This window comes from Medicago sativa, chromosome 2 (assembly GCF_051527215.1).
Source record: "Medicago sativa cultivar Bolivia chromosome 2, Bolivia_mono, whole genome shotgun sequence".
Classification (NCBI taxonomy): Eukaryota; Viridiplantae; Streptophyta; class Magnoliopsida; order Fabales; family Fabaceae; genus Medicago; species Medicago sativa.
Window position 1 is genome coordinate 35,213,110 of NC_140750.1, and position 71,583 is coordinate 35,284,692.

The 71,583-nt window shown below is 33.7% G+C and overlaps 6 protein-coding genes and 1 pseudogene across 9 annotated transcripts; 3 read left to right on the forward strand and 4 right to left on the reverse strand.

The window, feature by feature from the left end:
* Positions 1 to 1,385: 1,385 nt before the first annotated feature.
* Positions 1,386 to 5,794, reverse strand: LOC146946538 (uncharacterized; annotated as a pseudogene). Its single transcript, XR_015028056.1, has 3 exons — positions 2,408 to 5,794; positions 1,517 to 2,316; positions 1,386 to 1,424 (listed from the first exon to the last, which is right to left on the reverse strand). The product of XR_015028056.1 is annotated as an uncharacterized LOC146946538 (transcript).
* Positions 5,795 to 8,677: 2,883 nt separating this feature from the next.
* On the forward strand, positions 8,678 to 17,862 carry LOC146946539 (Transducin/WD40 repeat-like superfamily protein). 2 transcript variants are annotated; one of them, XM_085744565.1, is made up of 4 exons: positions 8,678 to 9,362; positions 11,857 to 12,148; positions 16,312 to 16,841; positions 16,926 to 17,862. In XM_085744565.1, the coding sequence occupies exons 1-3, from the start codon at positions 8,709 to 8,711 to the stop codon at positions 16,380 to 16,382; spliced, it is 1,017 nt and encodes a 338-aa protein (XP_085600691.1). In that variant the 5' UTR covers positions 8,678 to 8,708; the 3' UTR covers positions 16,383 to 16,841; positions 16,926 to 17,862. The 2 variants fall into 2 exon arrangements, with proteins under 2 accessions (XP_085600691.1, XP_085600690.1); XM_085744564.1 differs by lacking the exons at positions 16,312 to 16,841; positions 16,926 to 17,862 and adding an exon at positions 12,659 to 12,982.
* Positions 17,863 to 23,155: 5,293 nt separating this feature from the next.
* On the reverse strand, positions 23,156 to 25,737 carry LOC146946540 (pentatricopeptide repeat-containing protein At1g11290, chloroplastic-like). The gene has a single exon (XM_085744566.1). It carries the CDS (start codon positions 25,577 to 25,579, stop codon positions 23,423 to 23,425), a length of 2,157 nt encoding a protein of 718 aa, XP_085600692.1. The 5' UTR covers positions 25,580 to 25,737; the 3' UTR covers positions 23,156 to 23,422.
* Positions 25,738 to 32,374: 6,637 nt separating this feature from the next.
* On the forward strand, positions 32,375 to 35,379 carry LOC146946541 (uncharacterized). Its single transcript, XM_085744568.1, has 4 exons — positions 32,375 to 32,738; positions 33,025 to 33,752; positions 33,928 to 34,020; positions 35,155 to 35,379. Exons 1-3 carry the CDS (start codon positions 32,636 to 32,638, stop codon positions 34,012 to 34,014), a joined length of 918 nt encoding a protein of 305 aa, XP_085600694.1. The 5' UTR covers positions 32,375 to 32,635; the 3' UTR covers positions 34,015 to 34,020; positions 35,155 to 35,379.
* Positions 35,380 to 37,934: 2,555 nt separating this feature from the next.
* Positions 37,935 to 39,182, reverse strand: LOC146946542 (membrane protein PM19L-like). Its single transcript, XM_085744569.1, has 4 exons — positions 38,936 to 39,182; positions 38,528 to 38,747; positions 38,313 to 38,358; positions 37,935 to 38,220 (listed from the first exon to the last, which is right to left on the reverse strand). Exons 1-4 carry the CDS (start codon positions 39,060 to 39,062, stop codon positions 38,131 to 38,133), a joined length of 483 nt encoding a protein of 160 aa, XP_085600695.1. The 5' UTR covers positions 39,063 to 39,182; the 3' UTR covers positions 37,935 to 38,130.
* A 12,802-nt stretch (positions 39,183 to 51,984) lies between these two features.
* On the forward strand, positions 51,985 to 56,719 carry LOC146946543 (polygalacturonase-like). The gene is made up of 4 exons (XM_085744570.1): positions 51,985 to 52,545; positions 54,063 to 54,352; positions 55,278 to 55,503; positions 56,261 to 56,719. Exons 1-4 carry the CDS (start codon positions 52,108 to 52,110, stop codon positions 56,477 to 56,479), a joined length of 1,173 nt encoding a protein of 390 aa, XP_085600696.1. The 5' UTR covers positions 51,985 to 52,107; the 3' UTR covers positions 56,480 to 56,719.
* Positions 56,720 to 61,080: 4,361 nt separating this feature from the next.
* LOC146946544 (uncharacterized) lies at positions 61,081 to 68,723 on the reverse strand. Of its 2 annotated transcripts, none has more exons than XM_085744572.1 (7): positions 68,625 to 68,723; positions 66,684 to 66,944; positions 65,625 to 65,725; positions 64,577 to 64,670; positions 63,475 to 63,996; positions 62,007 to 62,344; positions 61,081 to 61,579 (listed from the first exon to the last, which is right to left on the reverse strand). In XM_085744572.1, the coding sequence occupies exons 2-7, from the start codon at positions 66,850 to 66,852 to the stop codon at positions 61,421 to 61,423; spliced, it is 1,383 nt and encodes a 460-aa protein (XP_085600698.1). In that variant the 5' UTR covers positions 66,853 to 66,944; positions 68,625 to 68,723; the 3' UTR covers positions 61,081 to 61,420. The 2 variants fall into 2 exon arrangements, with proteins under 2 accessions (XP_085600698.1, XP_085600697.1); XM_085744571.1 differs by having other exon boundaries at positions 65,598 to 65,725.
* Positions 68,724 to 71,583: the final 2,860 nt, after the last annotated feature.

Sequence of the window (71,583 nt, forward strand, 5' to 3'; positions counted from 1 at the left end):
CATCTTTGCTTTGATTGATTTGAATTCCAAGGAAGAATTTCAGCTCTCCCATCATGCTCATTTCAAATTCATCCTGCATTAACTTAGAAAATTCCTTGCAAAGACATGCATTAGTAGAACCAAATATTATATCATCAACATATATCTGCACAACAAGAATGTCTTTCTCAAGAGTCCTTCTGAAGAGTGTTGTGTCAACTTGGCCTCTTTTAAAATCATTTTTGATCAAGAAATTACTTAGTTTATAATACCAAGCTCTGGGAGCTTGTTTCAAGCCATATAGTGATTTCTTAAGTTTGTAAACATGGTTAGGATACTTAAGATCCTCAAAACCAGGAGGTTGCTTGACAAACACTTCTTCAATGACTCCATTTAGAAATGCACTCTTGACATCCATTTGATATAATATTATGCCATGATTAACTGCATAGAATAGAAGTAACCTGATTGCTTCCAATCTTGCAACTAGAGAAAAAGTTTTAGTATAATCAATGCCTTCTTGTTGACTGTAACCTTGTGCAACAAGTCTTGCTTTGTTTCTGGTTACTTCACCTTGTTCATTCAACTTATTTCTGAATACCCATTTTGTTCCAATAATGTTCTTATGCTGAGGTTTGGGTACCAGATCCCACACATCATTTCTTTGAAACTGATTAAGCTTTTCCTGCATAGCAAGTATCCATCCTTCATCTGAAAGTGCTTCATCAACTGTAGCAGGTTCAATCACGGATAACAGTCATATCATTGACTCTTCTTATCTGAAGTATGATCTTGTTCTTCTAGGAATTTCTTTGTTTCCAATGATTTGATCCTCAGGACTAGAAGACTTGTACTTGAATGTATTCTTGGATTGATCAGCTTGTTGAGAGCCATCTTGAGCTTCATCAGAAGCAACTTCATCTTGTGCTTCTGAGGTGGGTTCAGCTTCTGTACTGTCTTCAGATTTAGCTATCTGATCAGGTTCTGGAGTATCTTCAAGAACCTGTATCTCTGAAACACTTTCATCTTGCTCTGGAGTTTTACTTCCAGGCTCTTTGTCATCAAATTTAACGTGCATTGATTCTTCAACACAAAGTGTTTCTGAATTATACACCATGTATGCCTTTGACCTTTTAGAGTAACCTAGAAAGATTCCTCTTTGGGCCTTGACATCAAATTTCTTTAGGTAGAGCTTGTTATTTAGAATGTAACAAGTACATCCAAATTGATGAAAGTAAGAGATATTGGGTCTTCTTCCCTTAAAGAGTTCATATGTTGTTTTCTCCAAGATAGGTCTGATATAGATTCTATTTTGGGCATAACATGTTGTATTCACTGCTTCTGCCCAGAAATGTTTAGCCAAATTATTTTCATGAATCATGGTTCTAGCCATTTCTTGTAAAGTTCTATTCTTTCTCTCCACAACCCCATTTTACTGTGGAGTTCTAGGAGAAGAGAATTCATGGACAATTCCAAGCTTTTCACAAAAGTTTTCAAATGGCTCATTTTCAAATTCTCCACCATGATCACTTCTAACTTTCAAAATTTTCATTTCTTTTTCAGACTGTATTTGAGTGCAGAAGTTACTGAATACATGATAAACATTATCCTTGCTTTTCAAGAATTTTACCCAAGTCCATCTGCTGTAATCATCAACAATAACTAATCCATATTTACTTCCATATAAGGATGCAGTGCTAACTGGTCCAAATAAGTCAATGTGAAGTAATTCTAAGGGTCTGGAGGTTGAAACAATGTCTTTTGTTTTAAAATATGATTTCACAATTTTTCCCTTTTGGCATGCACCTCAAAGTGCATCTAAATGATAGTCAATGTCTGGTAGGCCTTTGACAAGTTGTAACTTACTAAGCTTAGAGATTAATCTCCAGTTAGCATGCCCCAACCTTCTATGCCACATCCATTTCTTATCATTCACTGATAGAAGACAAATTACCTTCTGATCAACCAGTTCAGAAAAATTGATTTTATAAACATTCTCCATTCTCTTTCCCTTGAATACTATGGATTTGTTTTCTCTGTTGATTACTGTGCAGTTGGTCTTTTCAAACATCACATCATAACCATTGTCACAAAACTGACTGATACTCAATAGGTTATGCTTAAGACCTTCTACCAACCACACATTATTAATTGAGATAGAGGAGTTACCAATAGTTCCCATACCAATGATCTTGCCAGACTGGTTGCATCCAAACTTCACACTTTCTCCTTCTTTCATTGTGAGGGTGAGGAACATAGACTTCTCTCCTGTCATATGCCTTGAGCAACCGCTGTCTAGGTACCATGATTTTTCTTTTCCTTTGCTCTTAGACATATCTGCAGTATTGACATTTTCAGATTTAGGTACCCATTGTTTTATGGGTCCTTTCAAGTTAGTACTAGAAGTTTTACTCTTCATTTCTTGTACCTTGTGATGTAAGTTTGGTAGCTTCTGGTTAACCATTACCTTAGGTTTAACACCCTTTGGTTTTGATTCCCCAGGAGCAGTAACTGTCTTCTTCTGAAACTTAGACTTCAGGACCTCAGATTCAGGTTTCAACAGACTCTGAGGAACAGGTTCTGATCTCTTTAGAATCCTGATCTTTGAAGTCTTAGAATCAGAGTTTATCATTGCCTTTGGCTTAGAGTTCTTTGCCTTTGAAGTAATCTTAGCCTTAGAGCTAGAAGCTTCAGATTCTAATTGAACAGCAGTTTCCAACATAGCACCTTCAGGTACAAAGAAGATTTTCAATCCTTCCTTGATGCATTCACAACAAGCTTTGAGACTGATTTCATTAGGTTTCCCTCCTGAAAATCCAATCCCTTTGCCATTGTTTATGTGAATACTGTAAATCATTAAAGCAACTTTGCTTCTGTCAATACCAAATATAATAAAATCTTCAAGAGCAATTTCATATTTGCTTAAAGACTTTCCATTACACTTTTCTTGTAGCTTCTGACAAAGATACTTTAGCTTCTCTTCATAAGTTTTACAAATGAAGTCAAAGCCTCTAAGTCCTTCTTCAGAAGCTTTCAGATCCAATAGAGTTGATTCTTGTTGTTTCATTAACTCAACATATCTTTCTTTTAAATCTTTCAACTCATTGGTTCTCAGTTCAAAATGTGTAAGGAGTTCTTTAAGAGACTCAATAAATTCTTCTCTGGGAATTTTAGAATATACCTCATTTTCATCTTCAGAGTCTGAGTCAGGATCTGCTTCTGAAGTCTCAGTAGCCACTAACCCCATAGCTACCTTAGCATCTTCTTCAACTTCTTTCTTTTCAGACCTAGATTCACTATCCAAATCTTCCCAGGTTGCCATTAAACTCTTCTTAATCTGCTTTCTGAATTTCCTTATGTTGAAACTTGATTTCTTTGACTTCTCCTTTGATTTCTCCTTCTGAAGATCAGGGCAATCAGCAATGAAATGTCCAGGCTTCTTACAGTTGAAGCATCCCTTCTGATCTTCTTTCTTGGAGCTCTTGTAGCCACCTCTCTTACTCAGAAACTTCCTGTTCTTCCTTGCCAGATACTCAAGCTTGTTGGAAAGCATAGCCATCTTATCAGTAAGATCTTCATCAGAGTCTCCATCAGGTGACTCATCATCAGATTCAATAACTTTAAGAGCTTTTGATGACTTCCCTTTAGATGGTAGAGCAATAGATTTACTCTTCTTAGCAGGCTCATGTTCATTAAGACTTATCTCATGAACTTTGAGAGAGCTGACAAGATCTTCAACACTTAAAGTGTTTAAATCTTTAGCTTCCTCAATAGCTGTAACCTTAGGTCTCCATCTAGCAGGCAAGCTTCTTAGTATCTTGCTGACATGATCAGAAGCAACATAACTCTTCTTCAGTATTTGTAGTTCAGAGACTAAGGTTTGAAACCTTGAGTACATCTCCTCAATAGTTTCATCATCCTTCATCTTGAACAACTCATACTGATGTACAACCATAAGAGCTTTTGCTTCTTTAACTTTCTTGCTGCCTTCGTAATTAGAACAGAGAGAAGCAAACATTGCTTTAGCAGTGGATTTGTCACTCATCTTCATATACTCTGCTTTAGGTATAGCAGTGACAAGTGCTCCTCTAATAATATGATGCTTCTTGTAGAGTTTCTTCAGAGTAGGAGTGTGTTTCTTTCTGTCAACAGCAGCTCCTTCTTCATCAAGGACCAAGTCACCAACACCATCTTCAAGTATGTCCCATAGTTCTTCATCTAAACCCATGACATAGCTGTAGAAGTTGGTTTTCCACCAAGAAAATTCTTCAGGATCTCCATTGAACTTAGGAATCTTTCCAAAGTTAGACTTTTTGTTGTCACCATAGTCAAATGGAATAGCATTGTTGTGCGCAGGTCCATCATTGGGGGATTCACCAGACATGTTTTTCTCAGATCTTTTTCTGTTACACTGTTAAGTGTTAAGACAACAGACCAATGCTCTAGATACCAATTGAAGGTGAGAAAAACACAAGAAGGGGGGCTTGAATTGTGTTAGCTTTTTCTTCATTTTCTCCTAAGCTGAAACTCATTGGCCAGAAGCAAATAGAGACTGCTTCTGAAGTGATGTTCAGGACTAACTTGCAGCGGATAAAAACAGAGAGAGAGAGAGAGAGAGAGAGAGAGAGAGAGAGAGAGAAGAAAGACACAGAGCAATTATACAGGTTCCTTCCACAAACCGGAAGTAGTCCTGTCCCCCTTGCACTTCCAATGAGAGTTCACTAAAATGTGATATCTGATTACAACTGCTCACTGCTACAACTAGCAAGAGACTTCAAATTGCTCAAGCACAACTGCAAGAGACTTCCTATGCTCCTGAACACAATCAAGAGACTTCTAATGCTCAAGCACAACTACAAGAGACTTCTAATCGAACAGAATTACAAAGAAAAATGTTTGAGGATGAACACTTGATATACAATCAGTGGTGTTCACAATACAAATCAGATACAGACTCTTAAGACTCTAGAATTTCTAAGATATGAACTTTGAAACAGAAATTCTAAGTGAACTTTGAATGCAGAACAATTTCAGCAGAGTTTTGGCACTTGTAAAATTGTTGATGAGTCTCTGCCAATCTCTAAGTCTTCACTCCTTTATATAGAGGTGTGAAAGAGACGTTGTGAAATTGCCAGCACATCAAAAAGAGTCGTTTAAAGCTTAATCAATCACCAATGATCTTTTGCATGATATGGTAGTTGTCCTATGAAGGATCAATTTGAAATGCATTCCCATTGTGAAGGAACATCGTTGCAGGCAGAGCTGTTTTTCTTGTCTTGTAGCAGAGACAAACACAGAGTAGTGGAGGCAGTGGTTGTACACTTCGTACAATTGCACTTTGTCAACGCTTTTTGAAGATAAGCATCCAATGCCTTCAAATCCATTCAAAATGACCGTTGCTTTACATTTCCAGTCTTCTGCAATGCTTAGACGAGTTTAAATCCATTGAACAACCCTTGAAGGTTTAAGTCTTGCATCGTCTGATGAACTTCAGCTTCTGGTGATCTTTAGCTTCTGATGAGATGCTTCTGATGAACTTGCTTCTGATACCCTTCAGCTTCTGATGACGTCATCACCTCAGGAGCACTTTGTCTTCAGGAGCACTTTTGACTTCAGGAGCACTTCTCTTCAGACGCTTTAAGCTTCCTTTTTGTTGATACTTTAGCTCTCTTTTGTTCATCCAGAACCTTTTTAAGATGTAAAATTTTGTCTATGGTCCTGTACACTTGAACAAATATTATCTAGTCCAATTGACAATTTTTAATACCTTGTTATCATCAAAACTCTCAAGGTTCATTGTTAAACACATTTTGTTCCAACACCATTAAAAATCTTGATTTATCCGTTAACACTAGGGGCTAGGTTAGGCAGACAAGTCTAATGACGGGCATCCAACCTTTCCTAAGACCACCGAAAATCCCTTACCTAAAGGGAGATGAAAAAGACCAGCTAGAATCACTATGGAAGAAGGCATGTCTTATTTGGAAATGATAGGTAAGTATAACGAGAAGCTAATAGCACAGCAAAAGGATCATTCTCAAAAGTTAGGAGGTAATAAGGCCATGGGTCTTACTAAGATACAAAAGCATATATAATGTAATTTGTAGCTTTTCTTAGGTTTTGAGTGATGTCTCATATTCCTCGGATAGTTTTAGAAGATTGTATGTTGCTTCTCTATTGTAGGACTAATTCTCACCTTGCTTAAAACATATTTTTCTTGCATAAAATCTTTGCTAAGTTTCCTTTTTAAAGCTCTTGTGGTAGAAAGGAGAAAAAACATTTTTGGTTTAGTTTTAGGTCTTATGTGCTTTTATAGCTCTTTAAAGGCATTTTTTTAAAGTTGAATCGATTCAAAAGTCATAACTTACTCGATGAATCAATTCATACAGATCATAGAGTTTTTATTTGTTTTTGAATTAATTTGAATCTCTTTAGAAGTCATAACTAACTCTCTGAATCAATTTACTCAAATCTCGAAGTTTCTACCCATTTTTTAATTAATTCAAAAATGGATAGAAGGATCATCAAATCGATTCAATCTTCATGCAGTTCATCCAAATTGATTTGATCTTTATCTCAATATACTCAATCTTCATACGTAGTCCATATTCAATTTTATTCATAGAAATCGATCCAACATAAGTGTGAATCGATTCATAAAAGTGTTTTTTTCACTAAAAACCAGCTTTCTTTGCACTAACACTCTCCAACTATAATTACAACATTCCCCCATTCTTCTCATCATTGAAATTCATTAATTTTCTTTATACTCTCCTCTCAATAACCTTGAGAATCCACTTTCTTCATAGTTCTTTGTGAGATTTGGCTCTAAGATTAGAGGGACAACTGTAAGTTGTGTAATGATTTGATTCTTTCAAAAAATTAGACGTGCTCAGGATTCCAAAGGACATAAGAAGACTTTCTTTTCTCCTCTACCAAGCTAGAGGATTTTTCAAGTTCATCAACAGTAAAGGAGATTGATGGAATTTATGTTGAAGATGGGGTCTTGATGAAGATTACCAAAGGATCACATAAGATTGAAGATTTTTTTTTTGTCAAGTAGCTTAGTGGCTAGAAATTCACCTTATTAAGATGAATAAGTAGGGTGTACAAGGTTCGAACTTCGACCTCTGCATATCTAGGACGATTGGGGGGAACTACTATAAAATCTGGTGTTCTCTATTCCTTTATTTTTTTTCTTGCATATTTTGATTGATCTATGTTTGAGTATTTGCATGTTTAATTGCTATGTTGTTGAAAGTGATTAATGTGTTAAAAACTATTTTTCATTGATTAATATTTTGTAGTGTGTTATTCAATCACTCATCATAATTGCAATTAGCTTATTCATAAGTTTAACCCTAGATCAATCAATTGTATATTCTTGTTAGTGATTTTATTGTTAATAAGAGTACATTTGATATATGATTGTCTTGGTTTTGTAGTTTTGTGAATTAATTTTGAATGTATAACATTTGATTCAATAGTAAAAGTTTGAATTATATTGTGTTTGCATTGTTTACCTTAGTAATCATTTGTTCCAAGTGTCACGAATTCAATAGTCATTGTTAATCTCTAAAATACTTTCTGAAAATTACATAAAAATAGCTAGCTTCATGGGCATTGAAGCTAACACATTGGGGATTCTGATAGTTGATGTAGCGATGGGTCCAAAGGAAGTAAAATATGCTTTCTTTGTCACTGACGACAAGCCTTTATATTTTGTAATCCTTGGCAGAGATTGGATGCACACAAACAAATGTGTTCCCTCTACACTTCATCTAAGGCTCATGTTTTGGTTAGAATACGTTGTTTGGCTAGTAGGCAGTAGTTACACTATAAATATTTTGTTCATACCTTATAAATAACAAGTAATCAATCAAACAAGCCTATTTCACACTTTTTATCCATTTATCTTTCTATTTTTTTATTTATGCATTTTATAGTGTATTTTAAACAGAAAAACAACCATACTCTAATACTTTATTAGAGAAGTTAAGAAACTCACAACTGAGAAACAAAATTCCTCGCTCAACGTCGTCACATAAAGTAATTTCATTAAGTGGTTAAGGAAAATAAACTGTTCAAAATAACTTGTTTGATTTTTGGATGCTATACTTTACTTACGAACTTCAGATTACCAACTCACTTTCTCGAATCTGGATCCTCTCCTGCACTTTCTCTGCTGTTGTCTGTCCTGCCATCATCTCAGCCGCTCATCTATGATTTTCTCTCTTTCCAAAACTGTTGTTTTTTATTTATTTATTTATTTATTATGAATTCTCAACCGTTAGATGAAACACATGAGAGATGACTGAACAATAAAGACCGAAGAGGGTCCATTTACCACTTCTTATTTGGGAAGGGTTAAGACAAACTTTTTCCACTCTCCTTTCTTTCATTTCTCTTCGAGGTATTCTTCCTTGGTCACAAGACCAAATCAATAGTGTTTGGACACACACACATAAACAGTTGGTCCTTAAAATATTCAATCATTTTTTTATCAATTTCCTCTTTACTATTAAAAAAAAATATTTCTTTATGTGTGTGTGACCAAACACTTTATATTTGATGATGTGACCATATTAGAATTTCTCCTTCTCTTCTCTTCCAAATCATTTATCAAACCAAACATAACGTAAGACTTTACAAAGGGGTTTAGGGTTTATAACGCAACAGAAACACACAAGTGAAGTTCAAAGAGAAGAGAGGCGTAACATAACACAAAAATGAGTTCTAAGAGAAGAATAAGTCTAGTAGCAGGTTCATACGAACGTTTCATCTGGGGTTTCAATCTCAACCCTAATTCCCAAACCCTAACCCCTCTTTTCTCCTACCCATCCCATCTCTCCTTAATCAAAACCGTCGCCGTTTCCAACTCCGTCGTCGCATCTGGCGGCTCCGACGACACAATCCATCTCTACAACCTCTCCGCCTCCTCCTCCCTCGGTTCCCTCAACCACCACTCCTCCACCGTCACCGCTCTCTCCTTTTACTCCCCACCTAACCTCCCTTTTCCTCGTAACCTCGTCTCCGCTGACGCTGACGGCTCCCTTGCGATCTTCGATGCCGACGGTTTCGTTCATCTTAAGACGCTTTCTGTTCATAAGAAAGGTGTTAATGATCTTGCTATTCATCCTTCGGGGAAGATTGCGTTGACTGTTTCGAGAGATTGTTGTTTTGCTATGGTGAATCTTGTTCGTGGGAGGAGAAGCTTTTGTTGTAGATTGGATAAGGAAGCGTCCATTGTGAGGTTTGATGAGTCTGGTGATTCGTTTTTTATGGCTGTTGATGAGATTGTTAATGTTCATCAGGCTGAGGATGCTAGGTTGTTGATGGAATTGCAATGTCCGAAACGTGTTCTTTGTGCTGCACCTGCTAAGGTTTGTGTTTTTATGTTGTTTTTTTGAAGTTATATGTCATTGTTTTAATTCATTTCAGAGGTTTTTGCGTGATTTATAATTCGAATAAATGGTTAATTTAGTCCATAAACTATTATCCTCACTTCAATTTGGTCCTCAAATTATGCAAATATAATAAGGGTCTGTTTGGTAAGGCTCTTTTCTGAGCTTATAGCTTATGTCTTATAAGCTCGTATGACTAAAAAAAGACCTGTTTGGTGACGCCACTTTCTCATGTGCTTATAGCTTATTTTTATGAGCTTAGAGCAGTTTTTGAGCTAATTCAAGTAGCTTATGGCTTATAATTTTTTATCTCCATTTTACCCTTGCAAACTTAATTGAAAAAAATAAATATTAATTAAATGCTCATTTTTTTATGTCATTTCATATTTATAAGCTACTTCAACTGCTAATTTTACAAAGGGAAATGTTAACTAGTGCCCCCGGGGCACTGGTTAAGGGCTTTAAAAAGTAACTTTTTATGAAAGTTTGTGTAATCAGTGCATTGAAAATTGAAAACTTTAACATTTTTGTAGAATAATTTCTTAATTTAGCATGCTTAAAGAGTGCCCCGGGGGCACTCGTTAACAAGACCCTTTTACAAAACACTGCAAATTCAATCCGCTATCAGCTTTAAGTTGACTTATAATTCATCCGCTATAAACTAGCTTATTAGTTATCCACTATTTTACTTCTATTAAACCTTTCAATTCTATCCTTGATATTAAAATATTAAAGAATAAATTGACGGATTTTTATATACTTTAAGAACTAGATTGAGAAATTTCGTAATTAGGGATTGCTTATTATACTTATATAGTTTAAGGACTAAATTAGAGAGAATCAATAATTAGGTAGTTTCTTATTATATTTTATAGTTTAAGGACTAAATTAGAGAGATGATGATAGTTTAGGGACGAAATTGGTGGTTTATTGTTCTTAATAATTTAGATCATAGCGCAGTAAAAAAGGTACTAATAGCGAGAACAAGCAAGTTTTAGGTTTGAAAAATAAAAATAATATGATTTTGCTGCACAATGTTACTTGATGTGTTGGTCGGCTTGCTAATCGCTTGAGATGTCAATTTGATGAGTTTGTTGAGGTTTTAAACTGCAGCTGCATCATGATCATTGATACTTTAAGAGGCATGGTCAAATGTAACTGATGAAACTCAATTGCGGATTCGTAAACATCAAAAGCCTAGCTGTCATGGTCCACATTGTAGTGTGAACCTTATTATAAAACCCCGATTATAATAGGAAAAAGAAAGAAAAGTTATATTTTTTCTTGTGGCAAAGGTTGTACTACTTCATAAATGTGATGTAGTTATTAAGCAATATATCAACCAGAAGTGTTTGGCTTTTAATAGGATCAGTATCACAAGATTCAGAACATAATTTAAAAATGTATCTTCCATTAATGTGAAAAAAAAATTATGCTCTGTTTATAATTCCTTTATAGTAATATTTTATTTAATTGCCGCCACAATGAGAGGAACAATGTTGTGTTGTTTTATTTACCATTGCATGACTTTTCATAGGTTATCTAGATCTAGATTTAAATAGTAAAGTCATACGATTTTGTGATCCTACTCCGTCCCTCCCTCCCATCTGAATCACCCGCAAGATCCCAAATTTGTGCAAGGTTGATGCCAGATCATAGCAAAATCGTTTAGGAACTGTTTACCTGGGTCATGAATGACCTGGTTGGGTAAAATAAAGAAACCTTATTTTTTAATATTTCATCATTTGAACTCATTGTTTCCCTCCCTCTCATGACCATCTCCGACTCTCACTCTAGTCTCCCTCTCACCCTGTCTCTGCCTTGGCTCTGTTTTTTGTTTTTGGCATCAATTTTGCTCTATGTTTCTGCCTCTGTTTTTTTTTTTTTTTGGCAAGTTGTTTGTCTCTGTTGAATCGGTGTTTGCTCTGTTTTTTGCATCAACATTGCATTGTGATTTGGTCTAGACTATAAGAATTTTCTTTTGTGAACTTAGTTATTTTCTGTTTAAGCTTTGAGTAGTTTTTTGTGTGGACTTGGTTATGTTCTGCGATTTTGCTATCCCCCTCCAATTATAACTTAATTACTTTGGTACGATCTTTCAATTCTATTTGCAATTTTGCTTGTTGCGATCTTGCTACCCCTTCCAGATCTTGATCAAAAGTTCAATCTTGACAACTATGCATGTGAAGGTTATTTATTGAAATTTCAATATTGTGTTTCTAAATTATTTGTGGTGAAATATCTGATGTGGTTAATGGGGATGATAGGCATAACATGGTTTTATTAGTCCTTTGCCAGTTTCATTGGTGAAGTGAACTATATGCTGTGCAGCTGCAGATGGTTATCATGTGCAATCTTGTATAGTTATAATGTTTAGTTGTTTACTGCAATATGTTTATGTAATGAATGTGTTTAAAGGTGTGAATTTATCTGAACTATATTTTTTGACATCCTAATTTATTCTATGTTGCAGAATGGACTTCTCTATACAGGCGGTGAGGATCGAAATATCACAGCATGGGACTTAAAAAGTGGAAAAGCTGCATATTGCATAGAAGAGGCTCATGCTGCCCGTGTAAAAGGTATTGTTGTGCTCAGTGATGAGGCTACAGGAGATGATGAACCATACCTAGTAGCATCTGCATCATCTGATGGGAGTATACGTGTATGGGATGTTCGAATGGCCGCCACAGAGAAGTCAAAACCACTAGCTGAGTGTAAGACACAGTCAAGGTTGACATGCCTTGCTGGATCGTGTCTGAAATGTAAGTTGTAAATATTTGAATTTGAATAACCTTAGCTCACATTGCTTGAACTGCCTTTTTTGCCTGCATGGTTAGTTTTTAAAATTCATAACTTAAGTAGTCTATGTTCATGAGTTTGCTGTTGTATATAACCTTAATGAGTGCCTTTGAATATCATAGTGAGACTTAAGGGCGGTGCGACTTAAGTTTTATGAGAGAGAGATCATATTAAAAGAAATCTAAGCAAAAGGAAACACTCTTTAGAATGGTTCAAACCCTTGAAATATTTCAATTTTAGAAACCTTCAATCTGAAATAGAAGTTAAATATAGCTTGGTAAACAAGCCAAAATGTTTTATCATGTACGAAACACGTGCTTTGGTTTCTGTAGGAGTTTAGGAACACTCTCCCTACTGATTAGTTTTTAGGAATAGTTTCTATAGCAATCTTCATAAGTGGTGCTGTGCTTGTAGTATGCATGTTGGTTCTTTACTGTTATGTTAATTTTAATTTTAAATGTTCCGTTGTGCAGCCAAACAACCCCCTGCTGGAAAGAATAATGCAGAAGTTGAAGATAAAAATCAAATGGTGACAGATCAATAGTTTTTTTTTTTTTTTGATGGGATGCTTGAGAAAATCGTTTTGCTGTTCGATTAAGTGGCTTTGACACCTTCACAAATCTGTGCACCTCATGCTAGCAATTCTATGTGATGGTTTACTATCTATTTCTGCACAAGTCTTCTAGAAAGTTGAAACAAGAGAGGGTTCACATACTATTAATTTTTCAGAATATTTTTGTTTTCATTTAATATATTATTATATATGAAATTTTTCCATTAGATGGGGAAGTCATTGATATTTTGTGTTCTTTAAGTATTTTTTTTTATCACCGTTTGATTTAGGAATCGCATACCAAATCATGTGAATCTAAATCTTTTCTACATGTGATTAATCATGACCTTTTCTCTGCCCTGAAATCCTGAATTACAACTTGATTACCTAAAAAAAGTAATTACAACCGTTCAAATAAATGACTAAAAGAAAAGACGCTTTTTTTGTTTTTGTTTTTGTTTTGGAAGACAAAAGAAATGACTCGTTGATGACTTGATATAAAGAGTTAAATGATGTTACCTTTTGTCATTTGAACGTGTTTTGGTTTAACTTTTGTGAAAGAACTTTGGATTTCAACTTGTAATTCGAAGATTATTTGGTTTTGAATATTTGTGAATTTTGACAATACAAAATAGATGATATAGTATAGAGTAAATCAAAATTCACTCAAATTACAATGGATAAAATTACCTTAAATTTTGAAATTTAATATTAGAGGTCAAAAACTAACAAATCTTCAAATTACATGGTTGAAATCTAAATTTTTATTTGAGAAATGCTAACGAGTGTTGTTGTCTGCTTGGGCGAAAGTAGTACTAGGATGAGTGACCTACTGGGAAGTTCTTGCGTTGCACATCTCCCACCCTTTTTAACTCCAAAGGTTTGGTCTAGTGGTAAAAAGACAAGTCTTGAATCCGAGAGAACCCGGGTTCAAGCCCCGCTGGTGCCTTTGGAGGGAGGTAAATGTAAATACTTTTGTAAGTGCTCTTTGAACCCAAAGGTCTTCCCTGCCTTGGACTGGGGCACCATCCCCTCACCCTAAAATTTATTTGTAACCAAAAAAATATATTAAATAGTAAGTTTTTATAAAAAATAATAAATTCAATCCATTAAAAATTAAACTATTTAACTTTTTCAATAAACATTTTATTAATTAGGAATCTTTTAAAAAATGCCGTTAAAACACTCGTTAACAAATTTGTCCGAATAAAGACATTTTTTTTGGCTTAATAGCAGTTTTAGCCCCCTAACTTTCCTAAAGTTGCGATTTTGACCCTTAAGAAAAAAAACTACAAAACCGCCCCCTAAGTTTTGCACCTGTGGCAGTTTTGGCCCCCAAGGCCAATTTTGACTCGGTCTACGCTGACGTTGCACCCTAAGTGAGGTGCCACATGTTATTTTTTTATTTTTTTGCCTTGGGGGCCAAGACTGCTACAGTTGCAAAACTTAGGGGCAGTTTTATAGTTTTTTTCTTAGGGTGCTAAAATCGCAACTTTGTGAAAGTTAGGAGTGAAAACTGGTATTAAGCCTTTTTTTTTTTTTAATCTATATAACAAAATGATGAAACGTTTGACATAAAAAATTATATAAAGTGAAAATGAGGTAAATCCTATTTCATTTCTCCCATCCATCTATCATCCCACAGAGATCCAACACCAATTTGATCTATATGGTCACCTCTCTCTCTCTCTCTCTCTCTCTCATCTTCCACATCCCATGTTCTTTTATTTTCTTAGAAAAACTGGGTAGAGTTTAAGAAAAGAGAGAAATGTGCGAGAAACAAAGAGATTTTGAATCTCTGCTTACTAAAGCTTTTCTGTTTCTCACATGTTTCTTGTCTTTTCATCAACTCTACCTTTAAATGAAAATGAATGAACCCTTGTTAGTTTCTCAAACTTCTCAACAAACATACACATTGCGCAATACTTGAACCAGATCTGTTATAGTTTTTGATTCAAGTATATTTTGTGGATTCATATTGCATGTTTCCTTTGATGGAACAGAACAATATATGTTCTTAAATTAATTTCAGTTGCTTGGTGTTGATTTCTACAACATTGATATTTTTCACTGTAGAGATAATAATTACCTATTTTTTTAAAATAGATTCCAAAATTTACTTTACTGATTATCTATACCTTGATGTGTTGTGACTTGTGATGCTTGTTAATAGGTTAGGATGTCAATTTGATGAATTTGTTGTAACTAAGGTTTTAAATCTCAGGTTCTCCTCAATGTCTCAGTATTGATTCTCTCATGTGCCCATTTGGGTGGGCTAGTTTAGTTTCTAAAAAAAAAAAAAAGGTTTTAAATCGCAGTTGCATCACAATCATTGATATTTTGTAGAAATACGGTGAAATTTAACCTATGAAACTCAATTGCGGCTCCGTAAAACCCTGATTATAATAGGAAAAAAAGCTTACGCTTTGCTTACGATGCGATGCCTGTATGATATTTTATTTGATTGCCACCAAAATGAGAGGATCAATGTTGGCTTGTTTTGTTTACCACTTCATGACTACATGTGAAGGTTAATGGGATTGATATGAGCATGGTTTTTCTACCGATATAACTTGGGTTTACCTGTCTTTTGCTAGTTTCATTGGTCAAGTGAACTATATGTTGCATAGATGGTTATTATGTGTAATCTTGTATAGTTAAAATGTTTGGTTATTTACTGCAATATGTTTTATTGAATGGTAACGATGGGGTTTGTGGATGTGAACTTATCTGTACTATGTTTTTTGACACCTGAAATATATTCTATGTTGCAAAATGGACTTCTCTATACTGGCCGTGAGGACCGAAAAGAAATATCACATTAAAGAGTGGAAAAGTTGCATATTGCATAGAAGAGGCCCATGCTGCCTGTACAAAAGGTATTGTTGTGCTCGCTCAGTGATGACGCTACAGGTGATGATGAACCATACCTATACACGTACAGGTTGTTCAAATGGCTGAATGTAAGACACAATCAAGGTTGACATGCCTTGCCGGATCGTGTCTGAAATGTAAGTTGAAAATTTGAGTCCTTGAATATGTAACCTTAGCTAATATTGCTCAAACTGCTTTTCTGCTTGCAGTTAGTTTTTAAAATTCCCAATCTGAGAAGTCTATGTTCATGAGTTTGTTGCTGTATATAACCTCAGTTTGGTACCTTGAATGCTATGTAGCACCGGCACTTCCGATTGATGGCATGTTCGGTGTTTAACACAACACCGACATATGTGATTGCTTTCAATTATTCCAGTTTCTCAAATAGTCAAATTATGACCACTTACCAGTGTCAGTGTCGTGTGCAAAATTCTAAGGGGAAATCATATTAAAGGAAATCTAAGCAGGGAGACACTCTTGAGAATGGTTCTAAACCTTGTAATAATATTTCAGAAACCTTCTGGCTGAAATAGAAGTTAAACATAACTTGGCAAAAAAGACAAAATGCTTTATTTTACAAGAAACAAATCTTTGGTTTGTGTTGGAGTTTATAGTTTCTATAACATTCTTCATAAGTGCTTCTATGCATGCTGGTTGTTCACTGTGATGTTAATTTTATTTTAATGTTCCTTCCTGCAGCCAAACAACCCCAAGCTGGAAAAAATAATGCAAAAGTTGAAGATGAAAATCAAATGGTGACTGATCAATAGTTTTCTTGATGGCATGCTTGACAAAATCGTTTTGTTGTTCGACTAATGCGGCTTTAACCTTTAGAGGGGTCAATTAGCATCACATTGTTGTTTTCAGAAGACTATGGCCACATTGATTCTATTTATCGGTTGCAGCGCATACACACAGATCTATACACAACTTCTATATGTTGTCTTGAGTTATGTAATAATGTTACCCTCGTATCTGTGCACTTCATGCTAGCAATTCTATGTGATGGTCTGTTATCTATTTCTGTACAAGTCCTCTAGAAAGTTGAAACAGAAAAAGGTTCATATACTATCATCAATTCAATGCTTTGATGTCAAATGCATAATTCATTGCTTCCGTGTAGAGAAAATACCACTTTTAAGGGACCAAAGTGCAATTGAGCGAATATTGTATTTCATTGCCACCGAAGTGTTGTTTTTATTTAGCATTGCATGACTGCAAATGTTCAGGTTATCAATCTTGTGTTTTGAATTGTTCACGGTGAAATATATTATGTTGGCTAAGGGTCTGATATGATCACGGGTTTTCTACAGGTATACATCATATCCGCCACCACAGAAATATATTATGTTGGCTAAGGGTCTGATACGAACCCGTTGCCAACGGATCCTGCCACCACAGAAACAACACCACCAGCAGAGCCTCTTAAGCTTCTTCACCTCTACATATCATCACTGTCGTGCTACATCATATCCGCCTTCGTATGGTCTCTACTTTCGTGTTTTCTCACTTCCTACATTTTCCTTTGCTTCTGCCTTGGTGTTGTCATGCTTACATCGTGTTGCATAACCATTATATAGAAAAGGTGCCCATACAACATAAAGAAGTGAGATTGCTTTTGCTAATAAATCTTATTATGTATCTAGAATTTTAGTACTACTATCTCATATTTATAAGGGTTAACTATGTTTTTGGTTCCTATAAATCTTCAGAATGCTGACAACACTCAATCTGGATTGTCTAACACGCTTCCCTTCCGTACAACTCTTGGCAACTCCCCACACCAAAACTTGGACCCAACAAATCGGTCTGTCCAGTGAGTGGATTGTCTAACACGCTTCCCTTCCGTACAACTCTTGGCAACTCCCCACACCAAAACTTGGACCCAACAAATCGGTCTGTCCAGTGAGCAAAAAAATAAAATAAAAAGGCTTGCACCGACAAATTTTTGGGTTGAGAGTAAGATGATTGCTCAATATGTCCCTCAATTTGCTCAATTGATCTGGTCCCGATATGTGAAACACTTAGAAATGATTTAAAGTTGTGATTAAGATTGTCAATACCTTGGCTCTAAAGGAAGGATGAAGTAAAATGTTGCTTGTCTTGATAGTTTGGTGAACATAACTAGATTTTGTATGTTCATGTATATACACTAGTGTGTGACCCGTGCCAACGCACGAATTTGGATATCATTTATTGAACAATGTAGTCTGATTTAATCAGCCGAACGAATAATACAACCAATTTTCATTATATTATGCCATAGTGACAACAAAATCAGGATATATATTAGATGACATAACATAAATATTACAATTCAGTAAGGAAATTATAATGGATTAAGATGTTAAGCAACCTATAATTCTAGACCATCTTGTCAATCCAACTTCAAAGGTTAATTATAATCTCTATCAGACGTAACTTCAAGACAACTATCATGAAAACCAATGAAATTTCATCCGCTATCTTGCAAGGTCTTTCATCACAACACGAACTGGAAAAATCAAATCAGCACCCTGCTTCGACACAGAAAACTTTGTCACGAACACCAAATATAAAAATACCATCTTATTCAATAGCAACAATTACAAAAATCACGACAATGATTTAATCTCTGTCTTTTTCAGAACATACTGTAATAATCCAAGCTAACTTATTCCTAATTCTTCAATATTGATAATTTTAATAAGGAACAAAACAATCACAAGTAGAGCAATGCATAAAAGAAAACATTTAGGCATTTCAAAAGTATTGATAAATATTCTGAGAATGATGTGAAAAATATGAATGAAGGTTAAGTATTTATAAAATGAATTTTGTAAAGTATCGGTTACTGTTACCGTTACTGTTATTATTACCGTAGATTTTTACTGTTCATGACCGTTGATAAAAGAGTAAAATACTTTAAGTCTTTTCCACCATCTAAGCTTTTGATATATTTACTGTTCATTACTATTGGATAATAAGGAAAAAATAATAAAAATAAAAAATCTGCCTTTTATTTCATTGGTGGCTTAATAGTGCTCGAAAATTTAAAAAACCACAAATCAATATGAAATCAATTTCTGCCATACAAAAAAAGCTTCTAAAACACATGAGATACAAATTACAATTACAAATTACAAAACACAATACAAACAAAATCAGCCTCCGACTTATTACAAATAACAGTACACAACTAACACAACCATAACTCGCAGGCAAGAGATAACCAGTTGTCCAAATTCAACATGAACATAACATAAAGATAATAAACGCGATACATCAAGGACAACTGCTATAATTCAAAGCAAGGAATACACACAACACAACCGTAAGTAGGCATCTCTGTCGACAACCTGCATGAAAAGAGCACAAAATCATATTCAATCATTAACAAACGAAGAATGAACACTTGGCTCTAAACGAAGAATGAAGTAAAATCATAATAACTTCGCAACCACTTACTTGGACTACAATCTGAACCCTTGTGGTCCAAGTAAGTGTTGAATGATCTCCAAGCAAGACGAGAAAATGATCTTAGCCATAGATTATTTTTAATTTTACTGTAAAAAAACACTTGAGCATAGTAGCAAACCCTTCTTTTGAGGATCATACACATGGCTGCTGGGGGACCCTTTTGTGCCATAAATAAGGAAAGACTCATCATGATTAGCCACGTAGCCGACTAATTCTACCTTGACAATGCTGTAAGGAATTTGCTGTAAAACTAAAGCATGACATTTATTTTGAACAACAAAAGAAATTACCAGATTTGTATGATGAACCTTGCACAGAAATTTCATCTCTGACATAAACTCTTTAGTTGCAGCAGCTGTCATTCTTTTAATCATAACTTCCCAGAAGAATTTAAATATTAGGTGGAAACAGTATGAGAATAATACTTAGCTTATACTTCTTGCTCATAACAGATTTTTGTATACAACCACAAACCTGCTCAAGAAAGAAAGTTCACAATAATTAGAAACATGTGTTCCATGTCCAAGAAGATTTGAATCACAGAAACCGTTGGTTGAGTGAAAAACCTGTTCATATGTAAAAACCACAGGCTTACCCCAGTAAAATACATCAGGCCTTAGAGCTGCAATAACAAATAGTATATATTAGGACTTTATTCATAGATTTTAATTTCAGTTCTTAACAAATAGTACCCCTAATGTATCAGCTTTAGGCCAATAACTAAACATTCAAAGAAACAAGCATATACAATAACGCTTAAAAGAATTGAACCAAAAAGAGCCCAAATACCTGATTTGAAACTTTACACTTTGTTTTGGAGGGACATGATTTTTCTTGTCCTGATTAATCTTGCAAATCCTGGCTCGACAATAAGTTTTTTCCTCTACATATTTATCAGCGACAAAAGTAAAATAAAATTGAGGATGAATGTACGAAATTGGTGATGCAAAGTTCTGCGAAAAGTTCATCAATAAGTTTATATTAATATCAGCATTACAAGCAAGAAATTGTTGCTGCTGAATATAACAACGGATGAACAACCTTTGAGTCAATAATTTCCTTCAAATGGTTATTATGTTGTCAAATGTTTAACTTATATTTTTAAGACAAACTTTCCTTCTATTGACTCCTTAATCAATGTCTTGGGAACTCGTTAGCAAGACCTAGATTGAAAAAATAGGTTAGAAGTGTAATGAGTAATCATAACTAAACTCACCATGTTAGCTTCAGCAGAAGCATTTTTTGCATCCAATAGTTCTTGAATTTTCTGCTTCTTACTTCTCTGCATTTCTCTTAATCTAGCCTTCTCACATTTCCTTATTTCAGGACAATCATTATCACCTCCCTGAAGCCAACAAAAGAAAGTCGTAACCACTTTGTTTACACACACATACACACTGTCTCACTTCAGCTTGCACATTTTCAGAGTTTTCAAGCCAAGTCAAAAAAAATTCAACTTCAAATTCATCTCAAAGTCTTGATAGCAAAACATGCATGATTAAATCTGCACCAAAAAAGCATAAATCCTAGAGGATAAAAGAGCAACGCAAATAATAAGTTGAAAAAACATAGTAAAAGAAGAGTTATACCTATTCATCATCGTCACCCTCTTCAGAAGAAGCATCTTCTTCAGACTCCGGTGTATTATCTCCGGCAACTTCATCGTCATCGGAACTAGCGGGAATCTTGGTTTAAGGAAACCGCCGTCGGTGCAATTCGAAACACCTCAGGTTCCAAAAGGTAGGGGTGGTTGAGAAAACCATCATAGCAACCGCCGCAGTGAACAGGAAATAAACAGAACTTCTTATGACTTTAGGAAAAAATACGTGTGAATTGCAAGACTCAATCTTTCTGCAAGTTTGCAGAACTGTATTAATAGGCTTATTTAAGTACTCTAGACATAAGCAAGGTTCTCCGGTAGCAAAGCCATCACAATAATTGAAAAAAGGGTGGAAACAGTGTAAAAAAAAGGAGGTTAATATGAAGGCCATTAAGCCCAAATCCTTATCAAACTTACATGCCACAAAAAAATTAGCAGAAAGAGAACACATTAAGCATAAAACTAAAGGATATTGACAAGAGCACAAGACTCCTGCCCCTTGAACAAGACAAATAAAACATAGAACCTACTCAATGGCATTAATTTTATAATTAGGGGATGTAAAACTTAGTAGTCATTTTTCCAACTTACTAAAAAGTGCAAATATGAACTTGTTATAGCATGTTAGATATCTTATTAGAATTGTGTCAGTTTTATTATAATTATAGTAGTTAATTATGCAGTTATGGTTTATTAATATATAATGATTAATAATTAATTAAGTCAGTAGTGGGAGGTTAAGTTTTAAGAATAAATAGGGGAGAGAAGGGAAGATTGAGGGGCATCTGAGGATTTGACTGGGAAGGGGCCATTTTGGCATTAGGGAGGTGCAGACCCTCGAAGTTCTGCAATATTATTCTGTAATCAAAAGGGATTTTCCCTATTTTATTCTTCTATATCAGTTGGTTTCTATCATAGCATAACTTATAGTAGCAGCCTAATCTTTGTGCTATCACACAAAAATACAAAGGAGCATGCTTTTGTACTTGTTTCAAACACTTCGATATCTTACACTTGCAATTTCTGCATGACCCTCTTTCCTCAGTTGACCTGACTTGTGCCTGCAAAGTCAAACTTTGGTGTTAGGCTAATGAAGAAAGTTAAAAACTAACATATAATAATGCAATATAGATTATAAAGAAGAAGAATCAACAATAACTACCTTTATCTCTTCCTTTTCGGGGTACTCTGACATAAATTTTCACCGGCAATGGGAACTGACGACCGAGTGAAATCTGTAGTAGCCTGAACTTCAATCTTTAGTAGCCTAAATTCCACTACGCTATAGCGGTATAGCTGCTATTTGACAACATTGTTCAAGGAGTATCATACGCATAGAGGTGTCAGATTTAAATATGACACCAACATTGTTCACTGGAGTGGATAGTAATTTTCCGTAGTCTATGCCCAATTGTTCAGTGAATCCTTTGGCAATTAGACGTCCCTTGTACATCTAAGTTGTGCCATCAAAATTAAATCTGGTTTAAAAACCAACGTGCACTCTATGGAACGCGCGTGATTGGCTTCTAGAACACGGATTTCAGCTTTCCAATGACTCCATTGAGGAAACTTCAATGCTTGGTAATAAAACGGTGGCTCATAATGTCTGTTGACAATATACTACTTTAGAATCCCTGAAGTTTTTTTATGCATCTCTTGAAATTAATTTTGACAAAACTAAAGAATCCCTTAATTAGGGAAAGAGCATCAAATTTGTGCCGCAGCAAGTAAATCTAGCACAACCATCCACAGTAGACAAAAAAATTGCTTTGCCATCATGAGTGGGATAGTGATAAGGAACCCAGATGTCAATATGAACAAGATCAAAGGATTGAGCAGAAAAATGGTTATTGGAAACAAAAAATAGTCTTCGAAATTTGGTTAAAGGACATATGAGACACGCAATTGCAAGAAGTAGAATGCAATCAAATGTCCATTTTATTACTAAGAAGTTTCATGAGATACATGACCTAGTCTTGAATGCCAAATGACATGATCAAGTAGTCCTATTTATTACATTGCAAATTGAAGTATTAGAATTGTTTAAAGAAACAGATTTATTCAAGCAATGAACCAAAGGTCAAATGACGTGATCAAGTAGAGTCATAATTACATTGCCAAATTGAAGCAGTTAACAAATGAAGAATTATTGATTTGAATCAGTGGTACTAACTGTAGATTGTGCACAAAGAACATAGAGGCCTTGGTGAAGGTCACCCTTGCCAATTGTCCTCAGGTGCTGTGTGTCGTGGATCATCAATGAAATTTTGTTAAAAACACAGGATGTGTGCCTAGACCACCAACACAAATCGGATTCACTTAAAAAGTTGGAATGTTCAAAGCATTTTGCAAAACCAAGATTAAGTCAGAAGGATGAATGTAGAGAGGTTTTTGTTCTTCCATCGTAGAAGAATCAAGAAGAAAGGGGAAAAAAAGCTTAAGTGTAGAAAACAAACAACAGATGACATGTCAGTTCTATGAAACTATATAAAAAGCGAGAGAAAATCTTTTCATTTGTTCAATTTGAGAATTACAAGAATTAAATTGAAGTATATCCGTAATTCCGTATATATAGCTAACCTTGCTAACTGAAAATAATTAATTAACTTCTAAAAAGATGTATTAATCTTAAGCTGTTATAACTGTTTGTAACAATGGGACATAAGGCATCAGAATATCATACACGTTACAGTGTCTGTTGAATTTGGCTTATCAATTATCAGCTCTTAAAAGTTGTGATTGATATGCAATTCACATCGCCAAAAGAGTAGACGGGTCAAAAAAGAATTCAAGATCATCATCATCCTCCATGCCAGCTTCCAACTCTAGTACTTTCAAAATTGAATATATGTCTTCTGATCTTGGATGAGAATGATCTGCAACACGAAACTCATGAAATTGTCCATCCAACACTACCCAGCTACAACCTGGTGTTTTCTTTAGTCCTCTATCTCTAAGAAAACTCCTCATTCTAGCAAATTTGTCCCATTTCCCTGCTGCAGCAAATATATGGGATAGCGTCACATAGTTTGCAGGATTTTCAGGTTCCATTTTTATGAGCTTCTCAGCAGCAAGTTCTGCGAAATCGGTTTCTAAATCATGCATCTTACATGCACTCAACAAGGGGCCATAAACCCTCGCATCTGAATTTAATTGATTAGTTTCTATTATTTTTCTTGCTTCATCGATTTTTCCAGCGCGTCCTAATAGATCAACCATACATGCATTGTGTTCCTTACTAGGTCGGAAACCGTAAATGTCCACCATCTCCTTGAAAATTTCCTTGCCTTTTTCCACAAGGCCTGAATTAACACAAGCTGTTAGCATCCCAAGAAATGTTACATGATCTGGTTTAACAATTGATAGTTTCATTTGGTTGTACAACTCAAAACATTGAAACCATTCCCCATGGTTAGAATATGCAGTGATCATAGAGTTCCATGCAATTATATCTTTAAGGCTGCTTTTCTCTTCATTGAAAAGCTTTCTTGCCATCTCTATACAACCACATTTCGCATAACTACTAAGAAGTGATGTCTTCAGTGATTTGAGTGAATCGAGATTGGTTTTCAATGAGTATCCATGTAAGTATCCTACATAATGCAATGCCCCTATCTTTGCAAACGCAGGCAATATGTTAATGACTATTACAAAATCAACTTTAGTACCACTTAACTTCATTTCTATGAACAGAGAAAGGGCCTCAAAACAATTGTCATGCATTGCATACCCTTTTATCATTGCACTCCATGAAACCACCGTCCTGTCCTTTATCAAACCGAAAATCTTCCGTGCCGAATTCAAGTCTCCACACGTGGAATACATGTCAACGAGAGAATTATGAACCGAAACCTGATAATCTGAACCGTTTCTTATCACCTGAGCATGCATTTGCTTCCCCCACTCATCAGACTTTAACTTCGTGATCGAAGAAATAGCGGGGATTGCGGTGAACATATCAGGTCTAATTCCCGACCTAACCATACAATACACAAGTTCTAACGATTCCTTAGGGCAACCACTCCCAGAATACGCTGAAATCATTATATTCCAAACTACAACATCCTTCTCAGGCATTTTCTCAAACATCAACCTTGCATCTTTTAGACTACCTAATTTAGCATACATTGACAACAATGCAGTATTCACAGTTAGTTCCTTACACAAATTACTCACAACAACCAAAGAATGAAGAACTTTCCCCGTCTTCAACGAGTTTGATTCAACAGCAGCCCTTAACAAATTAATCAAAGTAACTGAATTAAGTTGTACATTCTCATTTCTCATCCTACAAAACAATTCAAAACTTTCCACAATTTTCCCACTTTCATAAGCTTCATAAATCAAATTATTCCAAAAATTCAACTTTGTTACAGATTTTCTTTCAACCAATCCATTCCCATTAAAAAAACCATACAACTCAATCAAAGTGTTTCCCACCAAATCAAATGCATCCATACCCAATTTCACCACATACCCATGAACCATCATTATCGACCCTTTTTCATGAAACACATAAAACAAAGATTTCAAAACAGATAAGCAACAATCTTCATCAGGGCACATGGATTTCTCAACCATTTCTTTATACAAAAAAAGGGTTTTTTCATATTCACCAAACTGAAACAAATTTCTAAGGAATGCATTGTAGATAACTGAATCAGGGTTTTCAGTAAAAGAGAAGATTCTGTGTGAAAAATGAAGGAGTCCAAAGTTGGAATAAGAATCAATGAGTTTGGAGGAAAGAGAAGAATTTTGATGGAGGCCATGGAGGAAGAATCTAGCATGGATTTGTTGAAGGTGTTGTGGTTTTGTGCAGAGATTTAATATAGAAGAGGTTGTGCTGAAAAACCTTGTTGTTTGAAAAGGTTTAATGTTCGTGATTTTGAGAATGTTAAGGTAGATCATGTCTAGAACTTAACCAAACGCATTTGATCGCGCGCTACTTACACACATGAAACTGCACTTGGAAAAGAGAATTCAAATATTCTTTTTTTTTTTTTGGTACAAGAAGAGGGTTGAGCCCAGAATTCAAATATTCTACTTGTGTGAGAATATACCGTGCGAATTTTTATCCATGCAAAATATAAAATTACTGACTTTAACAAGATTAAATTACATTTTCCCTCAAAAAAAAAAAAACAAGATTAAATTACATTCGTTTTGTAAAAAAACAAAAAGAATTACTTTCGTAGAAAAAGAAAAGAACAGGATTAATCACTGATTTTTTTTCTTCTTCTTTTTATGTTTTTTTTTTTTTGGCATGTGAATTGAGAATCACCATCTAAAACTTACTCAGGTATAAGATTTTAGGTTTCAACTCAATTGAAGATGTCTTACATAACTATAGTATTGTCACTGTGACTAATCCACACTTCTTCCCATTAATTGATGCAGTCTCAACGGGTCTAAACAAATCAATGTGAAGTAGTTCCAAAGGTCTAGAAATGGAGACAATGTTTTTAGGTTTAAAACCAATTTTAACAATATTTCCTTTCTGGCATGCTTCACATAGAGCATCTGAATGATATTGCATCTCTAGACTAGTTTTTAACTTGCTAAGCTTGGAAATTAACCTCCAGTTAACATGTCCTAATCTTTTGTGTCAGAGCTACTTTTCATCATTCTTTGGCAAAAGGCAAACAACCTTCTGATCAACCAGTTCGAAAAATTGATTTTATAGACATTGTCGTTCCTCTGACCTATGAACATTGCGGATTGGTCAGAGTCAGTAATGACTGTACATGTGCTCTTATCAAACACCACTTTATAACCACTATCACAAAATTGACTAATGCTAAGCAGATTATGTCTGAGTCCATCAACATACCAGACATTATTGATAGAGATAGAAGAGTTACCAATTATTCATGTACCAACAATCTTCCCTTGCTGGTTTTCTTCAAAGCCTACAGTGCCTCCTGCTTTCATGATCGGGGTCTGGAACAAATGTTTTTCTCCTGTCATGTGTCGCGAGCAGCCATTGTCCAGACACCATGACTGGTGTTTTGGCTTTCTTACAAAGTATACCTAAAATATAAACAATGTCATTCTTAGATACCCACATCTTAATGGGTCTTGTGGGGTTAGTTTTGAAAGACTTTCTCCTCTTCAGAACCTTAGGCCTCAAGCTTTGTGGTTTGAAGTCATTCAAACCTTTGATTTAAAAGGTTTTGGTCTTGAATTCTTCCTCTCCTTGGGTTTTTAACTCTTTCTGAATCTTGAGCTCAAGAGTTCTTGGTTTTGATTGCATCAAAACCTTGAACTCTGAGTTTTAGATTTTGACTTGTTTGAAACCTTAGCTTGTTTAGCTTTTGGAACAGAATGGGAGTGCAGAACCTTCTTTGCACATTCAGAACGAGGATATTTCTTTGTTTTCCCGTAAGTCTGAATCTTTTTTATAGATTCTGTTGTGAATCCACTTTCTTCTCCCTTGTTCCTACTTACTTCACAGATTCTGGTAGCTATCTTGCTTATGTCATCACCACTAGTGATAGACTCTTCACGAGCGTTATCACTTTTTGTCAAAGATCTGTCAACTTTCTTGAAGTTTGAAAGTTGACCTTTTTCCAAAATTTCATTTCTTAACATGAGATTTTCATTTTGGTTTGATAGACATTTGTTTTAATGTTCCAAGAACTTGGATTCTTCTGCTAACAAATCAAATTGTTTTTGCAAGGTTTTTAAAACTTTTAATTTGTCCAGACAACGTCTTACAAGTTCTTTGACAGCTTTAACATAATGTATATGAGCTCGTTCAAGAGATATCTCATCATCGTCAGAGTCTGAACTATTTTCTATATCAGAAGTTATAATGGCCATCAGACCCGGGTTGGTTCCTTCTTCACCATTCTCAGAGTCTGATTCTTCATCAAGCATCTCCCAAGTTGCCATAAAGCTCTCCTTGAGCTTTCTTATTTAGCTCTCTTTCTTAGAGCTTTCCTTCTTCGACTTGCCCTTTTGTAACTCTAGGCAGTCAGCTATGAAGTGTCCAAGTTTCTTGCAGTTGAAAACATCATCCTTTCTGATCTTCTTTCTTATTTCTGAAATTTGATCCTCTATAACCATTGCTTCTACTTGGAATCCTTCCCTTCTTGGTCAGGTATTGGAACCTCTTGGTTAAATAGGCCATCTCATCAAGGTCTGAATCATTGTCAGATTCTCACCCTGGAGTTTCTTCTTCTGAATCAATAAATTGAAGGGTTTTGGCTGATTTACCCTTGGAGGTTAAGGCAATGGATTTGGAATTCTTAGTCGGTTCATCTCCATCAAGCTTAATCTCATGACTTTTAAGAAAGCTTATCATATTCTCCAGACTTAGCTTGCCTAGATCCGTTGCCTCCTGTATAGCAGTAACCTTGAGTCAGAACCTGGCAGGAAGACTCCTAAGAATCTTCTTGACATGATGACCAGACACATCATAACTTTTCTTCAAACCTGAAGACCAAACATAAGAGTTTGAAACCTTGAATGCATGGTTTCAATATTTTCATCTTCCTTCATTATAAACAACTCATTCTAGTGAACCAGTTGGTTAGCCGTAGCCTCCTTGACCTGTTGATTTCCTTCATAGGTAGAGCAAAGTGATTCATAGATGGCTTTTGCAGTTGATTTGTTCACAATCTTGGTGTATTCTGCATGAGGTAGAGCATCCATCAGCACTCCTCTCACTATATGATGCTTCTTGTAGATCTTCCTTTGAGCAGGGGTCATACACTTTCTGTATGTCACAATTCCTTCTGCATCAGCTTCAAAAGTGACACCATCTTCAATGATGCCCCACAGTTCTTCATCAACACCTATGATGTCCCACCATCTTGCTTTTCCACTAAGAAAATCGAGCAGCATCTCCATCAAAAGATGGAGGTCTTACAAAGAAACTGTTTTTATCAGAGGTTGAATTGCAAGGCTCGGAGGTATTTTTGGATGTTTCGGAAGCTGAAGTATCACTCTCAGGAGCAGACATGTTTTTCTCTCTAAATCTTTAACTGCGGCACAATTAAGTGGCTGAGCACAAACCGTGCTCTGATACCAACTAAAGGTGAGAAAAACACAAGAAGAGGGGTTAAATTGTGTTGGCTTTTTCTGATTTTTTTTTTTTTTAGTGTTAATACTGGTCAGAGTCTGATGAGTTCAAAGTCTGACTCAGAGTCCGTTGGATTCAAAGTCTGACTCAAAGTCTGAGTGCAGCGGATAATAACAGAACACATAGATAAAAGAGAGAGAGAAAGAGAAAGAGCAGACACAAGCAATTTATACTGGTTCCTCCCACAACACAAGAGTAGTCCAGTCCCCTTGTACTTCCAAGAGATTTCACTATAATCTCATTAGATTACAATTTCTCAATGATTCTTCCAAGAGACTTCCAAATGCTCAAGCACACTTGCAAGAGATTTCTAATGCTCAAGGTCACTACCAAGAGACTTATAATGCTCAAGGGCAACTCCAAGAGACTTCCAATGCTCAAGGATAACTCCAAGAGACTTCTATTGCTCAAGCACGCATGCAAGAGACTTCTAATGCTCAATCACGATCGAACGAGTCTTCTAGTTCCCAAGCTTCACAAGCAAGAGACTTCCATTTGTTTACCAAATAAACAAATTTGTTCTTACACTTGATATACAATTATTAGTGTAAACTAAACAATGTTGAACAGACTCTTGAGACTTTAGGATTTTTAAGATACAAAAGTTGATAAAAATTTCTGAAGTGTTTCTCAAAAATAAAAAAGTGAATATCTAAACTTTTCCGCACACAATCATTTGTCTATTTATTCTCCATATGCATCCTTTCTAACTTGGATAATCTTTTATGGACACAAGATTAAATATATGGTGTTTAGGCACACAATCATATGCATCCAAATTGAAGAAGGATCATTCTTTCAATGATTGAGTGATAGTAGAACACAATTGCCACGAAGATCCAAAATCAAAGTTACAATTGAAATTGAATAGAATCACCACTTTTTTCATCATTATCATATATCATTGTTGCGAATCAAGAAATTGAGCTTATGTGAGTAATAAACTCTACTAAAAGATGAATCGTATGAGAGAATTGGAATTTGATTTATAGATAGAATAATTTTTGACCAAATCATACTTCACGACCGACTCTAGATATCTGAAATCCCTTTCTCTCATTTCTCAAATGTTTCCATACCATTTGAACACAACAACTTAATCAAATTAAATGAACTTGATTTTACTTAATAGTATAAGGGTTAATAAGCCTTTACCCCCCTGTAATATAGGGCACTTTTGGTTTTCCCCCTGTATTTTTTTTTGATTCGGTCCTTGTAAAAATTTTTTGTTTTAGAATACCTCCTAGGCCAGCTGACTGTGCATTTTCGCTGATGTTGCATGTTGGATCACTTTTTTCTGATGACGTAGCGCGTTGACTGTATAATTAATTTTATTTTATATTTTTTTATGGGGTATACGTGGCATTTGTGATTTTTTTTAAATAAAATTCTGGAAAAGTTAATAAAAATGAAAAATATTCTGAAAAAATACCGGAAAAATTTTTAAAAATTGGAAAATTTAATAAAAACGAAAAAAAATTAAAAAAGATGAAAAAAATCTGTAAAAATTATTAAATTTTAAAAAAAAATTGGAAAAATTAATAAAAATGAAAAAAAATCTGGTAAAATGAAAAATAATGAAAAAAATCTGGAAAAATTAATAAAAATGAAGAATAGAATTAAGGGCTTGTTATTCAACAGTATAACATGACTTATATACCGGTGTGAATCAATATCCATTGTATTCTGTTATTCATATACATTATATTTTCGAATAAAATAAAATTTTGGAAATTAATTTTCAAAATCAAAATAATTAGATAATATTATATTTTTGAATTTTTTTATAATTTTAATTTAATTCAGATTTTTTTATAATTTTTTCGAAAATTTTGATATATATTAGTTTTTTTATTTTTTAAAAATTTTTCCAGAATTTTTTTCCTGATTTTTTCATTATTTTTCATTTTACCTGATTTATTTTCATTTTTATTAATTTTTCCAGAATTGTTTTCATTTTTTAATTTTTAAAATTATTTTTATTAACTTTTTTCATAATTTTATGAATTTTTCCTGAATTTATTTCATTTTTTAAGATTTTATTTTTATTTTAAAAAAATCACAAATGCCACGTGTACTCCATAAAAAATAAAAATAATTATAGAGACAACGTGCCACGTCATCAGAAAAATGTGACCCAGCGTACCACATCAGCGAACAAGCATAGTCAGCTGACCTAGGGGGTATTCTAAAACAAAAAAGTTTACGAGGACCGAATCTAAAAAAAATATTTTACATGGGGAAAAACCAAAAGTGCCTTATATTACAGAGGGTAAAGACTTATTAACCCATAGTATAATTCTTGAATATCTGAATTCATATTTTTGGTACAAATCTTGAATTGGAAATGTTAACTCGTGTTCTCGGGACACTAGTTAATAAAAAACTAATATAGAAATTTTGCATTATGGTGAAAAGTAGATTGTTTAACTTTATGAAAGTTAAAATATTGTTGTATGAAATTTTTTTATTTATACTTTATTAATTAGTGTCTTAGGGACCTTGGTTAACATGACTCATCTTAAATTAATTTTATTCTTAAATTTATTGCGTTAATAACGAAGTCCTTTACCAATTTGACAAAACTCAACTCAATATTAAATGCAATAAAAAACAAATTGGTTAATTATAGCAAAATACTATTAAATATACCTGTCCCAATGCGTGGACGATAAAGACAAAAGGGCATCACAAGTGTGACTCTCATGAATCATCACACAAACTTTAGTTGGCAAACTCTGAACCTCTCAATTTCCCTCCACCCAGATCTCTCTCAATCACATATAATTTTATTTTTTCTTAGAAAAGAAAATAAAAAACCAAAACCTCATTAAAAAAATAAAAAAATAACAGAAATGTCTGGTCTATTTTTGACTACTCTTCTCCACATCTCATTGACCCCATCACACTACCCCTCATTGGATTCCAATTCCAAATTTTGAATCTTGAATCACAGATACACAATCCCATTCTTAACCCTTCACCAAATATTCACATGAAGCTTCTCTTAAACAACATCAATGATAACAATATAATAATGAAAATGCTAATGAGTGTCTCCCGTGCATTTTTAAAGATTTAAGTAGTAAGTTTTTTTTTTTTTAACAGAATTTAAGTAGTAAGTTTTTATAAAATGTTGTATAATAAATTCATTAAAAACTATAGTATTCAACATTTTTAATTTTTTTAATATAAAATCATTAAACAGTGACCCAGAACATTCGTTAGTAAGTCCAAATAATAACATTTACTTCAAATATCTTATAATGTAACTATTAATTAATCATAATTGATAATTTATTTAAAATATTTTATTTAACCTTGAATAAAATCAAGTATAAGATTGATTGTAATATTTTAACACAATAAACATCATCAAAATTAAATCATTTATTATTATTTTCTTGATAAAAAATCATTTATTGCAAAAGAAAATATTTGTTTGAGTCACTATTATAATTAAAAAAAATCAGATTTTAAATTGATTGAATAATTGATGTATCTAAAATATAATATTGATCAAATACATCACATTGATTATTATTATTATTTTTTTAAAAATTGATAGAATATCTTAAGAAAATAATATAAGATAATCTGATACTCTTCAAAGTGATAGATTAGACACTGAGTGGGTATTGTTTGAACAAAACAGAGAAGTCAAGTGGTAGTGACCCAATTTCAAACCCAATGATACCACTTTCTTCCTCTTTTTGATCCCATTTTGTTCAAGCAAGCAATTTTTTACAAAAAGAGAGTATACTATATCTATATCTTTGTCTTGCTCATACAAAAAAGTAAGAAAGAGAGAGAGAAAAAGATTCATATCGCACTATTTGATTTGTGGTCACTATTATTTGAATTTGAATTGAATCACCATGCCTTCAGGTGCTAAGAAGCGAAAAGCCGCTAAGAAAAAGAAAGAAATCGAATCCACCACCTCCTCCAACAACAACCCTCAACAACAACAACAACAACAAGGTTCTCCTCTCTCTTTCATGCATCTTTTTGTCTTTTTCTGCTGATTCTTTTTATTGTAGATTCGAAGCTAGATGCTCAATTTTATTTCTCTTGATTTTGATTTTTTAGGCTGATTAGTAGTTTTTTTTTTTATTTTAATTAATTGTGATGTTTTGAGAATATGCAATTAATTTGCATGTTTTTCACTATTTATGAGTGATTCAGTTTTGATTGATTAATTGATTATGTTTGCGGTAGTTAATTAGGTTATGTTAATAAGGTTGTTTAATTGATAATTATATTTTAGGGGAGAATGAATTGAAGTCAATTGATGAGAAAGGAAGTGATGGTGATTCGCCTGCGTATCGGAACCATGGTGATGATCAAAATAATCAATTCAATGAAGGTAGTGAAGAGGTGGAGGAGATTGAAGTCAAACCATCAGCTGCTGTTGTTGCAAAGTCCTCGGAAGAAAAGGTTGGTGAAGCCGAGGGAGGAAAGGAAGGCGTTGTTGAGATAGAATGGGATATGAAATCTGAGGAGAGTTTGGAGAAAAATGACTCTCCCAAGGAATTGAGTTATGGGAGTCGGAAGAATAATGGCGGTTCAAATGATGTGATTGAAACAGGTACTGCAAAGAGCTCGAAGGATGAGTCCTATAATAATAATTCAGTTGCGGAATCTTCTGCTGATTCAGTAAAGGAGAGTGTTAATCCAGTTGCAGAAGTTTCTGATGATTTGGTTAAGGCTGTGGCCTCTGTCTCTGAGATGCAAACTGGAGGTACTGTGAATGATATACTAGAGAAACCATTGGTCTCTCCCGTTGCGGAAACTGATCTTGCTGTGAAGAGAAGCGAGGATAAAGTACCTGTCTTACCTGATGAGGATGTTAGAATATCGAGTTTGAAGGAACCTGAGACCAGGGAATTTGACGGGAAAGTATCTTCATCAGTGTCTCAAAGTCCTATTCCTGAATCTACTAAGGGTGTAGAAAATGTTAAAGATTCCAATGCTGCAGAAAGCTCTGAAAATCAGGTTTTGCATCTCACTCTCTCTCACAGACACACACGCGCGCGCGCACGCACACAATTTGTTAATATAATCCTGAAGTTGCTAGTGTGTGTGATTTTCATTTGACATTTTAGTGTTTGAACTTTTGTGTTGATAACTAATTTTATAAGCTTTTCTTTTCTGAATTATTGACATGCAGCCCCCGGTAGCTCCGCTCATGGTGCATAAGACGTCCTGGTTGAGTTGCTGTGGCCTGTTTGATGTTCTATCCGGCTCTAGCAGATAAATTCAGGTTAGGGATTATATATTTTAACCTGGAAAATTTTATGTGATGTGTATATTTTGAACTCCCTTCACCAACTTCAAATTTTTACTTGCAAATTTGCGAAACACACACACACACACACACACACACACACACCTCATGCCTGTTTGTGATTGTTTTAGGCACTTGCCCTTTTTTCATGGATTCTAACTAGTCTTCATAAAATTTTGATGGCATTGTAATCATCACTAGTTTACTGCTCAATTCATTATGACATTCTTTGTAGAATCTCATATGTTGTTTTCATCTGTATGACGAGTATTATGGTTTTTATGGTCACGTGTTTCACACTTTAGTCCATTAATTACAAAATTTGGAGATATTCCAATAACATATTTGTGCCAACTAAAAGTCAATCAATATTAGAAAATAATATACGAGCTTAATGAGTCCAGATAGAATGTATCATTGAGCTGGCAATGATTCGTCTAAAGTTAATCAAGTCTACGCCTATTATTCTGAAGTCAAAATTTTTGGGGATTACTAAAAGAATGCAACACTCAGAAGGTGTAATTCTTCTAGAATTTTTAGGGAGTGTGCTTTTTATTGTTCAGCCAGAATCACGGTCACAATTTCAACTAAGTTGAGTAATCATTGTTGGACTCTAAAAGATTCAATTGGTGCATAGTTTGTTTAGTCTATATGCGAAAATGATATATTTCCTCCATTTTCTGTCACAGCTACAATGATTATTGGTTTTCTGATTTAAACTTTGATTGTCAGATATTTCAGATCTTGTATTCGTTTCAGTTAATGATGTACAAATATAACATTTTTGTCTCTAATTGATTCTTTGGATCTTTTTGTTCAAAGTTCACCTTTGTAGAGTAAAAGTGCGAACTGAAACATACTATTTTCTATGTCTAATAATGAAGACAACTTCTTGACATAGCAGAATTGCATTGTATGGTATAGAGTATACTAACTACCCTGGATTTGAATATAAGCGAAAAGTACATGTATTTGATCCAAATTTTGACTAGATACATGTAGTTTTTTGCAAGTCCAGGGGGTAGTATCAAACTATCAACAATTCAACATACATTTTGAAACTGCAAACTGAGTTTTTGTTGACACCTTGGTAATTTGTTTCTCTTGCAGAAATACATGCACGAGGATCTCAATTGATGTATCAAACCTGTGAAGACTTAGGATTTGGTTCAGCATTTTTGTGATATTTTGATGAATATGTGTTGTTTTTTATTTTCCAAACAAATAATGGGCAACAGGCCCAACTATATGAGGTTTATATACAGTGAGGATTGCTGTAGTAATTGTGTTAGAAACAGTGTCAGCTCAATATCTTTGTTTTTAGAACTTTTCAAACTACACTTGTATTAAGCCTGCAATTGTTGTTCTTTTCTTTCTTATCGTCCCCCTTTTTCTTCGATGTAGAGTAAGTGGGCCAATGACCTGACCTTATTCTTCTACAACTAGTGGCCACCAAAGTCTTTTCTATTAGGTGATGTGGATTAGATTATCGAATTTTAGAATATATACTGTGTACATTATTTTTCATATATTTAATCATAACTCACCATATAGATATGAGTAATGATATTATTGTATCTAGTCATGGTCATGACTCACAAGTTACAACCAATGATTTAGACCAGGATTAGGCGCAGTCAAGGTCATATACAGTCACTACAGTCATGCCCTTTCATCACCATATTTGATGTAACTTATAGTCAAATCTGGCCCTTCAATTATTTTGCATTAAAAAAATTGAAATGAAGTGAGGTAGAAAATACCAAATGCATATGCACCTAAACCATATTCTAATTATTTACCATATGCGCATACGTAGCCAGTTACTTCAAATATTTTTTTTATAGGATACCTCCATAAACTGTTTGAAGGTATACTTTGAATGATACAGAAAAAACAGCTTTTTTGTTTGTTTGTTGGATTGTACATCTGAATTAATGTTATGCTGAAGAAAGTTTCGTATCAAGGGAATGTCCAAATTTAAGATTCATTTTCACGCAAAAATTAGGGCTGGACAGATTGGGCCGACCCGCCCAAAACCGGCCGGCCCGCAAGCAGTAAATGTGCAACGGGCGGGTCAAACCGGTTCGGCGGGTTCATGCGGGTCACCGGTTCGGTTAATGACGGCTAATAAAGGACGGGTACGGGTGAAAATACTTGAGCCGTCGGAACCCGTAAACCGACCGAAGTTGCAACCACTTTACTCCTATGCGTACAATATACGCTAAAAGGCTTGTCAAATCCTAATAAAATATTACAAATACCTGTACCTCTACTTGCTTTTTCCTTGAGACCCACATGCCTATGTCAGATTATCAACTTTAGGAAATTATACCCTATACCCCAACATATATACTTCTACCCCTACAAACCATTAAAAATACCAATTTTAACCTTTTTCAAAATCACATATTTTTCTCTTTCTCATTTTCGTACTATCTTTTCTCCTCAATTGAAAAGCATTTCCTCCATTCAAAGAACAAAAGCATCACAAATGTATTGGTTGGAATTAGAACACATGAGTATCATAATCACCACCAAGATCTCCATTCATATTAAAAAAAACAAACCCTAATTTTTTTTTTCTCCCAAAAAAATTAACAATTGGCCATGTAAATTATCACAATCCTTGAATTGTTGCCGATAGAAGAACAATTAATTGAATTGAGTTCTTATTGGTTAAAATCCTAATCTCTTATCTTCCTTAAGATTACATTTTGTTTTTATTCTATTTTTTTCTATTACAAATTTCTATTCTTACTTTTTGAGCACTAAAGTATTGATTGTTGTTTCATCTTAAAAAATTGTGATTTTTTCTGTCATCAATATCTCTACCGGCGGTGATAAAGAAAAATTGTTTGGGTTAGGTGTCAATTTGCAGAAAGCTTTAGTCATGTATTATGGGGTGAATGGGTGAGATTTTGAAAAAGGTTAAAATTGGTATTTTTGATTATTAGTAGGGGTGGAGGTATAAGTGTTGGGGTATGGGGTAAAATATCCTCAACTTTATTTCCTTTGAATCCTTTATATCATCACGTGTGTTGTCCATTTCATTATCACAAAACTATTTATTTTTATTTTATGTTTTCTTTCTCACACAAACACAAACAACAACTACTGTCATGTTACTTGCATCCTTTCTCTCTCAAAAGTAAAGACATCTATCCCTCTCTTTTTTCTTCATGGTAACGAAGTAGAAACTCGCCACTTTGTGATAGGAGGATATTCTCATCAACTGTACATGCACAGATCTTTTGAAGAAGTACTGGAACTAAAAGAAGCATCCCGAAATCCGACCACAACATTCACATCGTCGCCATCTCAGATCTGCAGAAGCAAAACTATAAGAAGAATCCGCGAAATCTGAATGTTGAATTCGATTTCTTCCCTTCTTGAATCTGATTTTATTAGATTTTTTTTCCTTAAATCTTAAACCGTTGGGGTCCGACCGAAACAACCGCTCACACCGAGAAACCGAAATCACGGTAAACCGAAGGTGAAAATGGACGGAGGCGGTGCTTGTAATGTCACCCGCGGTTTACGGCGGAATGAGGTTTTGGCCCCGAAAACCGGCCGAAACCGTCCGCTGTCCACCCCTAGCAAAAATACCCTTCTTTTATCTTGTCTTATGCTTAAACAGAGGTCCTTTGTTAGTAAAGGTTATGGACTACATTCTACGGAAAATGTCACTGCATTTTTATCCGATTAAAGGTCACAGAACCCTTAAAAAAACTCTAAACTCTTAACTCAAATTAATTTCTCATACGATCTTGTGAAAAAAGATTACTTTTATTCTATTTTTCATGTTTTTTAAAGACACATCAATGCAGATTTATGAACATTGATAGAAAACAACAGAAGTTTCTTCAAAAAAAGAAAAGAAAGCAACAGAAGAGAAAATAATATAGATGATATTAATGTTGAATATCTTTTGTACACACATTATTCTTATCCAATACAAATCCAATCATGTAATATACCACACCAAAAAATAAATAAAATAATTCAAGGAGATAAGAAAAGGAGTAGAACAAAGAAGTAAAGAAAAAGAAAAATCACACCAACACATTCAATCATTGATTATATTCATCTCCTTATCGCAGCAGCACCATGAATAGCAGCTATGTAGAAAAGCTGTGTAGCTGTAAGGATAATCAGAAAAGCCTCCATAGCTTTCTGCAAAATTGGACAATTCAAAACTTTTTGTTAAGGAAACTTTCATACGAACATCAGAAAAATGACGGTAAATATATTTTTCCCGGTCGTACCAGACTAGAATTTCTGATGTTAAGCTGAATCTCTTTGCATCCAAAGCTGCAAAAAATCATATGCCACTTTACTAGTTAGGGATGTGATATTACAGAATGCCATTTAGTTAGTAAGGTCTGCAATATAAGGCTTGGAATACGATTGTGACCGCAACCTCGATTTATAACCTTGATGATATCATTAATGCAAAGATGAAAAGAAGAAGAGAGATTACCCCATAGCAAGAACAGTAAGAGCCCATGCAATAGCAGCAACTGAAGCTGCAGATGGCAAGCTCTCTGAAGTCCATGAACGGATATGGTTGAGTCCAGAAATCAGTGATCCAATCCCAACAACTCCAGCAATCAAAGCAAATAACACAAAGAATCCAGTGGCAGCATTTCCCATAGGGAAGTATATGGGTGAAAAATGAGCAGGAAGATCAAATCCTGGACCTGCAAACATAACCAAGCTGAATAAGTAAATTTACAAGATGTTGCTTCGGTCCAAGTCTGTATGGTTCTGCGATAAAAATTGATTCTAGTCGACATCACTCAAATATCAAAATCAATTTTATGTGTCCGAAATCACTTTTAGTTCTTGCTACCGTGAAACAAAACGAAAAGATTGAAGAAAGTCTCACCTATTACAAAACCATGATCAATTGCTCTATTCATAGCCCATCCACCAATGCTTATAACAATGACATACATGCAAAAATTCAGCACCAAAAGAAGAGTAGCAATTGGCTTCATTTGCTCATTTGCCATTTCTAAGTTTTGTGGTATTGGAACAAACAAAAAAAAGCTAAGGGAAGGGAATTTCAGAAGGACAAAAAGTTGTAAAGAAAAATGCCTTAAACACAGGACTAGGATACAAATATTGTGTGTAAATGAGGGCTCTTATGACTTGTATATATATACAAGTATATACGAGAAGTGATGGAAAAAAGGTTTAGTTCTTTACTTGTTAAGGCTGCTAGTTCAAAAGGGCTATGCAGGGTTGTAAAGATGATATATTTCATGCTTCAAATTCAAGGCAAGATGAAATATGATAGATCCTTATTCTTACTTGTCTTACATTTCTTAGTGTTTAGTTTTAGTACCTTATTGATTTGTGTAGTTGTTTGTTCTTACAGACAAGTTATATTCTTTGCCTCTTAATGACTCTTCTCACTCACCATACTATTCCCTTATCCTTCTAAAGGGAAATTGATCCTTATAAAGCTTTTAAAAATTGTTCTTTAGTACGAATTTGATTTGCAGGAATAATACAATATTCCTATGAAAAGCTTTCTATCCAATTTTCTGGCTTAAATATGCAGTCATTTAGTATGACAGCACCAAAAAACAATAGAATCCTAAGCTTATAAAAGCACTAATTTTCTTAATTTTGTTACTGCATGTATGCCTTGAGACTTTGTCCTTTTTACAATCTGATATCCTTTAAAAAAAAAAGATGGAGGCAGTTCCAAAGTTAAGAATTACAAGATGTGGTCCTCTTTTTTGACAATAAAACACTGCATTCTTTCTACAAGGAGGAGTGCATTAATAAAAAGTTGTTGCAAAATAATTGTAACTTCAATTTTTAGTATATTGTTAATGTTAATTACTTAGGGAATCTTTGGGCGGAGCTTTTTGAAGGGAGCAATTTGAAGAGATAAGTCTATACTTTAATATATATTTGATATTTTAAAAAAATTAAAAGAACATCTTGATTAATGATAATATAATAGTTCAACCACACTTAATTGATTTTTAAAAATATTTTATAGTGTTCATAATTTAAAAATAAAAAGCAAATCATGCCCTCCCCCTCCTAAATCCATTCAAACATACCCATAATTTTCAAGTACTTTTTCCTCAATGTATCATTTAATTATTAGTATCTAAATCACTCCCAAACTAATATAGCTTCATTTTGATGAAATTATCATTTTTTAATGTGTAAAATCAATAAATATGTAAATCATCGTATAGATGAAAATGAGATGATCGGGTCTGTTTGGTAACACCATAAAAAGAGATTATAGCTGATAGCTTATAAGCTCGTCTGACAAAAAAAGCTCTGTTTGGTAACGTTTTTTACAACGAGTTTATAGCTTATTTCAGGAGCTTATAAGCTATATTTCAGAAGCTACTTCGGCTCTGTTTGGTAAAAATAGGGGATAGCTGATAAGCTAGCTGATAGCTTGTAGCTGATAAGCTAGCTGATAGCTTGTAGATGATAAGCTAGCTGATAGCTTTTAGCTGATAGCTTATAGCTGATGACTGATGACTGATAGCTGATAAGCTAATTAAAGTGTTTGGTAAAATTAGCGGTTCAACTAGCTGATAAATGTAAAATGGCATAAAAGGACATTTTTAATTCATAAAATTATTAAATTATGTTCTTAATATATATTTTATATATTATTAAATTATTATTTTTTCTCTTTCAAAAAAATATTATTTTTTTGTTGAAGTTTTATTTTAAATTTATTCCATTTCCATTTTTATACTTAAAAAAAAATTCAAGTATAAAATAGAGGCAGAAGATTGAAAACGTAGGAAAAAAAATAGAGGAACTGGAACGTAGGAACAAAAAAAAAATAGAAGCAGAAGATAGAAAACGTAGGAAACTGGAAAAGTAGGAGAAAAAAAAAATAGAGGAACTGGAACGTAGGAACAAAAAAAAATAGAGGCAGAACATTGAAAACGTAATAAATGTGTTTTAATATATAAAGGGTAAAAGTGGGTTTTAATTAAAATTAATTATAAGGGTAAAAATGGAAGAAAATATGAGAAGCTAAAAGCTATAAGCTCAAACGCTACTTGAAGTAGCTTCTGAAAAATAGCTTATAAGCTCCTGAAATAAGCTATAAGCTCGTTGTAAAAAGCGTTACCAAACAGAGCTTTGTCAGACGAACTTATAAGCTATGAGTTAAAAGCTAAAAGCTCTTTTTTGGTGTTACCAAACAGAGCCATTCAAGTAGCGTTTGAGCTTATAGCTCATAGCTTTTTATCTTTTGTTCCATTTTTACCCTTATTATTTTAACTAAAAGTCATATTTACCCTTTATCATTTATTTATGGGTCATGTTAACTTGTGCCCTAAGGGCACAAGTTAAGAAGCTAAAAAGGGAATTAAAATATAACTTTTGTATTGAAAAGATAAAATTTTAAAACTTTAATACATTGAATGCACAATTCTCAAGAAAACATTTCCATATTTAGTTTCTAAACTTGTGCCTCAAGGGCACAAGTTAACATTTCCCTTTATTTATACTTGAAAACAAATGGTGCTGGACGGCGTATGCTTCTCTTTAACACGTTCAGTTTCATAACAACGCTAGTGACATATATGCGACATATGATTTTCCTAAAAAAAAAGACCTATGATTTTTATAGGTATACATATAGATTGTGTATTCCCTCAAAAAAAAAAAAATATAGATTGTGTATTTTCCCGTCAACTTTTTTTTTTTTTTTTTTTTTTACGTATTTTATGTTTCTGGTGCTATTCTTTTAACACTTATTTCTTTTATCATTTTGAATCCTATTGATAGAGATTACTATTTTATGTTTTTGTTGCTATTCTTTTAAAACTTATTTGTTTTATCATTTTTAATCCTATTGATAGATTATTTTTTACTTTGTCTATAAAATAAAATTTTATACTTTATTCATTCATAAAGTATAAAAACTGAATGAAATAAAAAAAAAATAAAAAAATTATATTGATTAGAATAATAAATTTAAATGACGAAATTAAGAAATTTCAAATACTTAAATATTAATTGATATAAGTTTTATTATAAATGAAAAATACCCTTTTATGTCCTTTTACATTTATCAGCTAGCCGAACCGCTAATTTAACCAAACACTTCAATTAGCTTATCAGCTATCAGCCATCAGTCATCGGATATAAGCTATCAGCTATAAGCCATCAGTCATTAGCTATCAGCTATAAGCTATAAGCTAGCTTATCAGCTATCCGCTATTTTTACCAAACAGAGCCGATATAAACTCCCAAAGTTCGGTCTTTTAGTAAAAAAGAAAGGCATTAGATCCAAAGGTTCTGGGTTCGAGCCAAACTTGTACCCTTGGCTAGAAGCGATGTGTGCACTCGTCGCTCGCTTTTAGACCAACAGTAAGGGGCCTTGGCTCCCCCAGAGGCACATGTTGTTGGTGGACCTCATAAGACGAATGAACCTTGTAGGACGCTTTGAAACACAAAAAGTAAATGTAAATTTGTTTGTAAGTGTTCTTTGAGTCTGAAGGTCCCTACATTGGATTGAGAAAACACCCCCCTCATCCTAATTTTTTTTTCATAAAAAATAAGTGAGATGATATGAACTCCCTATATTATTCTTACATATATAAGTCTCCCTATATAAGTCTATGTAAATTTTTACCACTTACACAATTTTTTTCGTACACTTGCAAAAATCTCCATCATATATGGACATATCTTATGCCCTTTTTGTTATGTTTTAATAAAAAATTGATAATTTTATAAAAACCAATTGAACAAGATATTCATTGATTTTATTTTATTTTTTGTTAAAATGAGACTATGGACGAGGAATTAACCTTACAAAATTTTATCAATAGTTTTTCACCAAACAATAGTCATGAGAGACAATGAAAATATAAGTTTTTATTTTATAATTTTTTTTAACAAAATTAACCTTTTTTTAGTCTTTTAAGTTTGACAAAAATATCGGGTTAGTCCTTTAAGTTTTTTAAGTTTTAAATAGATCCTTTAAGTTATTAATTCAATGCACCGTTACCATTTTAAGGGCCAATTTAAAATTTAAAAATATCAAATAAGTGCATTAAATTATTGATTAAAATTATTTTGATTTTTATTTTAATTAACAAACTATACTTATCTTTTTCAATAATATTAACAATAGAGTAAATATAATATAAATTTTTTGAAACACACGAACACAATGGCATTTTTATAATCAAATTTATTTTTAGAATAAAAAAAAAATCAGTCCAAAACAATCTAGTTTCTTTATATATATATATGTATATATATATATATATATGTATATATATATATATATATATGTATATATATATATATATATATATATATATATATATATATATATATATATATATATATATGGTTTATGATAGAAGACACATTTTGTGAAGGTGTCTTTTATCAAGTTAATCTATGAGCTTTTGCGAAAAGACACCAACTTACTTTTAGGAAGGTGTCTTTTATCAAAGTTATAACTAAAAAGTGAAAATCACACCTTAAGGTGTGACTTGATAAAAGACACCACCAAAGGGTGGCTTGTAACATAACCCTATATATATATATATATATATATATATATATATATATATATATATATATATATATATATATATATATATATATATATATATATATATCCACCTGAACCGTCATAATATTCCTAAAGGCTTAGAAGCCCTCCAGAAAGGCTCTAAGACCTCCAGAAAGGCTCAGGCGCCCTCCAGAAGGGCTCCTGAGACTCTGGCGCGCTCGCCTTGAGGCACCGCCCTTCTAGGCTTTTAGAAACCTCTAGAAACCGCCTAAAATACATAAATACCCCTGTTGCTTGGGAACCAAGCAACCGAAACCCAAGCCCATGACAGGCTATAAATACTACTCTTGAGAGCATTCTCAAGGCATCTAATCATCAGTCTAAACCCTAGAATCCTAGTATTCCTTACCGTACTTTTTGCAAGTGCAGTTGGCGCCGTCTGTGGGAAACGGTAAAACTAACCTAGACCACACTCATAAACCTAATACCTTCCCGGCATCTCTGGCCGGCGAAGACCAAACCATCAATCATGGAAATCGCAGAAGGAAGTCGTTCAACATGTTATGCCAACACGCCGTAGCCGTTTTGCAATCCGCTGATTGGAAGTTACTCACATCGTTGCCGATTAAAAAAAAACAAAAGTTGGCGGCCAGTTGGTGTACTACCTTCCAGGTTGTGTCTTTATAATTATAATTTACTAGTTTATTATTTTAGATAGCATGCCACGAATCTGTTTAAACAGCGATATTCTATGCTTGTGTGCGATTAGCCACCCATGAGTTAATAATTGGCGACGAATCAATAATAATGGATAACAATTAACAATTGGCAATGTTCTATAATGTCAACGTTTAATAACTATTTCTCTTTTTCGGTTTTGTCCTACCCGTTCACTAATTCACCAATTACAACTTTATACTTGCTCATTATGTCACTGATTTCTAAAATTGATTTTCATGTACTGTATCTTACTTATTCAAAGCGGTACATAAATTTTTGATTAGCTTGACAACTACTGACATGTTTATATCATTATATTCGAATGCCTTTTGGGCACTTGATGAATTGGTTCCTCTATTCCTGTCAATTTTGAATTGGATATTCTAGCATATATGAGAGTTTGACAACTAATAGATCTTGATTATTGCGTCAATCCATTATATTACTATCTTAAAATTTATAATTGCCGTTCTAGTTTTCTTTGGGTGATTTATAAACAAGACAGGGAAGTACATGCACGATCGAGTAAACATCACGAAGATGAAAACCGAGGCAGATGAGGCGAGGAATTTAAAAGATGCTAGGGGATTACGTCTGATGCTGCTGGCTACTTTAAAGAAGACGGAGATCAAGAAATAGAAGCCCTAAAAATCTACCGGCGATCTCAAAAGAAGCCTAAGGCAAATCATCATGGACAACTCGTCACCGGAGATCATATCAGCGATGATGACTTTGTTTTTTCTATCGAAACCAACTATATGAATGAATTTGTCATCGGCGGCTTCAATTTCCTATCCTTTTTACTTGCTTACCTTACTTTTTCATGGATAACTTTAATTATTTGTGAATAACCGATGCTATACCTTATGGTTTATTTTCACCGATAATGCCTTGCTTGCCTAAACGCCCAATAATATCTATTTATTTTTATGCTATTGGGTTTTCAATGATTACTTTGTTCATGTGAATATATTATTAAAGCTTAATTGATGGCTAGTCTTTTGTCAAATTAATCGGTGGCTATACTTCATCATTAAAGATAACTATTCTTTTTGTGTTTGTTGAGTTATTGCACCAATTCTATGTTGGGGAGTGCATACGGAAGGAAGACCGAGAAAGATGAGGCGAATATCAGCGCGAGCTTCACAACGAAGTTTGCAAGTTATAGTGTTGCATGTGACATCAAAAAATTTGGAGCTGCACATGACGCCCTTGGACCTAGCGGCGACCTCAAAGAGACGAGGAGATGATGGCCGGCGAAGACCAAACCAAATTCAAGTCTCAAAATCTTGGCGACGACGTACTTTCTCGAAGTGATTCTCCCACACGTAATTTCTTGAAGTGATTCTCCCACCAGGAAGCAATTCTCTTTCGAAAGAATTCTTTTTCGAAAAAATACCAGGTTCTATGTTTCCAATATCTTTTGAGAAAATACATCTACGCTTTTTGCTTTGAAGAAGTTCAATATATTTGGAGACTATATTTCCACTTTTTGTTTTTGAAGAAAGTGTCTTGCCCAATATATTTTGAGAAAATATATTTTGAAGGCTCTTATCGATTTTTGTTTATTTTGTAATTATTTTTTGGTGCATATACATGATATGTGGACTGTCAACTGACATGCTGTTATCCTTCACTAACACATTGTTTTAGCAAAAATATTTATTCTGGTGGGCGAGTGAGTGTATGAGGAGCAAAAGAATAAGATAACAAGAAGGGTAGTTAGTTTCAATTTAGTATAAGATGGAGGATTCATTCCAAGTTAGGGGAGTATGATATACATATTGGGCGAGTTAGGGGAAAGAATAAAATGACTTTAACGAAGAATTAGTACCAAGTTCGGGCGAGCAAGAAGTAAGGGGATAGAGTCGAATAAAAGAATTAGTTTCGATTTAATAAGGAGAGTGTGTAAAAATTAAAATATGAGCCGAGTTAATTCAAATATGATAGGATCACGAAGAAGAGTAGAAGATAAGATATCAATCGAGCCAAGTCCAATTTAAGAGGAGAAGTATAAAAGAAGAAGGATGAAGTGGCGAGTTACGTCAGATTTAGAAAGGAATAAGTGAGTTTCGATTTAAGAGAAGCGACAAAAGTTGAATTGGAGAATTAATTCCAATCTAATAAGAAGAAAGAAAAATATCAGAAGATAATTAAGAAAGTTGTGGAGTGAGAAAGAATAAGAAGAGGAGTAAGAAATGTGGGCGAGTTAATAAGAGAAGAATAGTTAGTTCTCATTAAGTATGATTGCATATGATTAAAGGCTCCTTTACTTATGATATTGATTTCTTGGAAGTATTGAAGAATTGTTATATTTCAGATAAATAAGGCTTGGGAGGCAAAACAAGCCCGCCAAAGGCAAGATTAACGAAAGGAGAGTACTCGCCAAACAAACACGCCATAATGCATATGGAAGCAATTGTCCCGCCATTAAGAACAGGAATATGAAACTCTAAGTTATCCTAACCTTTATCAAACTTTGAGATTTGTTTTGCAGGTTTTTAACAAGGATAAAGCCTTCTCAGAGTGAAGCCTTCCCTCAGAGTGGGAAGCATGATTAAAGCCTTCTCAGAGAAAAGTCTTCCCTCAGAGTGGGAAGCGCCTTCCATCAGAGTTGGAAGTGTAAAATAAAAAGTCTTCCCTCAGAGTGGGAAGCGCCTTCCATCAGAGTTGGAAGTGTAAAGATAAAAAGTCTTCCCTCAGAGTGGGAAGCAAAAGTCCTCCTTCAGAGTAGGAGGCGCCTTCCATCAGAGTTGGAAGTGTAAAATAAAAAGTCTTCCCTCAGAGTGGGAAGCAAAAGTCCTCCTTCAGAGTAGGAGGCGCCTTCCATCAGAGTTGGAAGTGTAAAATAAAAAGTCTTCCCTCAGAGTGGGAAGCAAAGGTCCTCCTTCAGAGTAGGAGGCGCCTTCCATCAGAGTTGGAAGTGTAAAATAAAAAGTCTTCCCTCAGAGTGGGAAGCAAAAGTCCTCCTTCAGAGTAGGAGGCGCCTTCCATCAGAGTTGGAAGTGTAAAATAAAAAGTCTTCCCTCAGAGTGGGAAGCGCCTTCCATCAGAGTTGGAAGTGTAAAATAAAAAGTCTTCCCTCAGAGTGGGAAGCACGCCTTCCCTCAGAGTGGGAAGTGCTATTAAAAAAGTGCTACTACTACGACATCAACGAAATCTACAAATCGACAAGTGCCCTAAACGTCAAAGGCTCTGGCAAGGTGGAAAATCTGCAAATCGACTCCATTAGAAAAACAAGAGAATGGAAAAATAAAGTCTCCAAATCGCCAAACAAATGAAGGTCAACCGAGCCGACAAAAGTCGCCGGAACATCAACGCCAAATGTTGAGAATCTGAGGTGACACAGTCACCGGAGCATATAAGAAAATAAGCACGACAAATCAAAATCGTTGAAAATCGCCGAAGCATCAAAAGTAATAAAATTGTTTATGTAAATCTCCAAAACGAATTCGGCAAACAAAATCGACGCAAATTTAATGAGGAATCGCCACAAAGAAGTCAACTCGTCACGACGTACAAACCACTTCGCCTTGTCCCAAGACTAGTGCTTGGGGGGCTGTGAGAGGTCGACCTATAAAACAATTCGAATATATACTCCCTGGGGGTCTTCGAAGAAAACGTAAAATCACCCCAGGGGGACTCTCCAAGTTCGGACAACAACGCCCAAAGGCACATACGTACTAAAAACAAAACATTAAGCAAATTCAAACACTTCGTCTTGTTCCAAGACTCGTGCTTGGGGGGCTGTGAACCACCAAAACCTTCCTAAAGACTTAATGACCTCTAGAAGGTCCAGTCCCATGTTGTCATCACTTCGCCTTGTCCCAAGACTCGTGCTTGGGGGGCTGTGAACCGTCATAATATTCCTAAAGGCTTAGAAGCCCTCCAGAAAGGCTCTAAGACCTCCAGAAAGGCTCAGGCGCCCTCCAGAAGGGCTCCTGAGACTCTGGCGCGCTCTCCTTGAGGCACCGCCCTTCTAGGCTTTTAGAAACCTCTAGCAACCGCCTAAAATACATAAATACCCCTGTTGCTTGGGAACCAAGCAACCGAAACCCAAGCCCATGACAGGCTATAAATACTACTCTTGAGAGCATTCTCAAGGCATCTAATCATCAGTCTAAACCCTAGAATCCTAGTATTCCTTACCGTACTTTTTGCAAGTACACCACCCGAACTTTTGTTCCTGACTCCACCACTACAAACACATAACTTGAGATCTACCATCGACAGTCGGCACCATACATCATCATATGGCCCTGCAAGCAACCCATTTATGTGCATGCAGCTAGAGGTTGGGATAAATATTAAAAGAATCTGACCTACTTTCGTCAGTGTAACCGGTATACATACACCCAAAATTTTAGTTTTGAAAATTAATATTGGCATGTAACCGGTATACATACACCCATGAGTAATCAACAAATAAGTATGTACGTATTTTCAAAAAAAAAATAAAAAAACAACAAATAAGTATGGGATGCCGGTACGGGGTATGACTTGAATTTAGGAGTACCCATTCTTAGGAGATTAAGCTCTACAAAACATGTGCTGAGACGACATGTTGTTCTGGCTGCATATGAATGCATGTTTGGACCAACAATATTCGATGTCTGCATGTGTATGTTAGTCTTTGACTTAAGCTTGGGGATCATTAATTACGTCATATAAAGAATATTCAGCCCCTTTTCAGGCAATTGTTGAGACTTGAGAAAATCTCGATAAGAGATTTGAAATAAAAAGGTTTTGTGACCAAAGAAATTGTGCGTTGCCTAATACTCTTGGTGCTGATGGCATATTAATTGTATCGTTTTGAAAAATTTGATAAATGCATGCTAATTAAATTCGACGTTTACTTTTCATGCATGGTCTATGTAATTTTTTTATCAACTCTTATAGTTGAACACTCCTAAACTTCATACACTTATACACCACTTTATTTTTTTTCCTTATCTCTCTCTTCGTACCACATCATCAATACATCATATATATCATATCAGTCTCTTTATTTCTATCTCTCTCAAGGTGTGTCCATCTTATATTGATGAATTGAACATGTATTAGAGCATTAGAAACACGAGAAGCTTAAAAACTATGGTAGAAGATATGAAGAAAGGTCAACCACAAGTCAACATCTTGGATCAGAAGAAAAGGATGTCACTCAGAAGCTCAAGATTAGCCTCATCAGACTTTGTAAAGATCGTCAGACTCAGAAGACCCCATTAGACTTGGAAGGTCACCATCCGATTTGGAAGACCCCTAGAATTAGAAGATCACGAGGGACACAGACTCCACGTCAGATTTGTCGTCTTCTATAGTTGTCTCTATCAAGGATCTGAATACAATTTTGTCTTTTTCTGACCACGTATAGAAACAGACAAATAACTTCAAGCACAAAGAGAATGAACGGATAATTCCAGTTTCAGCAAATGAATTTCAAATGACTATTCAACGAGATTATCCATATTAGGCAATGACCAAACATCCTTGATTTGAAGCTTTTCAATGATCTTAATGCGCTGACACTCTTCTCCAACGTCTCTCGAATCACTGCCTATAAAAGGAGCTGAAGATCTATAGAAGATTAAAAAGACTCTACTATTTTACTATGTCATTACTCTGTCAAAATCAAATAGCGCAAAAACAATTAGAAATTTATTATCAAAGTTTGTATCTTAGAAATGCTAAAGTCTTAAGAGTATGTTCAACATTGTTCAGTTTACACCTCTGATTGTATATTAAGTGTAAGAATAAATTTGTTTACTTGTAATCAAATAGAAGTCTCTTGCTTGTGAAGCTTGAGCACTAGAACTCTCTTTCAGTTGTGATTGAACATTGGAAGTCTCTAGCATGTGTGCTTGATTATTAGAAGTCTCTTGGAAGTGTCCTTGAGCAATTGGAAGTCTCTTGTAGTTGTGCTTTAGAAGTGAAAATCTCTTTCAATAGTGATTGAAAGTCTCTTGATGTGACCTCATTTGGAAGTCTCTTGCAAGTGTGCTTGAGTATTTGAAAGTCTCTTGGAAGAGTCCTTGAGCAATTGTACTCTAGTAAGATTATAGTGAAATCTCTTAGAAGTGCAAGGGAACTGGATTACTCCCGTGTTGTGGAGGAACCAGTATAAATTGTTTGTGTATGCTATCTCTCTCTCTCTCTCTCTCTCTCTCTCTCTCTCTCTCTCTCTGAGTCGGACTCTGAACCCATCAGATTTTGACCAATGTTAACACTTAGAAAAAGAATCAGAAAAAGTCAACACAATTCAACCCATCTTCTTGTGTTTTTCTCACATTCGCTCGCCAATATGGAATAACCGTCATCTTTAGCAACCATAAAGTCAAGACATTCACGACCAAACAAACCTTCTCAAACGTTGGGAATGTCAACATCCAGGACTCCTAGCGCTTTTGAAGTACAACTGATATTAAGACGTGAGATTCTAGTAGTAATGACAACGTATTTCATTAGACATCATATTGACATGGAGATACATGACATCATGTATTATGTCTCCAAACAACTATTTACCGATGTTTTTGGTAAATAAGGCGCGTGTTTTAAGTTTATTACTTGAAGGATCAAAATAGAAATCATAGGACACATTGTGCAATGTTTTTTCAAAAAATGTTCATCATGTTCTTAAGATGAAACATGAAAAAGATGAAGATCAATGTTTAATTCTACATAATTAAACAAGTTTGTAGAACTTTCGAAAGGAAACTTAAACTTCAAATATGAAAGTAAAAAGATTTAAAAGAAATAAATTTGTATTGCATTAATAAAAATGGTTCATCAAATCAATGTACATACATTCATGTTACTCTTTTCTCTATGTGACTTAGATAATTCGAGTGTAAGAATTCTGATAATGATTTGTGACCCCTATTTCCTATGAAAAACTTCTATATATACATAAGTAAAATAACTGAAAAAACCAACGGTCCTAAACTACACATCTTCGAGATACTTGACTTGTTTCCACGTGTCCTGGACCCTTGATCTTGCCTCTTCAAAGGAAATTTGAACTCCATTTAGTAGAACTCAAGTACTCTGAACATGTTAACATCTACCATACCTTGTCGAACGCAGTTCCCTCAAGTTTAAACTGAAATAAACTTATCTTCGACTAAACAAATTGCCTGTCAAAAACACGCATTAAAACACAGGCTAACAAATTACCCGCCAAAAATGTCATTTATGTGTTTGTCTCTTGAAGCCTCAAGGAGAATTGAAGTAATGGATCATGAGCGATGCTTGAACGACAACGCATATACTTAGCCATCACGAACAAAGTCTTTCTACTCACAGTGCTAGCTGGGTCAAGTTTGATTCAAATGATTAATTTTAAATGACGTGAAATATATATATATATATATATATATATATATATATATATATATATATATATATATATATATAAGTCAAGAATACATAGAAAAAAATTTTTGAACCGATTTTTTATTTTGAAAAAATTGAACCAATTTAAGTGGTTTGAATTGAATTTTTGGGTTCATGATATTTGATTTGGTTCCTACACCCATATACGGGGAAGGAAACCTCATACCTCATAATCTGAAAGCCAAATACGAAAGCCTTAGCACATATGCTTACAACGAATTAAGGCTTGAAAATATGAGATTATTAAGCAACTTAACACATAATAAGCTTGATTTGTACTTCAAACCATGTGATAATAAATATCTTCTTACACCTTGTCCCCCATATTCAGCTCTTACCATCAAGTGTATAAATATAAATGAATAATAATTCGTACTCTATAGCAATCCTATCATATTTTCATCATTGCCATGGTTCATCTAAAAATTCACATCATCTTTCTATTTTTAGCCACATTCAGCATCTTGTTTGAAACTTCAAATGCTGCCTCTATCAATGTGGTTAGCTTTGGTGCAAAACCTGATGGCACACAAGATTCAACCAAACCTTTTCTAAGTGCATGGTCTTTAGCATGCAAATCAAATGAAGCATCCACAATTTATGTTCCTCAAGGAAGTTTCTTGTTAAAACAAGTGACATTTTGGGGTCCTTGTTTGAACAAGATTGATTTTAAAATTGATGGTACTATAGTTGCACCTTCAAAATATGAGTCACTTGGTAATTCTGGATATTGGATCTTGTTTATGAAGGTTAATTGGGTTTCAATTTATGGTGGGACTATTGATGGAAAAGGTGCTGGTTATTGGCGTTGTAGAAAAGCTGGAAGGAGTTGTCCTGCTGCAGCAAGGGTATGTGTATCCATGTTTGAGTATTATATGTTCAATTTTTATAGATGGATAAGGTAAAAGTTTTACGCTGTCAATAAATCACAACTATTCATCCCTCGAAAAAAAAATCACAACTATTCATATTTGTAAATTTAAAAGTAGTTATGATTAAAGTCTAATGTTTTAAATAATCAATTAATTAGGACTGATTGCGAGTATAAAACATAATTGCATGATTGTGTATATCATCTTTTATTACTTTGTTTAGAATTTCATCATTGACCCGTACTATGCATCTCAAGATTTTTCAATTTATCATTTTGGGGGACAACATCTTTGATAATTTCAATGACTAAATTAATAATTGAGTTAAATAAGTAAATGATTCTCTTAAATATACCAATATTTGATTTTAGCCACTAAAATATTTCTTAGGTTTTTGTCCTTTCAAAAAATTTCATCCATGAAATTAGTCCCTACACCATCCGGTCACTAATATAAGCAAAAGTTTGATTTTTAGATTCATTCATTAAATGACGTATGTAGACTTGATTATAGCTACATACGTCATTTAATGAATGAATCTAAAAATCAAATTTTTGCTTATATTAGTGACCGGAGGGTGTACTTTTTAGTTAACTCATGTCTAACCTTCATATTTTTAATGAAATTTTTCATAAACGGATAGAAAATTATGACAAAATTTTCGAAAAAAAAAGATTTTTTTTAACAAAACATTAATTTAATATGAATTTTTTAGCACCAAAAACATAAAAATTTATATTTAATTCATGTTTTGTTAAAAAAATCTATTTTTTTGGGGAGAGATTGTCATAATATTCTACCCATTTCTAGAAAATTTCATTAAAAATATGAAGGTTATACATGAGTTGACTAAAAAGTAATTTCATGGATGGAAGATTTTGGAGGGACCAAAAGCCTAAAGAATATTTTAGGAGGATTAAAATCAAATGTTGGTGTATTTAGGGGAACCATTTACTTATTTAACCCTTCATAACTTGCTTAAAGTTCAAACTAAGAAAGAGTGGAATTACATTTAGGTTCTTAAAATTGTAGTGTTGTCATGTTAATATTTATTTAAAATTAAGAAATTTATATAAAAAAAAAATTAGTCTTTAAAATTGTAGATTGTTTGTCATTTAATCACTTGCGTTACTCTGAATTTTATAACTAACAAATATGAAGACTAATTTGACATTTCATATACAAAAATAATTTCATGAACAAATTTGAGTTAAAGGATTTACTTTTATGTACTAATTTGAAATATTTGCTAACAAAGTAACATTTGAACTAAAATCACAAACAATTTACAATTTTAAAATATTTTTGTTGAAAGACCAATTTACCAGCGTGCTACTTCATATACATAAACTTGAGGGTCTATGAAATATGAAATTATTATGTCATACATAGTTTGTCATCACATAAATAGAACCTTTTAGAGATAGTAATTATGTGTAGTATTCTCAATTTATTATTATTATTGGACTAACGATTATTATGTGAAAGTGCAGTCTATATCATTCAGTTGGTCCAAAAATGTATTGGTTAGTGGATTAACATCATTAAACAGCAAGGCAATACACATTGCCGTGGACCATTGCAAAAATGTTGTGATAAAAGATGTGAAAATTAGAGCTCCTAGTAGAAGTCCCAACACAGACGGAATAAATGTGCAATTTTCAACTGGAGTTACTATAAGCCATTCCACTATAATGACTGGTGATGATTGTATATCAATAAATCAGGGTACAACTCATGTGTGGATTGATCGTATTGCTTGTGGCCCTGGTCATGGCATTAGGTAACAATTCATTTTTTACCATCACCTTTAAATTTAGATTATTTTTTTATTTTTACTTATTTGGCTTTATGGATATTTGTCTACCTCAAATGAAATTATCATGAATGAATTTACATCATGGCTTTTCCTAGTTTTATTAAAAAAATAAAAACTTTCCCTTTTCCCTCAATATAGGGATTAACGATAGTATTACTTCTTTAAGGCTAAATTAATTATTTACTGTAAAACTAATTAAGAAAATCAAAAGAATTTTTAAAATCTCATAAATAGTTTATTTGAAAACTTAAGGCCCAAAATTCTATGAATTAATATTAGCTTATTGCTGTTCTCCATATGTTTTTGTTCATTCACGTCATAATATCCGAGCGTGAGTTAACGCACGCAGGTGCATTTTCAACGTGAGTTAATTCATGTTGATATATTTTTCAGCGTGAGTTAACTCACGTTGGACGGGAATGAGCAAAAACATATGGGAGAAGAAATGCTGACAACACACACTTTTCAACACATTTTCTTTGATTAGTTAACATTCACATGAGGCTCGTCAAATTTATATGGGACTCACATGATTTTGTGGGATCCACGTGAATTTTAACCAATCATACAGAGTGTATTGAAAAGTGTGTTGCTAGCATTCCTTTTTCAATATTAACTTCCATCATATACATATAATAAACATGTACTTATGAGTGAAGTCAGTCTAGCAGAAGACACTAGACTTTAACAACGCGGCAAAACAATATTTCAATTCTAGCTGACAGAATGATACTTACATTTAGTGTATGACATACCTTAGGATTATTCCAATGGAGAGAATCTCCTTGAAAATCCCAAAAAGTAAAATAGTAAAGTAACTACTATCCTTTTTAAATGTATGAATCCATAAATTAATAAATCCTTCAATTTTGTTGGTCTTTAATTGCAGCATTGGAAGTTTGGGCAGCGATTCAAATGAGGCAGGAGTTGAGAACGTGACAGTGACTGATTCAGTATTTACCAAAACACAAAATGGGGTTAGGATAAAATCATGGGCAAAACCAAACAAGGGATATGCAAGAGATATTGATTTTAGGAACCTCATCATGCAAAATGTCTACAATCCCATCATTATTGATCAAAGATACTGCACCAAAAGTGATTGTCCTCACCAGGTTATTTCTCTACATATTACTAATAGCAATTACTACATTTCACCTACTTAGGATGATAAAATACTTTTTATTTTATTATTTGATTAGAAGAAGCCATTTTTGCAAAGTATTTGCTGTGAGTACAATATCTAAAACTAGGGTTTATGTCTTGAAAATGCTCTCAAGGGGTTATTTATAGCCTTTTTTGGGATTTGTTTTCCGTGACTTAAGCCCAAGTAACATGGTCCTTAAGTCACGTTCAGAGCGTTCTAGATGCTTCTTGAAACCTTCTGAGGCGGCGCACTTAGGGGGACGCGCCTAGGGTTGCCGAAGCCCTTCTAGAGGGGTGTTGTGTCCTTAATTAGATATTGACGGTCCACATCCCCCAAGCACGAGTCTTGGGACGAGGCGAAGTAATTAATTATGAGAATATTGGTTCATGCATTTAACTTAGATGAATCCTTAGGTAAGTATAGCTTAGACGATATTTGTTGGGATATTTGATGTGGTTGGATGTGGGTTCGAAGTCGACATCCCCCACTTATCAAAATTAGGATAGCTCACCGTAATTTAGTCGAGCTAACCTCAATTACTACACAAAACTTTGCATGTGTGCATTAGTACAAGGAGTACTCTCTTACAAGATTTAAAGTAAAAGATTACATATTTATTTTCAATTCAATAATATTTGTTTGTAAAAAAATATTTGTTTGTAAAAGATTACATATTATTAAACATAACTTTTATTTATTGTTTGTAAAAAAATATTTGTACACAGAGTTCTGGAGTGAAGATAAGCAGTGTATCATATGAACACATAAAGGGAACTTCAGCAAGTCCAGTAGCTATCAAATTTGATTGCAGTAAAAGCAACCCATGTTGGGGTCTCAAATTGCAAGATATAAACCTCATTTATCCAAAAGGATCTCAAACTTCATCTTGTAGAAATGCTGGAGGAAATACCATTGGAGTAGTCATTCCAAAAAGTTGCCTTTGAATAAAAACTTCTAAATTAAAAAAAAAAATTGATTATAACTGTAAATTATCATTCTTAATAATTTCTTTGCATTATTGTGAATAACATGAATATTGTTCTTTTCCTTAAAAAAAAAAATTAATATTGTTCTTTTGTAACAAAAAAAAGTATTGTTTTCTAGAGGAAACTTGTGTGACTTGAGTTCCTCATCAAGAACTTACAGAATTCATCATTATTGAATTGAATATATATCTTCATATACTAGTATTATAGTTCTTTCACTCCAATTCATGTACTGTTATACAAAAATAAGTTGTCCTTCGATACTACAATTTTTTTTGTTATTATGTTATTACTAATCTATCTCATGTGTTGTATTTTAATAATTCTATATCTTGTAAAACTTTTTTTTAGAGGATTTATATTTTGTAAAACTATTTCCAAAGTAGTATTTCGCAAATCGTCTCTAATTTTGTAGAATGATTTGATTCAAGCTTTTAGAATGTGGCATTGTGATCCTTATATTTGCCAAGATATTCTACTCAAAACTAGTGTATTTTCTTATATATTTCAAATTAGTTTAGGATGTCACACATTTAGTCCCCTCTTGGAAGAGAGATTTTGGCTCATTCCTTGAGGACTCAACCCACTATGTTTGCAAAAGCCTATAGTCTTCTAAACAATTCAACTTAGTTAAATAAAGCATTGTTTAGAAACATGAGTATTGTCAATCCTCATGAGAAAATCCGTTCAATTGAATGTTGCTGCTATTGGCCAATTACAGAAGTGTGGTTCTATGTTTTGATACATAACACTAACTAAAGCCTTAAATCAAGTTTGCTGCATGATAAGGAAGAACACCCCATACATCTCAATTACTTGGAACATAAGCTATCAAAGCTCTAGCTAGTTTTTAGTTAGCAAAACTGTCAAAACTACTTCCCTTGATTATAGCAAAGTTAGTTATCATCCTGAGATAGAGTTCTTATTAGCTTATCATACTTTCATAGGATCTCTAAGTTGTTGCAATTGCTTCATTCTCAAGTCATCAAGAAAACTATGCTTCACGCTTCTATCTCTAATACCACCCATCAGTGGAACTTCTGATGAGAGGTTTTCTCACCCAGAATTAACTCTGGTGAATGCTGAACATCTTATGGTTTCAACATTGTACTTTAGCCCATGTTCACTTTTTTGTTCATTATTTTATCTAAATTCTCGTATTGTTTTTTTTTAATGCAGTTGAGTATTTTGAGTTTATGTCGTGATGTAAAAGTGCACACAATTTATGTTGGATTAATTTTGGTCAAATTTGTTACATGGTCAAAATTCATTAGCTTTAAGTTAAAATCAGAGATTTTTATTTCAAACCTGAACCAGTTAACTTATTGATGAGCAGGTTGATTTAGATTGTCACTGTCATGAAACATAATTTATTTTTAACCATAAGATGGAATTTAAAGATGTAAATTCTAGTTCACAACAATTTTTAAACATTGTGACTAAATTCAAAGACAATAACTAAACTGAAACAATTCTAGATTCAATAAAAAAATTATTCAATTACATCCAATAAACTGAAAACACACTCAAATTGTTTCAACAGATGGAATTTGCAAATTTAAAATCATTAACACGTTTACCAAACCAAACTATTTCAAATTTGTTCCAAGTTTGAACCCAAACACTCAGATTGGCTCTTTGGGTTAACCAATCTAGTAATATCAATCTACTATTCTCAATGTAATCAAAATTATTTAATATCTATATAATAATGTACCATACTTGTATCATATACCAGATAATGTGACAGTTTCTTATCATAAACCGTAAATAACAATACATATTCTTAGATTGTTACTTGTTTTATCAACCAATCCAACAATATTCTGGCTAGAGTAAACTCTAATTTACCTGCACGAATTTTTTTTAACACCAAAGCAAGAGGAAATGATAATCATTTGTGTCTCACTTTACAATCATGACAAATTGTGAATGACAATAACAAATGGCCAAAAATGAAACATAGGGAAAAGGGAAATAACAAAGACTGAACACTTCAGGTAGGAGTTTACAATTTTTGTACCAACTTGCTTAAGGTTTTGAAGGCGAAACGTGTAAAACATTATGGCAGGAGAATTAACAATCACCTGCAAAACTCCTATACTATGTGATCAATATTTACATACCTATCAGACAGCCAATAGAGAGATAATCTATTAAAAAAAAAAATCTTCATACACCTGCAGACAATGGATGGCAATATCATGAAAGAATGATAGCAAGAGCTAGCAGACAATCATCAAAGCAGTGATAGCCATCTATTATATACAGTATATCCAGTATGACAATCTAGGATGTTTGCCGAATTATAATATCTCTTTCTACTTGTGCCAACTATTTCTTGAACACAAGTCTTATACATACAAACCAATAATTCCTTAAGCCAAAACTCAACGGATAATATTGAATACAAATTTTTTATAACTAGTTAGTTTGATCAAAGTTTAGGAAAGTAGTTAAAGAAAAAGAAGCTAGTTTATTACCTCTCTGATATTGACAGCTCAATGGAAATTATTTCCGTCTTCGACATGATAGATAGCCAAACTACTTAGAAAAGGCGATGAAGAGCAGTTTGCAGATCTATCCAGAATTAGACGAAAATATGCTTAAACATTACTAATGTAAATATCATGTACAGAGGCTCAAACATTCATGTTTCACATTACAGCATGGTTTTCATGTCAAAAACAGAACTTTTATTGAACCAATGTACAAATAAAAAGTTTCCGAAGTACTTTTGTTAGGAGACAGCTATTCTCTAAAGGAAAATGTTAACCAATGCCCCCGGGGCACTAGTTAATGGAGCAAATATAGTAGCTTTTGTATTGGAAGCTTTTGTACCGGTTAACAGGACCCTTCTCTAAATTATATGTGAGATTTCTATTAGGACATGAGTTGAAGCCTTGAGAGCATAAAATTTTTATTCAAATTTCTCTATCAATATAGTGAAATTAATCAACCAGATCTTAATCAAGCTTTAAGGCTTCCCAGACCCCACAAATACAAATGATTAGAATAGGTGCCTAGGGATATCCTTATAAAAATGCTAACAACACTCTTTTGGACACACTATTAAAAACATCATTTGTGATTGGTTCATCTTAAAATCAAATTAGCTGATTCCTAAATTACAACCCAAATGGACTAATCACAAACAATATGTTGCTAACATTGTTTATCCTTATAACGACAACAAAGCTCTTTTTCCACTAGATCAAATCGGCTAAATGGACCAATCAACAACATAAAATGCTGTCGCTCTATAAAAACATAAAATGCTGTCAAGTATTGGGTCAAGAGATATGCCATTTACCTCTAAATCTCTCTTAATGGTTTGACTTATAGTTTTCCTTGGTTGTCCTCTATCTAAATCTATTGGACTATCTATCTGGACAATCCTCCTTATAAGTGCTTCTTCAAGTTTAACTACACATGCACAAACCACCTAAGCAGAAACTCTTACAAACTTTAATAATATAATATAACTCACATTCACATAAAATGAGACCTTAGAAGCTTAGGTATGGATGCCATTTTATAGTTTGACAAAATGGCATGAATACTGGATCAGATATATGCAGAAAACGACAACAGACACTATGACGATCCCTTGTTCTGAAGATAAATCATTATTGACTATTGTTTATCCCTAAATTGTGTTGGGTGTGAAGTGTATTGAGTTAGGCCAAAGTAGTTTTTATAAGGCTTACCTAATCCTTACCCCTTGAGCTAGCTTTTAGCGTTGGGTTAGGCCTAACCTAAATTCTAAAACATGATATCAAGACCTCTCTGACCAAATCGTTTAGAGGTTGATCCTTGTTGCCTACATTCTAATAATAAAAGTTCAATTTCAAAGCAAGGTAAGTGGGCCTGTGCATGTCCATGCATCAAGTCTAAGTGCTCTTTCCATAAGGGCATACAGAGATATAGTACAAAACCCATTTATTTGTCTTCAAGTAACAACTTGAAGACTTAAAATGTAACTAATTTCACATTCTTCTTCTGAAATCTCTTTTACATGCTTCAAAAAGGCTGAAACTTAAAATGAAATAAGCTTGTCACTTTGAAATTCCTCAATACTACATTATTCGGTTATTTTCATAAACGTGTTGATGTTTCATACCTATGGGTATGGTCATATATTTCATGACAATGCTTAATGTTTCTAATGGGTTACTATGTATGATAGTTATTACTTGAAAGAACAATAAACGTGCTATTCAATCTTATCCATGCAATGCAACTTTTTAACTTGATTTTTGTAATTTCAGTTATCTTTAGACTCCCTTCAATTTGTTGTAATTCCTCACAAGTTTTTCCAAGTATTTTTAGGATTGTTGAACAATATGCTCAATACTTTTATGGGTGGTTAGCTAATTTATGCCTCCTTCACAATGCAATGATACACATAATAATACTAGAATCACAATTACAGATGGTTGTATGAAATCTAAATGTCTATAGATAATAATGACCTAGAAAAACTTAATGACATCACAGTTTCCGTTTCTATTAGCTGACGGGACAAGTTGTTGGCACTTCATATGCAAGATAGAAAATTAAACATGTAACTTTCAAAACTATATTCCATAATATGATAAATTTCATGTACAACAACACATAATATTCAAACTTCGACTGTACAAACACTAGAGTGAAGGAAGTAAAAGAAATGGTTGCTACAACTACCTTTCAAGCGCAATAGAGAACTCCAGATCTGTCAACTGAGAGAAGAAAAGAGAACCAACTGTGTACATAACAATAAGACAGCCAATTGTTTATTGTATAGGTTAATTCATCTCAACTTGAATGGAAGGAACCTTTAGCAACTAATTAGAGGCCAAATTTCCTAACCTAGAGAAAGTAGAAAATTTGTTATATTTGGTCTAAGGAGAAACCTTATTCTTTGTTACCGTATCTCTTTGCAATAATAGGACGCACATCATCAGCATCAGCCAATGTCTCTAGAAAGGGAAGTAATGACATCAGTGCACAATCTGATGGATCATCAAACCAACTCTTTATGGGGATACCATTATTCACTTGCAAACGGAAAACCTGAAATGTGTTGCGAGAGTGAAAGGATTAAACATCAAATGCAGATAATATATTTCTTCCCCTCATTCATCCAGGTCAGGAAGTACCCTATGGATGTTTAGTATGGGGAATGGGGCAAGGGAATAAGGTAGTTATTTTCTCTTGTTTGAGTGTTGAAATGAGCAGAGAGGATTGTGTTCCTTTTAAATTAAAAATAAGCCTTAACCCTGGGCCAAAGTTGAGTCGGAATAATTTTTAAGATTTGACGGGGAAGGAGGATGAACACTTCCCCCTCCTTCCCTTCTCCTCAATAGTCCCGAGATTCAAAATAATATTGTCATCAGACATCAATACTTAACAGAAATTGTGAACTGCTTAAAATTAGGGAACTAAAAGAGATATTTTGTTGAAAACTTGGACCAACAAAGGAAAGTGATATATTGTATACCTGAGGTGAATTATCAATTATGACAACTTTTGCAAGATCAATACCCAATATAGTAAGATCTTTTGTGTAATTTCCATCTGAAAACATGCACGACTCTCGATACAAACGGCGAGAAATAAACTTTTCATCTGGATCCAATATATCAAGTAGTTGATTTGCATATACGCTTTGGCTGGCTGTAAAAATAACTACTTCAAACATATCTGATACTCGCTCCAAGAATTTGTGGAGGAAAGGCCTTTGTTTTACGTATACTATGTAATCTTTCATATTGAAGAAAATGTTAAAAGTGAAATCTGCATCATCACAATGCTCCAGCGTAGAATGAACAAGGGTCTCTGCACATAAAGAATGCACGACGCTAGAGTGAATAGAAATTTCATTAATATTTCGTGAATAAAACATAAAAAAGAACGTGAAAAATCGAACTCTTATCAATGAAATGATGTGATACATCATTTTCTCAAAGTTTTTAGTTGAACTAAGTAAGTTTTAAATTAATCCAATGAATTCAATCTAATTTAGTTGTGTCAACTGTAGTGATTTTTTTTTTTTTTTTTTGCATACAAGGACAAACCAATATTGTTGCACCGGCAAACTTCGATATCAGCACAAAATACTATGAAGCACAGACACTCCACGGATTAGATGCGTCCCGGTGTCGGACACCGACACAACACGACACCAACACATAATTACGCTGAATTATGTGATTTTCTCAAATTATTAGCGGTGTCAGTGTTCGTGTCGTGTCCAGTGTCTGTATCCGTGCTTCATAGGCACAAATCAATCGAGCTTGCTGTTTTCCACTTTAAAAGCGATAATAGTTTCTACTAAATTTTTGGTAATTTGAAGTTAACAATACGTATAAACTTTGACAACACCTCTAGTCAGTCATGCTTGCTGTTTTCTACTTTAAAATCAAACTTCGATATGAACACTAAGCATCTGATTCTTATGAAACTTTTACTTGGTAATGTTATCATGAACTTTATTTATTGTTGAAAGAATTGAAACAGCAACAGTATTAGCAATACCAAGCTATGGATTGAAAAATATATATACATCTCTTTCTTGTAGATTAAACAACAAAAAACTAGAAGATAAATCATCCAAAATTTATTCGTATATCTTAGCTTGGTATTAACAATACCAAGCTATAGATTGAAAAATATATACATTTCTTCATTGTAGATTAAAACACCAAAAAACTGGAAGATAATCATCCAAAATTTATTCTTATATCTTTAGCGAGACACTGTAAACCACATTTACAAGCAACTTGTCTGCGTACTCATGTCATCGTATTCATAAGAAAGTGTGGACTGGACCTATCACTCAGAGATCTTTTATGTCAATGGTATCAGTTTTGCCAATGCTACATTAAATAATTTTTTTTTTTGAAGGGACATTTAATAATTATATATTAGTAGTAATCAGCGGTAAACATGTTAATGTAATTTCTTACCATCTAAATCAAGCACTAGGGTTACTGACTTTCTTCTTGGAGATTGCTTGGGAGCTAATGTGGGCTGGCCATTTAATTCTACTTCTGATAGTTCTGGTAAATTCTTGATAAATGACTGTGGATCAAAGCACTCTGCCTTATCCAAGTCATCTTTAACATTAGACTCCTGGTTGCAGGATCTTATCTGAGTTATAGCAGAATACAAGCTAGCACTTTCACGAACCATAATGGCTTCTTCACATGACAAGATATCTGTCGTAGAGCCAACTTTAGCATCATCGTCATGAGCAGGCAGGATCATGTACTGTTCAGAAGCACAAAACACAGATGGCTCTGTTGATCCACAATCAGATAGGAAGGTGGTTTCAACGACATCATCATCCAATGAATTTCCACAAAAGGGTAAGCTTGTAATGATCATGTCAGAAATGTAGAAGTCAGACACATCGCATGTTTCAAAGTCACAAATATTTCTTCCCTCATCAGCTCCCACTCCTACCATGTTAATATCACCAAAGCTCCCTAAAAGACAGTCGTGGATGTCAGAAAATAAATAATAACAATTAAATAGCAATAATGTAGCCGTAAATTATGATACAGTAATTCAATCTAAAAGACACTGGAATGAACACATGAATGGTTCTATATCTAGTGATTTCTTCGGGCTTATATCGTGGACAATGCACAAGACTGGTCAACTGCTCAAGCTTGAGCTGAAATTTAACTTTTATTCAGTTAGAGGCTCAGATACCATATTATGAAACCAACCAACTATCCTGGAAGTCCAAGCTATTAGGTGAAACCATTTGATCAGTTTTAAATGTATGAGCTTGAAAACCAAACATATTTATTAATTTGGTCTGCTTGGGAAATCATGCTGGATTGTAAATCCCATTACTTAAAAAAATTTAGGTTTTATTTTATAAAAATCATATTTTTAATTTTAGTGGTATTTTATTATTTATCTATTGGAGTATTAAATAGAGTTGTTTGATAAAATCAGAAACAAAAAAGAAAACACTGCCAATCATGTTCTATCAGAGTGTCGGCAGCAAAGAAGAACACACACAAAACACAAATAACAAAATTTTCATCCCTGTACCTTTTTCAGTATAATGTTGTAAATGGACTTCAATGGGCTCAAAAGCAGGAGAAAAAATTGTATCTAAGTTGTCTGTACAGGGATCGGTCAGTTCCTAGAAAAACGATAATGAGTTACGACAATTGTAAATGGAAACAAGTATAGAATATATAATAACATCGTCATTCAAAGGAATATATAATAACATTTCAACTGAAAAGTTAAATCTTATAGTTGAAGCATCTACAAGCATCTATCTAGTTGGGAAATGGAAAATTTCCTTTTATCAAGGAGAGGAGATATAATTTGTTGGTATGTTTATTAGTGTATGCCCAACATTAGTTGACGATGGGGTTTGGCCACCTTCACAAAGTAGCTAACCATGTACGACCAGTTTTAAAATCCTGGTATTTGATATTTCCTAAAACTTAATTCTTATTAACCAAGTGATTGGGCTCAAGTGGTTAATGAGCTCCACCAAAGGATGAAGTGTTCGAGAGAACCCAAGTTTGGTCTGGGTGGAACAATTCTTGGCCAAGCTTTATGTACCCTTAGGAACCGGAGGGTTAACACAAAAAAAAAAAAAAAAAACTTGATTCTTATTTAGTTAATTTAAAACTCAAACTAGATTAAAACAAAAAAGTTAGTTCTAAAATAACTAGTTAATATTTTGACCTATAAAATATCTCATTTATTCATGCATTAAATTATGGACATTCTCCTTTTCAATGTAGGTAAGAGAGGGAGAATATTTTTTAGCTCTTACTTGATTATATTCTGCTAATGCCTCTCTTACTTGACTATGTTCTATTAATGCCTAAAAACAATGACACTCAGTCACTCACTGCTAAAATATATGTTTTAATATACTTGACTAAATATATCGTATCAAGTGCTGGACAACTAAAAGTATAAATTTATTAGACTGGGACGGAAGTCTATGTGGTACGTGCAGGAAAACTTAATGTATTACAGCAAGGAAAAAATGGGAATATCACAGATCCAAATAAATTTAATCTAATCAAATAAAACCAAACTCTGCCATTCTTCCCAGGACAGAGGAACATACAGAAAATTGGTGTTGAGATTCAGAGTCTTCATCTTCCAGAAATTCTTTGCCGTCATTAGATTGATCCCTTGCATTGTCTTTAGGTAGCGTTCTTGAAGAAACTATAGACAAATAGCAAGAACTATCAAATGTATGGAATCAAAATAATTACAATTTAAAAAACGGCATAAATCAAAGAAGATTGTAATTTGCAAGTGACGGAAAGTGATACTGCCTACTATAACAGAATCAAAATTAACTATATCAAGAAAGAAAATTAACAATAAAAAATGGATACACAATTCTATAGGCCTACTTCATATCATACCTGGCCACTTCACTCATGTCAAAAATTAAGTATTTGTATTTTATACTATTGGAAGATCATAGAAACAATTTTCTCTACTCCGTATTTTAATAATAAAGAGACTTTTCGCACATACAGTTTTTGCATATTCCTAAATACTACCTCTATCCCTAAATATAGGACCCCCTTGAGTAAATAATGGGAATTAAGAAAGTTGTTGTAGTACTATTTATTGACAATTTGTATAGTTTTACGATATTTCCCTTCATGAGAGAGAACTAGACAATGTTTGCATAGGAGTATCTATTACACATTGGAGAAAAAAATGTAACATAATTAGGGGTATGTTGGTAAAAAAAATAATCAATGCACTTAGAAATTTGAAAGGGGTTTTGTAAAAAGGTACAAAGAAAAAACTCAAGAGAATCCTATATTGAGGGATGGAGATAGTAACATGTATAAGTACATAAATGATCAGAAATTTACCTTTTTAGTAGAACATTTATATCATATCAATCTTCATTTTAATACTTATTAAGATACAAATTAAGACAAAATATAGGCCAGGAAAGCAAGTCACCAATAACGATCCTATTGGCAGCAGGTTATATATTGTATGTTGAAAAGCTGGAAAAAGATACCGAAAAAGAACAAATGCAGCAAAAACAAGGATCCTTCTTACAAGGCACTAGTAAGGGGAAAAAATTACATAGATACTTTATCAGAAACATCAAAGAAAGATTAAACTTAAACCATCTCAAGTATCTTCTTACCATCTATGCAATTCTGAATAGTTGCATCGAGCTCTGCCTCTTGCGCAGAAATCATCATTTTAGAACCTGAGTTTTTGGAGATTACTTTTGATTTCGGACAGATTTGAAGATCCTTTCTCTCTGTCAAACAGCTCACACTTACTTTGCTCTTCATTTTTAGGGATGGCATTTGATTTGCGCTTATAATAGGTACAGCAATCTTGCTTTCGGCACATCTGTGGGGAACCAAGGTCCCTCTTGACTGTGAAAGCAGAGCCGAGGCTATTGCACAAAAAGAGAACAAAAATACCAAACTGAATTATATAATCCATAGACAAAAAAAATTCATTGCAGATATTTTAAGAGCAAAAAACTGTTACACGCGGAGCAAGCAATTAATTAGTATCAGCACTTAGAAATGTGAATGTAAGAACAGTAAACTCAAAAGCCAACTCTTTTCTTCTTTGGGTTATAAAAGATGATGATATCATTAAGAAAATAGAGGTAAAGGTAAGAAGATGGTACATAAGTATAACAAAATTTAAAATAAATTAGAATTTAAGAGAGTTTTAATTCTATCCCACAAAACCAATTTGTAAGGTAAGGGTATCCATATTTTATAAACACTTTTTACGCCTTATCTCTCTTTAATAAAATACAAGATGAACCAGTGACCAATCCAAAAAAAATTAAGCTGTAGGGGTAATACTCAAATATTGGGTTTACCCAAATCTTAGTTTGACAAATTACTCAAACATCCAGAAAACAAAGATGAGCATGTATAAAATCCCAAACCTTATATTCAAATATATTTACATTCCATGTCAATTAATTAGCACAAATTACTCGAACGTTGAAGACATCCAAGACAACAAAAAAAAAACAAACAAGTATAAATGTAAAATTGCAGACTTAATAATAATTTTACCAAGAAGCAAAAAAACCTAAAGGAAAATGCTTTGAAGCGATATAGAAGACTCAGAACCTGTTTCGATAAACAGCTTATTTGCAGCTTATAACACACTGTATAAGCTATTTTTATAGCAAAAGATAAAATTACGTTAAATTGGTTTTGTATAAACAACAAGATCTTTTCATAAGCTATCTAGGAGAACTTATGAAAATAAATTGAAAACAACAAATGAACAATGTCAGTAGATAAGCACTAGTATATTGGCCTGTTTGGATTGAGCTTATTTTGAGTTTATGCAAAACATCTTATGCAAATAAATAAGCTTTTATTTATTATTCATAAGCTTGTTAAGATAGTTTATGAAAAAACAACTTATGAAGATAAAATTTTTGTTAGTGAGAACTTATGAATTAATATAAAAGCTTATTTATTTGCATAGTCTATCCATATGTAGAACTCAGTTAGTTCCAACTACCAACCCAAGATTCCCCCACTTCTCCACACACACTTCAGGTGTATAATTTTTGCTATTTGACCCAAAAATATAAACACAAACACCAAACTCGCATAAAAAATATATTGTTGAGCTTCAAAATCAAGTTATAAAAATTATATACACACAATCAAAAGTAAATAAAAATGCATATTTTGATCACTTTCTGATGCTTGTTAACATGGCTCGTTAATTTCCAATTTTCCAACACACACATAATTAACCAGAATTCATCCACAAAAAATGACAAGTCAAAATCCAATCACACAAAAAGTGATTATTTCAACACCAAATCTGAAGTCAACTTAGAAAACTATCATAATTCATAATTCATAACAAACAAAATAAAAAAATAAAATAAACTAACAAAACTCGATATCCGGTCCAAAAACCGAGAAAACTAACAAAATTAACAGTTAGGTAACAGAATTAGTTATTTTAACTAACAAATTTAAAAAACAGTTCAAAGATCAAAGCAACAAAAAAAAAAGTGTAATTTTGATGAAGAATGTTACGAAGTGAATTAAGCAAAGTGAAACTCGAAGAGATTGAATACCTTTGATAGAAGCAACTGAACTAACCACTTTCTCTCTCTACTTTCTCTCTCTAAAATTCCATTGATTTTTTTTTTCGTTAGCGCGAGTCAGAGAGAACTGAAAAGAGAAAGAGAGAGAAGAGAAATGGTTTAGTGTATGTTCGTGAGTATGCGCTGTTGGGTAATGTTTTTGACGGCTGGGATGATATCTGTTGATTTCACGGTTAAGAATGTGCCACGTGGATTGTTGTACCAGCTAAAGAAGACGCGTCGACACGTGCTGCTTCGCGGAAAGAGAGGGTGGTGGCGCTGTCACACGCGCGTTGTGGAGTGCGTGGATGTTACTCTCGTGTTCTGTTGTTGGTCTTTCAAGTTCAATGTTATGGCTTCTTTCTTTCTTGTTGTTTTTGTGGCTGTTAGTGAAGCTTGAGGTCAACTTTGTTGGTCAAATACTTTGCATTTTAGGAAGAATTGAAAGTCTTTTTTTTTTTTTTTTTCTCAATAAAAAATCTATTTAATCATAATATTATTATCTTCGGTCTTGATTACAAGGTTGGGCATCGGTTCAGATTGGTTCAGGTTCAAACCTCTAAATTAGTTCAACCAACGCATGATGGATGAAACTCTTAACAAAATTATATTAAATATCAGTTTTTCGGGTTGGACATTAACATACTTGTCTTTTTAAATCATTAGTCCAAATCAACTTTTTTTTTTTAATTTCCCCTCATTTTTTTCTGGTCAAAAGCTTCGTTTGAATAATGTTCGAAAAAATTAAAAAAAATCTAAATTTTTAGAATGAGAAGAAATTGAATTATCAAAAAATAAACTCAAGCATTATATTCAATAGGGAAATGTTAACCGATGCCCCTGGGGCACTGGTTAACATTTCCCTATTGGGGTCATGTTAACCGGTGGGGGCACCGGTTAACATGACCCTATACAATAAAGATCCAAAAGCATAAACGATCAATCAACCAACTTAAAAACATAGCACTAACACATCAAGATGTTGAAGATTTTCGACCATCATCAAACATATCTTGTCGTTGATGAAGGACATTGATCTAGCATTAGCAAAATACAAAAAGAACATAGATCTAGCTCTCAACAACCACAACCCAAACATTTTGTGGGTTAGCAAAACAATCATGAAAGCTTATTATGAGAGGATGGTGTGGTGGTTGAGAGAGAACTTTTGTTGAGTGATGGAGAATGAAGATATGTTAGGGGAAGGAGAAGAATGTAAGATGCAGAGAGAGATAGTGATAGAGAAGGATCTAGAGCTAGGGTTGTTTCGTTTGACGTTTTAGGTTTTTTGTGGTGCATAAGGCCTATCATTTAACACACATATGGTTTGGTTGGGTTCGATCATTGACGGAAGAAGAAAAAAAAACCACCCGACCTGAACCGACGTAATCTGCAAATCCAAAAAAGACCACCCATTGGATCCAAAGACCGGACATAATCAGCATGTTAGCACTTCAATCCATGTGGGTCGGTCGATTATGTTCGGATCGGTCAATTATGCCTAACCCTAGTCTTGATCATAGGAAACATAAAATCATGTTTTGTGGTTTTAAATATATTGAGGTTAAGTGAATTTAGATGTGAGAAAGTCATTGTGAGTGCATTTATGTATTTTAAAAACAAAAATGAAAGAGAAAATATGAATAAGATGATAGAGATAAACACAAATTCACAATGACTTTCCTATCTTAAAGTTAATGGATTCGGATCCGGTCTAAATACGTGATCAAATTGCACCAAAGCGAACAAAAGGACAACAACACTAACAGCTTCGCCAAGAGGCAACGGCGACCGGTTAAAAAAAGACCTCATTTTCGGGAGGTTTGGCTGTACAAAATGACGTGAAACAATGCTTAAAAGTGGGACAAGAAGACTTCAACCGGACGAGAAAGCTCGAGCAAAAAGAATGGAAGAGCACCGAAGTCTGATACTAAGCCACTAAAGTAGCAAGAAGACAAAGAAGGAGAAAAGGAGAGGGATTGATGGCGACCTCATATTGTGTTAGGTTTGGTCGTCGTCACAAATATAAAAAACAATGAAACCCTAAAAGAGAGGGTGAATCGCAAAATGCCAAAATAAAAAATGAGTTAGGAATTCGAGTTCAATTTCATTCTTCCTGCTTTTTTTTTTCTTCATCTACACAACTCTAATTATTATAGTTTTTGAGACAATAATTATCAGATTTTGGCCAGTTCGGACTTACAGCTTCTTAATTTCCAACTCCCTGTTGGTAGATATTTGGAGCTTGTTTTCTCTGTAGATGATGTTGCTTCAATTTTCCCTTTGTGGATTGGATATCTTTTCGAAACTCTATGTTTAAGTGCTTGGACATTTGATTTTCTTACCTTGAAGGATTTCTTTGATTCACGGTCTTTAAGATGGTTTTTGCTCTCCACCCAGCAACTTTTACTCGCACCCTGCAGCCATGCCGAAAATGCCCATGCGCTAGTTAACTTGCGCAAGTGTAGGTTTCTGCGCAAGTTAACTTACGCAACACAACTTAAGTGGCGCAAGGATACTTTTTCAAATTATTTTTATTAACTTATTCGAAATTATTTTGTTTATTTTAACTTTATTCAAATTATGTTATTTTCTTAACTTTATTAACTTTATTCAAAATTATTTTATTAAATTTATTTTGAAATTATTTTTTTTACATTAATCTAAATTATTTTCTTAATTTTATTCTAAATTATTGATTCAATATTATTCTTTATATTAATACAAATATAAATAAAGGTAAATACAATACAAATATAAATAAAGGTAAATACAACAAATATAAAACAAAGGAACAAAATTGAGGCATAAATAATCTCTCATTTTATTAATAATTCATAAATTACATTACAATAATTCATATGATAAAAAGTAATCGACTTATTCACTAAATCTACTTATTTTATCCTTCTTGGGGTAAAAAGTGAACAATCTTCGTGGGGTAAAATAG

Coding starts and splice junctions, on each gene's coding strand:
- LOC146946541 (XM_085744568.1), top strand. CDS start 32,636: ATGCCTTCAGGTGCTAAGAAGCGAAAAGCCGCTAAGAAAAAGAAAGAA. Junction 32,739..33,024: donor ACAACAACAACAACAACAAG/GTTCTCCTCTCT, acceptor ATTATATTTTAG/GGGAGAATGAATTGAAGTCA. Junction 33,753..33,927: donor CAGAAAGCTCTGAAAATCAG/GTTTTGCATCTC, acceptor ATTGACATGCAG/CCCCCGGTAGCTCCGCTCAT.
- LOC146946539 (XM_085744565.1), top strand. CDS start 8,709: ATGAGTTCTAAGAGAAGAATAAGTCTAGTAGCAGGTTCATACGAACGT. Junction 9,363..11,856: donor TTTGTGCTGCACCTGCTAAG/GTTTGTGTTTTT, acceptor TCTATGTTGCAG/AATGGACTTCTCTATACAGG. Junction 12,149..16,311: donor TGCTGGATCGTGTCTGAAAT/GTAAGTTGTAAA, acceptor TCCTTCCTGCAG/CCAAACAACCCCAAGCTGGA.
- LOC146946540 (XM_085744566.1), bottom strand. CDS start 25,579: ATGATCTACCTTAACATTCTCAAAATCACGAACATTAAACCTTTTCAA.
- LOC146946544 (XM_085744571.1), bottom strand. CDS start 66,852: ATGCCATCCCTAAAAATGAAGAGCAAAGTAAGTGTGAGCTGTTTGACA. Junction 65,726..66,683: donor TATTCAGAATTGCATAGATG/GTAAGAAGATAC, acceptor ATTTGTCTATAG/TTTCTTCAAGAACGCTACCT. Junction 64,671..65,597: donor CCTCTGTCCTGGGAAGAATG/GCAGAGTTTGGT, acceptor TCGTTTTTCTAG/GAACTGACCGATCCCTGTAC.
- LOC146946542 (XM_085744569.1), bottom strand. CDS start 39,062: ATGGCAAATGAGCAAATGAAGCCAATTGCTACTCTTCTTTTGGTGCTG. Junction 38,748..38,935: donor TGATCATGGTTTTGTAATAG/GTGAGACTTTCT, acceptor TTATGTTTGCAG/GTCCAGGATTTGATCTTCCT. Junction 38,359..38,527: donor CTTACTGTTCTTGCTATGGG/GTAATCTCTCTT, acceptor GATTTTTTGCAG/CTTTGGATGCAAAGAGATTC.
- LOC146946543 (XM_085744570.1), top strand. CDS start 52,108: ATGGTTCATCTAAAAATTCACATCATCTTTCTATTTTTAGCCACATTC. Junction 52,546..54,062: donor GTTGTCCTGCTGCAGCAAGG/GTATGTGTATCC, acceptor GTGAAAGTGCAG/TCTATATCATTCAGTTGGTC. Junction 55,504..56,260: donor AAAGTGATTGTCCTCACCAG/GTTATTTCTCTA, acceptor ATTTGTACACAG/AGTTCTGGAGTGAAGATAAG.